Source organism: Glossina fuscipes, unplaced genomic scaffold, assembly GCF_014805625.2.
Source record: "Glossina fuscipes isolate IAEA_lab_2018 unplaced genomic scaffold, Yale_Gfus_2 1, whole genome shotgun sequence".
NCBI classification, from domain to species: Eukaryota; Metazoa; Arthropoda; class Insecta; order Diptera; family Glossinidae; genus Glossina; species Glossina fuscipes.
Window position 1 is genome coordinate 6,796,204 of NW_023998415.1, and position 72,089 is coordinate 6,868,292.

General features: G+C 34.1%; 4 protein-coding genes across 4 annotated transcripts in view; all 4 read right to left on the bottom strand.

The window, feature by feature from the left end:
- Positions 1-5,814: 5,814 nt before the first annotated feature.
- On the bottom strand, positions 5,815-21,086 carry LOC119645100 (microtubule-associated serine/threonine-protein kinase 3; the record flags this gene model as incomplete). Its single annotated transcript, XM_038045004.1, has 13 exons — positions 20,972-21,086; positions 14,430-15,104; positions 13,812-14,374; positions 13,111-13,757; positions 11,777-13,049; positions 11,312-11,708; positions 10,870-11,249; positions 10,084-10,813; positions 9,432-10,024; positions 9,050-9,374; positions 8,633-8,986; positions 7,988-8,554; positions 5,815-6,161 (listed from the first exon to the last, which is right to left on the bottom strand). Coding segments are annotated over exons 2-13 (6,783 nt in total), but the record flags the coding sequence as incomplete, so codon positions are not given.
- Positions 21,087-21,565: 479 nt separating this feature from the next.
- On the bottom strand, positions 21,566-23,454 carry LOC119645101 (DCN1-like protein). Its single transcript, XM_038045005.1, has 3 exons — positions 23,261-23,454; positions 22,321-22,905; positions 21,566-22,252 (listed from the first exon to the last, which is right to left on the bottom strand). Exons 1-3 carry the CDS (start codon positions 23,261-23,263, stop codon positions 21,941-21,943), a joined length of 900 nt encoding a protein of 299 aa, XP_037900933.1. The 5' UTR covers positions 23,264-23,454; the 3' UTR covers positions 21,566-21,940.
- Positions 23,455-33,580: 10,126 nt separating this feature from the next.
- LOC119631534 (serine/threonine-protein kinase polo) lies at positions 33,581-36,973 on the bottom strand. Its single transcript, XM_038023834.1, has 6 exons — positions 36,619-36,973; positions 36,118-36,342; positions 35,275-36,063; positions 35,036-35,217; positions 34,729-34,975; positions 33,581-34,123 (listed from the first exon to the last, which is right to left on the bottom strand). The coding sequence occupies exons 1-6, from the start codon at positions 36,715-36,717 to the stop codon at positions 33,929-33,931; spliced, it is 1,737 nt and encodes a 578-aa protein (XP_037879762.1). The 5' UTR covers positions 36,718-36,973; the 3' UTR covers positions 33,581-33,928.
- Positions 36,974-41,469: 4,496 nt separating this feature from the next.
- Positions 41,470-72,089, bottom strand: part of LOC119632560 (glypican-4) — a 115,969-nt gene continuing 85,349 nt past the window's right edge. Inside the window, exons 2-8 of the mRNA XM_038025519.1 lie at positions 60,398-60,562; positions 57,832-58,066; positions 51,157-51,313; positions 50,810-51,076; positions 45,820-46,334; positions 45,593-45,762; positions 41,470-44,870 (exon numbers count right to left, since the gene is read on the bottom strand). Coding sequence (XP_037881447.1) covers positions 44,392-44,870; positions 45,593-45,762; positions 45,820-46,334; positions 50,810-51,076; positions 51,157-51,313; positions 57,832-58,066; positions 60,398-60,562 — 1,988 coding nt within the window. The 3' untranslated portion in view covers positions 41,470-44,391. The remainder of the gene's footprint in view (positions 44,871-45,592; positions 45,763-45,819; positions 46,335-50,809; positions 51,077-51,156; positions 51,314-57,831; positions 58,067-60,397; positions 60,563-72,089) is intronic.

Genomic DNA, 72,089 nt, shown 5'->3' on the forward strand with positions numbered 1-72,089 from the left:
AACAAGCGAACATATTTAGATGTATTCCATACTTAAAACTGGCCAAGAAATTGCATACGTTATGGGGCTTTTGAAGTTTATGCTGCGCATTATAAAGATATTGAAAAAACAATTAAAGTTTGATAACCTATAACAAAGGGTAGGCGTGGTTAATACATTCCAGAGCATATGCGTTTAAAGTTTTGTACATTTATGTGCTGTAGTAATAAGCAAAAAATTAATTTTTTATTACGTTTGAAAAACAGAGGTGTTCTCAGTTTACGTGGTGCTGTCGGCGTTTTCTTCGCCCGATTTGGAGCGTTTGCATTACCAACCTGCGTGCAAGAATTTCCGGTGTTTCTGCCAAATTTGAAGTCGATGGCTTCGTTTTGGGGGCCATTACATAGACGGACAGACGGACAGACGGACATGCTTAAATCGATTTAGAATTTAATTTTAATCAAGAATATATATACTTTATGGGTTTTCTGATGCTTCCCTCTGGACGTTGCAAAGGTTTTGACAAAATTAATATACCATCGATGACGACTGTAACAAGTAACTTTATATACTTGGGAGACACAGCGGTGTACGCCTGCCTGCTTGATAACAATTGGCGTAAAGTGTTTTATTGTATCAATGTGAATAAGATTATGTTTCCAATTATCTTTAATCGTCGTCCTCTTGTGCCCTCTAACAAAATACGATGCAGCTTTGCTATGCAGAAAACACTATAATGGCCCGTCGAATCACCGTCGAACACCCTGCGCCACTTCCTTCAACACATTTGCTCATGTAACGACTTTTCAAAGTTAAGCATTATATGAGAACAGGTTGAAAAAGTGTTTCAATCCAATCCGAACCGTTTAAAATAGCGTTTGTCCATAAACGGGTCGGGCAAGCCCGTCTATTAGATACTTTACACCATTTTGTCAGTTACAGTTATTCACTCGTTTTGGCAACAATACACCCAAAATTTTCATGCAAATTCGTACTGTCCATGAAAGCCCGCAGAAGATGCGGAAGATGCTCAAACCATCACATGAAGTGATCCAAATTTAGCAAATTTGAAATTACTTGCTAAAAATTTTATGGTTTTTCAATTTCTGTCATAAAACATAAGAAATTAGACTTTCTCTCCATATAAGGACTTGCTTTCCATGATAACCCTACATATGTTATGGTCTAAAAAAATACACCTATGTTATCCAAATTTCCTACCGTTAATTTTTTCGCTAAATGGCTCCTTAAATCTTTTTTTGAATGGCTAACTGTTCATAAGAAATCTTATAATGAATGGGGTGCAAGAAATAGACCTCTCATGCGGTACAAATTTGGTCCACTTAATTTTTATGTCAAATTGCTATCATGAGAAAATTTCTCTCATCACATATTAACAATTTGGCATGTAAGAGCTTATGTATCCTCAGAATCGTTATATACGGTGATAACCAAAAATATTCGGTATGATTGGTTTCTTTGCAAATTTGCTATTTTTAATCAATTTTCTCTATGAAATATTGAAAACTATATTTTTTCACCTTAAATACTCATTCTTCGAAAGAACGATTATAGAAGAATAGGTTAGGAAATTGCCTCACATAAACCAATTTCGAATGTCGAAGTAATAGTATTCAGCGAGTTCACTCGAAAAATTTTGAAAATTGCAATTTTTTTTTGTGGGCCGATCCGGCCAGTGTACCAAAATTTCATCAACCTATTTCAAAAATTGCCAGCTATAGGTTGGACACACAACAGACGGTCAGAAGGGCAGACAAGCTTAGAATAATTCTCTGAATCGATCGTTATAATATCAGGTACGTTTATCTTGAGCCGTTATGGGTCTTACCATACGAACCTCCATACGAACCTAATAGCGACTATTTAGTTGAACGCAACAATGCAAGAGGGACAAAAAGCTTACATCGGTTCAGAAAATGATTCTGAATTGTTCGGTAAAGAAGAAGATCCAGTTCTAATTCTTCTGGCTATCTGGATACATCCGCACAGATTTAATGCACTTTTGTGCCATAAATGCTGTAGGGTATAAAAAACAGAATGCAACTTTAAAACAAATGTCGAATACTTTTAATTTGTTTGCTTTAAAATGTACCTCACAACCACAACCACCTAAGCTATATATTTGGAAGCAGGTCACATTCATATTTATTATCGTGAGCTGATAGAAATCATAGCATAGCTAATAGTATATAATATCTCGTGTATCATTCTACTAGGTCTCAATAGATGGCGCTATAGGCTACCCTCCATATTATTGCACAGATTGTAGCTAAATTTACATATCGTGTTTATTAAGGCTCTATAAATAAACCAAAGTTCGTTTGTCGAAAAATTATATAATGAATTTCTGCTTTAAATGTTTCGGTGGAAAATGATGCGAGCTTTGCGGAATTACATTCACATATGAACATTTCACATTTATTTATTCTCGATGGCCGGAAAAATTATTATAGTTTAATAAATAATAAACAATTTGACAGATTCATCATATGATTAATATGTACCTACAATCTATACTGATTTATTATACGAAAAAAAATTACCGAATATCAAAAATGATCAAATGTATTGGATCACAAAGTCGTAAAGCTTGGACAACAACGAAATATGCGAGAATATCAAAAATCTCAAGTGAATGAAAAACATTGAGGTGCACACAATTGCCACTGAGCAGCAACGTACATAACGAAATGAATGAAATGAAAGATCGATCGCGTTTGCGTGCCTATGAAAATGAAAGTGATGAGCGTGAAGTCAACATTAAAAAATGCATTGTTTTTGTTTGGCTGTCTGAAACGAAGTTCAACGAGTCTACTAGTATTTCAATTACAAACCTTTTTGTATATAATTTCAACCATATAGTTGTTGGGACTAGATCTGGAAAAAGAACTTTAGTTTAACTTCTTTGAACTGTTCAGATTTGATTAAAACGAATTACGAAACTTAGATTGTCCCATTGTTTGGAAAAACAAAAATAGTAGTAGTAGTAATAGTAGTAGTAGTAGTAGTAGTAGTAGTAGTGCCAAAATGTTAAAAACATTAGGCAGATTAGATTAGATTGATCAAAGTATGGCTGAAAATAAATAGTAATTGCCCCTTTTGCTACTACTCGATCGATGTTATCCTCGACGACTAGCTACACTGCTAGATACATTAGAGTTTGGAGTTGGAGAATGAAAGGTAAACAACAAAACAAAAATATTACTTCGTGCACTTATTGCTAATATAAATCCTGAATAAGATTCAGTTAGATCCTTTGTTATAAAAATACTATAAAAATGTGTATGTTAAAATGTATTTATTTTTTTTATTTTTTTTTATTAAAACAATGGATCAGCTATTACTTAAAATTTGCGAAAATTTTGAGTTTCGTAGTACGTTCTTGTTTTAAAAGATGTTCTGAAAATTTAATTTTTTTCTTTCTGTCCATCAGAGATATATCAAATTTGCCCAAATTGATGCATTGGCCGCCAGTGGCGATTTAATGATAATAAATTTCAAAACATTTATGTTTGTATATATTGATGTATTCGCATTGTTAACATTTTTTCACGTTTTAACTTGTTGATCTCATTTCTTTTCTAAGTATAAAATTAAATTCTTCTTAAGCGAAATTTATCATAGTTTTTTTAAGAGATGTATGTATATTATCTTTCCTAAAATTTCTTTCTTTTGTTTTTTTTTTTCATACTTGTCACTTTCAATTTGCAAGTTTCGAAAAGTCATTATATTGTACACTTGTTTTACTTCCTTAAATACCGACTGCAATAAGTGATGCATCAATTTTTAGTTAAAAATCAAAGCAAGTCGTTTAATTACGAAACCTTAACTCGGCAAGAAAGGTTTTTCTTAATCGCAGTCCTCATTAGTTCACTTTTATTCCGAAACAACAAAATTTGCAAAGCTTGGGCCAGATTAAATTAAACTGAGATTACCGCACTATTCGCGTTCAAGATGGAATTTAACAGATTTGATAGAAAATGTTACGCAACAATCCAAAAACGGTTGGAAATTTTTGATATTGCCTCTAAGACGCATACAGTTTTCCTACCTACATTTCACCATAAATATCATTTCAATAATCCACCGTAGGCATCAATAACGCGATTCTTAAATTTCGGATTTTGAAAAAATGTTCATAAGACATTTACGATTCATTGTGTGAAATTAATTTTGAACATCCATAAGTATATTTCCTCCAGACGTTTTAGCTCCATTCCTTTAAAATTATCCTTCTCGTTCAAATTATTCAAATCGCAAAGATTAAAATGGAAAGTTAATGTTAATGTTTGACGTAGGTATTGTAAGACGAATCTTTGATATTGACTTCAATTATATTATAGTTAAGAACATTTCAACGTTTCGTCAGTCAGTCTGTCAATCTATTGAAAATATTTTTAAAAAACTTTTGCCCACACATGGTCATAACGTTTATGCAATAGCCTTTGCGAGGTGCGAAGTAAAAGTAATTACGCCATAATAAAAACCTATGAAGTTTTCCAATTTATCCGAAATCTATAATTATGCATCAGTTTGAGCATAGCCCAATTGTAATTACGAATCGCTTCATATCTGACAATAACTTTTATTTGCTAGCAATAATGTGTACTGAACTACCTATGATATATCATCCATGAGATGTGTAGACAATTATAGAAAACTTTCGTCAAAGATAAAATTTATTTAAGCAAGCATACAAGACGTGAGTCATGTTTATCATTAAAATTCTCAGAATGTTAGGACAGATGACTCTGTTGTTTCCTATGAAAGCAAGGCGGCATGTAGATCGAATAAGGTTTGAATTATATTTTGGCCAATTATAGACGTTAGATGTGTAGATGTGAATCGGCGAATTGCGCTTAAAGTTTGCGAAAAGCACTGCACTGCAACCCTTGAATGAAGGTATGCAGCCCGCCAAAACGCTACTGCACGAAACGACAATCGTTATTGTTAGATAGAACAATCCGAGCAAATAAAAAAGTCGAAACATTGTAGCCGGCCGTTATAGTCAATAACTAAATACACATGTCAAATTTCAACGTCTTATCTTCTTATCTCGGTATTTGCGATTTGTAGAATTGTAATCAAAAAAAAAAAAAAAATTGTCGTACAGGTTTTGTGGGTAAAAATAGTATGTGTCTACACAGTGAGAATTTAAGACAATAATACATTCACATACTTAAATAAGTTGTTTTAATTTTAGAGAATTTATTAACAAATTTGCCGAAAAATGCAGACAACTCTATGGGTTAAAGACGAGCAACAAGAATATGATTTTATTTCTATTTTCTTACTTGATTTGTCTCCAATAGTTTAGTTAATAAGCGAGTTTTGTTTTTATATAGTTACATCTAAGATATAATTAAAGTTATGGCAAAAAATTTCATTTCCTTTTTAACATACGTTTTCTCAATATTTATGTTTTGTTTTGTGTTGTTTTGTTTTTTTTTTTTTTTTTTTTTTATAAACAAACTATTACTAACTAAAAAACACAATTATAATAGTATAAACACCAAATGATTTTTTGTTTTTGTTTTTTTTTTTTTCTTTAGAAGAAACAAACAATAAAGGAGAAATATATCTGCTTAGCACAAACACTTGATTTCTTTCGGAAATATTTTTCTCGAATTTTTCTCTTCCCTTGTGCAAATATCGGTTATATTAACACCATACATATTTTTATTTTCTTTTTTGTTTTGTTGTTGTTGTTGTTGTGGTGGTGGTGGTGGTGGTGGTGGTGGTAGTAGTAGTAGTAGTAGAAGAACAAGAAGAAGAAGACGAAACAGAAATATTTGTTGTTGCTGCGGCAATTGTTGTTGCTGTTGTTGTTGTTGTTGTTGTTGTTGTTGTTGTTGTTGCTGCTGCTGCTGTTATTATTGTTGCTGTTATTGTTGTTGTTGGTGGTGCTACAGTTAATAGTGTAGTTTTTGTCGTATTGAAGGTTATCGGGTCTTCGGTTGTAATAACAGTTTGTTTTCTAATTGGTGTTCCAGGTTTTCCAACTACTCTTAAGGTGTTGAGTGTGTTGATAGGAGAATTTTTAACCATTGTTTTATAGCTAACATCAAAGCATTTATTTGCTGTATTGTCCATTGATACTTTATCAGCACTTACACTAATATGAAACATGGCGATTTTACTGGATTTTACAGTTGCGTTTGCTTCAAATATTCAGATGCGTAATAATTTAAGATATCAGATTTGAAATTGTGAAATAACAAAAAAAATTTGTATAAAGCAGTTAAAAAGATTTATATTCTTTTAAAATAGAAACATCTATAATAAACAAATACTTATATCTTTCATGTGCATTGTCAATAATCGATCTATTTATTCAGAAAGAGTAACGTATTACAGACTTAAATATTTCTCATTATGAAAGTGTATTTTTGATGATAACTCTTCCCTTTTTTTCCCTCGCTCTCTCTCTCTCTCTCTCTCTCTCTATTTCTCGCTCTCTCTCTCTCTCTCTCTCTCTCCATCTAATGCTTTAAGGAAAGTCAGACGTTGTTCAACTTTTACATTCATTTTATATGTACGAATGGTATTGGCGAATATTGTATGGGGCGCTGATGGACTCTCCACACCCCCCCTGACTTACTTTTTCAGAGCTTTTTTAATTACGTGACCATTAGATAAAAAGCATATCAGCAGCTTTTCAATTATAACTAGGAATACTTGAGATTTTTTGAGTAATTCCAGCCGTTCTGAAATTCTCAATAGAAAAGATATGACCATATATTGGCAAATTGCTTGAGCTAATAGAAAAATTCGTACAACGCTGACGAAAAAATTACTTTTGCTAACATTTTTTATATAATTGGGAGTGTGCGAGATAACGTGAAGACATTTTAGTATATCTTTATTATTAAAATAAATCGGCTCTGCTCTTAACATATTACATTACCACTGCTACAACTAATTTTCCTATACGCGCGTGCAATTTTAATATGAAAACGCGCAGCTAGCGTGCTATGCTGCTTGTACATTTCTTAACGGATTATGCCATATGATATCGGACAAAGCACACTTTTGCCGTATGATGATCGATATTTTTTTTCACTTTTCCTCGAATTCAATGAGAAAAGTAATCTTTCTGGCAAACAGCGTCTCTTCGTCATATTTTAAAAACAAAAAAAAATTACGTTTGCTGAGATCACGTATACGATGGCACGGAATCTTAAAGGTAGTAGTTGAATCGTAAAGTTCTCCCTTGTAAATTTCTTCAAATTAATACATACACTCCCAACATGTTAAAAACTTAAAAAGATCATTTAAACATCATTTAAAATGAAAAACTTTATGTAATAAAAAATGAAAAAATTATTTTTTAAATGTTGAAGTGCGTAAAAAATCCGCAATTAATTTATGAATATGCTTATTCTGTCTTCCTATGTCTATTTAAGATCATGTGCTTTTATTTATTGCCAATAAATTTGACGTTGGATGATAATTTTGTAATATCTACTACCTATCGATGCTATTACGGAAAATATTTAGAGTATTGATAGATGTTTAATGCAAGTATTTTCAATTTTTATACATAATTTATTATAAAAAATGCACAAAAAATATATATATATATATATATTATGTTCGACATTTTCACAAATTAAACAAAAGGAGAAAAAAAAAAAAAAACTTGTGTCTGCTTGCAAGCACATTTATATAAAAATGAATTACTGTTTCTTTATGCTAAATAAAGTATTCTGCCTGCCCTAGTATTTTATTTATTAAAAACAATATAGCAAGCAACTCGAGTGGTAAAAATAAATTGTAGTTGACACATATACAAAATTCGCATAAGCACGAATATGATTGTCAGACTTAGATTTATACTTCAATATCATTCATTCTATTAGCACAACAAATATATAGAAAATATATATAATTATGAAAAATTTATGTATGTATTATGTTAGTTAATTTGTACAATTCTTGGAAATTTAGTTTGTTTTTTTTATTTGTTCTTGATTTTGTTACTTACTGGTTTCATTACGTTTGGTTTTATATAGACCATCACCACCGCCGCCTGCACCTTTTGAAAGTGCATTTATTTTCTTCTCTATTTTCTTGACTGACAAATCGGTGAATTCGCATTTAGCGCTATTCATAGATTCGACATCTTGTTCATCGATAGTTTGCATAAAACCTGACGTAGAGTCGGTGATGCTAGTTGGCGAGTCTTTTTCTTCAGCTATACGTGGCAACATTTCACCAGGCAAGGTAATACCCGAAGAAGTAACCACTACTTGATTAGATTGTCCCACTTCGCAAGAGACGATCGTATTATCATCTGCGCAAACTACATTAGCATTATCACATCCATCCAATGCACGTGTACTCGAACCTTGCGATTGTGATATTTGTTGAGGCGAATTCTGTAAAGAGCCAATCGCCGGTAGAGTGGCAGACGGTCCATTTGATGTATTGGAAGTAGTGATTGGTCGCCAAACACCGCCAATTACGCGTTGCTGCTGTTTAATCGGTGGTGAACAACAGAGCGGTGATATTAAAGTACATTTGGATTCAGCACTGCGTGGATGTAAACGATCTGGTGAAAGAGCACGACGCAATAAAGGTGAACTAGGTTCAGATGATTTTGTGCGTACAAAAGTTGTTTTTTTGCTACCTGCCGTTACAGTTTGCACCACTGGCAGCGACCCGCCAGGACTATATGATTGAGTAGTATTCGAAGCGCCCGGCTGATGTCCGATAAGAGGGAAAGCTAAAGGTGATGGGGAACGGGTAGGGGAGGAGGGTAAAGGAGATGGTGAAGGCGTGCGAGCTAGCGGCGACAACGGAATATGACCCACCGATTTGCGCCTATTAGGCAAAGGAGCAGACGCGCTACTATGTAATGACTTGACGCTGCTACCAGTAGGACAGATGGCATTGCTGCCACTACAACCGGTATGCAGTTTATGTTTCAAGCCATGAAGTGTAGAAGGCCGTTGATAAAGTTGAGGTACCGAAGTGGGGGATACTAAAAAACGGGCAAAAAAATGATCTAGGTAATCGAATCATTCTCAATTAAGGCGTATATTACCCATAACTGCAACTGGTCCTACAGTCGTAGGTGCTGCTTGTACGGAACCGGCTATGGGCAAAAGTACAGCATTGGAAGTGTTGCCGAAACCTTGGTTGCTGTTGGCTGTTATGGCATTTATGCAACCGGTTGGTGTGTTCGCAGACGATGAAGAAGGAGAAGTAGATTGCGATGAAGTAGTTGCCGATTGACAACAACTACTGCTGTGATATGATGAATCCATGGATGAAAGATTTCTTGAGGCTATAGCGGCGACAATAACACTGCCACTAGAGACAGCGGCTATAGCTGAAGGTGTAGTGGGAGAGCCAATACCAGCAGCAATCTAAATAATATTTTCGTTTAGAAAAAAACTTTTCATACTCTATTGCCCTTGACACACCTGTTGTATTTCAGCTGAAGCTCTTTTGGTACTGATACGTCGAAACAGGGACGTTTTCCGTTTCTTGTCATGTTCTTTTTTCGTTTGTTTTTTTTGCCGATTAACACCCTTTTTTGCTAATTTGCTTTGCATCAAATCACGTTTACGACCTCCACTTTGTATGCTAGTATGCTCCAAGGGCGTGGCCCTTAAAGTGACATGTTCTCCTCCGCTTAATAATAACTGCAATACTTGAGTGTGAAATAGACCCTGCACTGTTTCTCCATTTACGTGTGTTATCAAATCAGCTGGTCTTAGACCAGCCTCAAAAGCGGGGCTGCCTTCATCCACCGCCATCACCAAATGATGCATTGTGTAGAAATCTGTATCGCCATAATAAACACGTATAGTGTGCACGGTGAACCCAAAGCCTCGAGGACCTCTTCTAATGATTATAGGCGGTTTCAAATTAGTAACAAGCGGTGAAAGCTCACGACAAGGCGACGTGTCTCTAGACGAAGCAGTACTCGAGCCACCACCGCCATTACCACTACCAGGAGATTGTATATCAGCTGTAATATTACACAATTGTTGCGCCAATTGTGCATTATCGACTAAAAGTAGATGAAGCGGATAAAAAATTGGAAGATGAAAAAAAATAAATAAATCATACTCGCTGTTGATGTTAAAGACAAGCCCAAAGCTGAGGCAGATTTAACAATTGAAGACCGCGAACGATGATTTTTCAAACCAAGATGACTGTCCATTGATTTTTGCTGTTGCAAAGCCAAAGGTGACTGTTCACGCGTATTCTCATTAGACGACGAACCGCCACTAATGGTTTCATCTTCTATGGAAACTGAGAACCGTGGTAATATGTCCCGAGCACAAACGCCTTTTCGTTTGCGTGCTATTTGCGGTGAAAAATCATCGCTATCGGTCTGAGATGATTCCGGTGTGCTACGCGCCGTCAAAACACTGCTGCTAGCTACTGCCAGTGATTTATGAGTGTCAGACAACTTACGATGATCGGTGGTTGGAGTCGTTATTGTAGTCTTTATACAACTAACGACAGATACTAGAGTAGCTGCATCATCCACAGCGCCAGTTGGTTCAACCATACAGGTTTTTGTTGTAACTGCTGGCGGTGTGGCTGGTGCCTTTATAGCAGCTGTTGTGCTTACTGGCATACTGTAGTAGTGGCTTCTTTCTTCTACTTTAAGCAACTGTCCATCTGTTGTAACTTTTTCTTTAGAAATCGGTTTTGTTTGATTCGACGATTGCAAAAACTGTTGATTAAGCGTACATAGGTCGTTGTCATTGCTAAAAGCCATATTATTCAACAAATCAGGGAAGTAGTCTGTGTCTGGCGTAGAAGGTACTTTCAGACAACAAGTAGAATGCTATGGATATTAAATACGAATTATAAAAACGCTAAAGTGTTGAAAAGCAAATATACCTCAATTTTTCTTAATTGCGGTGTATTCAATAGCTTATTAACCATTTGCTGATGTGAAGTTGAAGATGGAGAAATTTTTGGACATTTCACTACAGTATTACAGGTATTTGTCGTCGACGTTATACTCTCCGATACCAACGCTCTCGTGGTCACTCCACTTGTGGTTAAAGTGGTAGGAGATACAGTCGACGTTATTAAGCCGGTAGAGCTGTTAGCTATTGAAACTGTATTTATGGAGGTTGTGCTAATTGCGCGAGACCACGAATAATGTTGCTTGCGATACTGAGGCGTATAAGAAGAAAATGAACCAAATACTGGTATGTCGTCAGTGTCATCCGTGTCGTCTCCAGCTAGATCATGATTGTAACGATCCATTCGAGCTACAAATAAGAGGCGTTTAATTAATACAAATCGAACGAGTTAAAAGTTAAAGGAAAGTTACTATCAAAATAGCTGGTATCATCTTCATTAGCTAGCTGTGGCACAAATTCTGCCTTTTGCCTCAATAAAGAATTCCAATCCAAGCCATCAAAATAAAAGTGTTCTTTCACTTCGTTAGCTCCGCCGTGAGTACCTAAGCGATCTCGCGGATTTTGTTGCAACAATTGAGTAATCAAATCTTTAGCTTCGGGTTGCACAGGCCAATCGTCATTATCAGGCCATTCAATGTCATCGTTAACAGTATGGGCAAATAACTCTTCGGCAGTGTCGCCGAAAAACGGGACACACCCGATCAAGAATTCATACAAAATTATGCCCATAGACCACCAATCTACTGGTTTGCCATAACCTTGACGTAAAATTACTTCAGGCGCTATATATTCAGGTGTTCCATAGACCTTTAAAAGAAAAAAATGAATAGATGAACGAATTCTGTGCACTTATTAGTACTTATGGTTTTTTTTACCTGTTTATCTGAAAATTGCCTAGTTTCTGAATCAATATAACCCTCATAAAGATTCGTAGCTAACGACATCAAACCCATTTTGGATAGACCAAAGTCTGTTAATTTGATGTGACCCAAGGCCGTTATAAGTAGATTATCCGGTTTTAAATCACGATGAACGATCCCATAACTATGCAAATATTCAACTGCAAGAACTGTTTCGGCGAAATAAAAACGAGCCATATCAGCTGGCAACGGACCTATATTCTTTAATAGCGTAGCACAATCGCCCCCCTCTACATATTCCATTACTAAACATAAATGCTTTTTAGTTTCAAACGAACAATACATGCTCACAACAAATGGATTATCGGCAAAAGATAAGATATCCCGTTCAGCAAATACCTGTTCAACTTGATTACGTAAAATGAGATTGTTTTTATTGATTTTCTTCATAGCGAAACGTTGACGTGTAGTTTTATGTTTTACCAAATAAACGGCACCATAAGCACCGTTCGAAATTAATTTCACTATGTCAAAATCATGTTCACTGGGTATAGGCTGTTGCGGTTGCTGGGGTGATACGGAAGGTAATGGGGTCTGCTGTATATGTAGTTGCTTCTGCCGTTCGTTTCCCGCTAATTGATGCTCTGCATTCTGAGCTTTTAAAGCAGCTGCAAAAGAAGGTATTTCGCTCGTGGCCACTGGTGTTTGTGGCGGTTGGGTAGGCATAGGCGGATGGGGCGTACTTGTACCGCTTCTAGCCAAGAAATTAATTTCAGCGTTCGGATTCAGCGTTGCTGAAACACACGTCAAAGGCGAGCTTAGCAATAATGAACACGGTGTATCAGAATCATTTAATAAACCACTATTATCGTTGAACGTTGAGGAGCCTTTTTCGTCGCACACTTCGCGCGTCTCTTTTGCTTCTTGCTGCATTTCTGCTATGGGATCGCGATTTAATCCTAGCTTATGAATTATATACTGCGGTATGTCGGCTTTAATTCCTTGTATTGCTTTGGCTTGACCTTCAGCAACTTCCAGCAGATTGTAAAACTCTTCAGGATCAAACTCTAAACACTCTAACAATCTGGCCGGACGTGAAATGATCAAAAGCAGCTTCTTAATAACGCCGGCTAACTCAACAGCAGCATCCGGTGATTTCTCTTTAGTTTCCAAAAGCAAACGTTCCAAATTTTCGCTCATTTCATAAAAATAACGTGATGTTATTAATTTAGCTTCTGACTTATTTAAGCAATCACGAGCCATCTCCAAAACCTGATGGTGGACGAATCTAAGGGAAAACAAAATTGACGAAAATACTTTCACTTGATTTTCATTTCACTCAAATTTACCTTACTATTGGCTGAGAATCTCTAAAACTGTTACAAGCTGCGCTTTTATTTTCATTGATAAAATGTTTTAAACGCTCCTCCATTTGCTGAGTGGCTTTTGGGAAACGTTCTTTATACAAAGTATTCATCATCGCAATTTCGTTATCTAAAGCAGGCGAACGCGACGGAGATGACAGCGATCGAGAACGCGGCCTATGGATGGGCGATATACGATCATTATTACTACTTGAATTGCCACTTTCTTTGTTGTTGCCACTGTTTCCCCCGCAAACCAAACTAACCTCAACGCAGCAATTGGGACATGATTTCTGTTGTATGGGTGTATGATGATGCAAATGATTATGCGTTTGAGCTGGCACATGCTTCAGTTGTTTTGGGCTAGCCTGTCCATGGACGGTTGGTTTATTCGTTGTTGTTGCAATTGTGCCTGGTTTTATTGCAATATTAGATGCGGCCAATAACAAAGCGCAATGTTTCACACAGTGAGGACGATTTGTGATAGCAGTCACCGCTTTTTGCTGTTGTTGCATATGTTCGACACAGCAATTTATTACCTTATTCGTAACTTCGCCATGTAGTATTGTCAGCTCTTCATTGGTGGGTAAATTAGGAAGTTGATGCAAAGCCTCTTGACTGGAGCATTGACTCTGCGAGAGAAACTCAAGTTAAATGTAATTTTAATGAGAATTTCAAAAACGAACCGATAAATTTGAGCTTCCAGGTGTGGTGCCGTAACCTGAAGAAGGTAGTGATGCTACCGACCAACGTCGACCATCTCCCTTACAACTGGCTATGCGTTTAATGGGGGCAAAGGCGAACTGCATGGGGGAATTTATGCATGGACTGTCAAGTGGACTGGCTGAATAAGGCGAATGCGAACGCGAATTGCCCGCAGCAGCCGCAGCAACAGCAGCAACTCCTGTAACCAAGCTAAGGCGATGGTGCGCCACACCGCTGGACGAACTGCTGCCGCGCATAACTACACCATACAAATGATGCTTTCCAATACCAAGCCCAGCGCAACTTCCCGAGCGTGATATATTATGAGATCCTGCATTAGCAGCCATATGACCGCTGCTATTAGTTGAAGGAGTTAAACCGGACGTTTGAGCGTTGCAAGATGACGAGGATGGTGACTGTGTGAGATTGTGCAACGCCGGGGCCAAACATAAACTTGATTCTCGCTCACGAAATGAACTGCCCGTTAAGCAAGGAGCCGACTTACCCAAGGAAGTGTTACGCAGACGTACCAAATTAGACGAATCTAGAACGGAGATAAATTTGAAGCAAATGAATTTATCATCCTCCTACCGACCTACCATTACTCGCGGCGCGCAAAGAATACGAATGCTGATGGTAGGAAATTTTCCGTAACAGAGCACCGTAACCCCGTGCTGGCAAAGATATTGAGCTGGCCGTTAAACCACCCGAGGAGGATTTCGTTATGTTTAAATTACGCAAAATCGACTGAGATGATGACACTGATGAATCATGTTTTGGTGAGCACGCTAAAATATCCAAGCCTGAGGAAGATTTCGTAGTGTTATCATTAGTAATTGTGTTAACACCACCACTACAAACGCTACCGCCGCTTTTAGTACTATCCAAATCCTGATCTGAATCATCAAATATTAGAACGCGTGCCGAGTAACTAGATTGGGGACGTAAACGTGTTAATGAACCTGTATTTATGTGCCGTGCCGCTACGGGACTATTTGAGGCTGAATTCGATCTGTGAATTTTTCTATCCGCTTGCTTAAAATTGCCATTACTATTAGCGAGATTTACTGATCCGGTAGTATCGTCAAAAACGTTGCTTGTGTCGCTATCAAAAAGGCCACTCAGTTCTCCTAAAGTTACAGATTCTGTTGTAGCAACATCCTTATGATGCTGCTTTTGAGGCGTGGAAGTGGATATTTTATTCATTTTCTATGTATTAGTCATCTATGGTAAGTACAAAACAGATTTTTGTCACATTATAACGTTTGCAGCTCCTGAAAATACGTCGAAAAGAAATACTTAAATATTTATTTTTAAGTCAATGCATGACAACAACTTATATTTTCATATTATCTACGTATGTTAGATTCTATTTAGTGGCCATTGCACAATATGCTATGCGTAGCTGTCTTCAGCGGAATTAAAGTATCGGTTAGGAGTTCTGCAGTCCTATTTCAAAGAAATAATCTCCCTTCAAAACAAAATTATGAGCATTAGTCCAAACGATTATGCACATACAGACATCGAGGATTTATGCGACATTTTCTAAATCACACTTTGGAGTCCTAGTTTCCACAAATAGGCTGCCTCGTCTTGAATTGGCCAGTTGTAGTCTACAGTAGAGTGACTGCAAAAATTTTATATTGTCGTTTACTCAAACTACCGTCCGTGAGCATTGACTTCCGTATAGCGAGAAGTTCAAATATCTGGTAAACTGTCTCCACGGCGTTGGAAACAGTAAAGGCGTTTCAAATAAGTAATGGAAACTAACATAAGGCTTTTGAAAGACTCAAAGCTCGTTGCATCAACAATAGCACCTCATGAAAAATATTACAATCTGCCTAATGTTCCCAAATCTAATTCCTAAATCCAATTAAAAAGTCTTGTCGATAACGCCTTTTCACTTTATAACTCGCTAAAATCCCGAACGTCATCCACCGACATAATCAATGCCATGCTGGTTTAGATTGTTATGAAAAAGTTGATATTAAAGCTAGGAAAAAAATCGAAAGATTTTTTGGATTTCAATGAGTTGCGTAGCTGGGGTCAGTATTCAAAAGTTCTCGCATGTAGATGCCGGTATTTGGAATCCGAAAAGATAATCCATTTGCTCATTAGTGCTGAACAATAAAAATTATCAACAAAAATTACGGTGCTCTACATATATACTCTCCAGGGAGTATGAAGCCAATATGAACTTGGAACGGGGTTTCGAAAATTGAAGAATTTGATACTGGTTTAACACAAATGACACCAGAAAAACAAGCGTGTGAAACAGTTTTTCGAAACACTTCTCCTCAAGAATCTTCGGGTAGGACTATTGTAAAATTAACTTTTAAACAATATTTTGATTTCCTAAGTCTATCGCAAAATATGGCTTTACGATGATTTGCCGCCCAAGAACGACGACTGGAGGGAAATGTCGACTTGAAAATAAAGTACGCGGCTTTTATGACGGAATATGAAGATTCTAAGCGCATGAGTTTGGTGCAAAAGCCTAAGTTAGCCTAAGAGTGTCATTACACATCCGTCACCATTTTGTGTTTATGAGCCCAATAGTAGTTCTAGAAAACTTTAAGTTGTTTTTGACGCCTCCTGTCGAACGTCATCACCGATGTAATTAAATGCTGTCTTAACGGCTCGCCCTACAATCCGTTTTCGATTATACCATTCCGCATAGTGTCGCCCATTAAAATGAAAATCATTGTTAAGCCAGCCAAGGCTCGTCTCAACTGGCCTCTCGCTAATATTCGTCTGGTCTATGAAAAAGTTGTCACAACTCTAATCGAAATCGAGACGATCTTACATTCAAGGCCAATCTCACCGCTCTCATCTAACTCTATTGAGCTTGAGGCAATTATCCTTGCCAATTTCGTAATCGACAATGCATTGCGATCTCGCCCTGAACGTAATTTTCGTCCAAGAAATATAACCAATCTGGCATATTGGACTCAAGTAAGTGCCGGAAAACAATACTTTTGGAAAAAATGGTCGCACGAATACCCTAACGAATTTCAAGCAGAAAATAAGTGAACTAACTTGAGTCCCAATATTGCTGTTGGTGCTTTAATCTTGATACATCAAGACATCACTCCATAGAATCAGCAGACTCGGAGTTGCTAATTTTAAAACTATGAACCATGGTGTCATACGTCGACTTATTGAGAAACTCGCTTTATTAGTAATTTGAAAGCATTCATTCAATCGAGCCAGTATGTCAAGTCACCGTGTAACAATAACTGATATTTTTATATTATCTTTGTATGTTTGTATGATTCTATATTTCACAACCTAGTGGTTATTGCACAAATTGCTGTGCGTAGCCTACTGTGCATGTATGTTCCGTTTTGTCTGCTTGTATCGATCAAAGCAGAGACGTAACGAAGCGTACACGCACAGCCAATTTTGTTTTGCTTGCCTTCTTTTGTTTATAGTTTTAGGGAGAATAACTGATTGTTTTTTGAAACGTTAATGAGCATACATCGCAAACTCATCTCTCAGTTCTCGATTTACTCTTTCTTTCTCTGTGCAATTTATCGCTTTCTACACGGCCCAAACATTTGAACAAATCACATCAAACTAGATGGTTTAACATTTATTTATTATTTGCACACATACCAGCATAGGTATGTCGACATCGATAAAACTCGTACGAGATCTTTCAATATTGAAGCATAATATGCAAAACATTGCGTTTAAGAGTAAAAACCATGTTTCCAAACATCATTCCATCAAATCAAAATTTTAAGCGTACCTGCCCATCTATACAACATATGTTTGCATTTTCATTAGCCTCAAGCACTTAAGAAATACCTTCTTACTCATCAACCAACTATTATTAGTATGCGTTTGAAAATTGATGTCAGTTACAAGAATTTTTTCCCACTTATCAGGGAAAGATAGCGAACAATATGTTTACAAACGCAGCGGTAAAATACGGACGCATTAGATTTGGAGTTTTGTTTACAACCGCCAAAAATACGCATTGGAATCCCCGCAAAGTATGCACAAGTATGCTTGGTACGTGGTGATAGCTGCAAACCAAGTTTGAAAACGATCGCGACACGGTCCCAATAGAAAAAACTTGCAATTCAGTGCAAGGACGGACGCGCTACGGCGCCGAACACACGGATATTAAAATAGAAGTTGACGTATATATTCCTCAGGCCATCTGAACTGTCTTGTGAAAGATGTTCCCTCTGAGCAACTGGCATAACAAAGTGCTTTAGAATTACTTTATATTGGCTTAGGGTGACGAGCGTTAAAGATTTTCTCCAAGATGAACATAACTTTTTATTTTGCTTTATATATAAAGCTACATATTACATATGCATATCAATAGTTACGCTGTATAATGTGTATACATATGTTCTCAATGTAGTTTGGCTACTTATTTGGTAAGACCCAAAAGCACATCTTGTAGTTTCCGTTAATATTTGTTCGAAAATTACACAAAAAAAGACGAGAAATGATGTGTATTTGAAAGATAGATGAATTTATCCTACCATTCACACTCATACCAATTGCACATTTAATTGCCAAGTAATGGGCTGTAGTCGAACTCCGGAAAATATCGTTTTAATACAAAAATATTTTAGTTCCATTAGGAAAAGAACCAGAACGCTTAACACGACACAAACTACCTTCATTGTCAATGCAAAAATAAACTCGTATCGTGTATCGTGCATACATTCGTTAATCAGGCGATTGTTTGTTTACACAAATATTTATTATCAATGTTGATTGATTCATATTTGTCAAAGTAAAATGGTAAAAGAATTTGTAGAAATGAATGGTTTCTGGATGGAAAATAAATTAAAAAAACCGATCAACAATGAAAAGGCGTTTCTCAAATTAGGATCCAAAGACTGAAAGTATAGCTTAGCAACAATTCGTAACCACTAAGTGCTGTTACGATGCGGGATGAAGTATTAAAATATATTTAAGGGAAAATGTTTGCTCCTTGCACTAACGAATATTTTAAAAATAGCTAATCTCATCGCTCGATCAAATTTAATAGTAGTTAATTTAAACTATTAAAACATAAATTATAGTTTTGTGTGTATAAATAATCAATTAACAACCATTTCCACACAAATTGGAAAACAAATTTTTATTTATTTAATATCGAGGCAAATAAGGATTGGCAATAATTGACTTGTTTACGCTATTCATTGATGACTTAACTTCATGCGTGAGCGCACTCTAGAGATCCTTTAAAGATTATTCACCAAATAATCGCAAAAATTTTCTTCACATCTTACGTTCATGTAATGAATGAATTATTGGACTACTACGTGAATTTTACAAGTTTTAATCGCAAAAAGCTATGCAACCAAATGAACTTGTCTATGGGCGATTCCAATTCAAATATGACATGTAGCTAAAAACTTTATTTATTTATTTTGGTAACATTGCACAAAAGTAGATATTCGTGCAATACAAGAAAAAGTGCACCAACATCAAAGGCCATCGTCTCAACTTGATTATCGATATCTATTTCTTAATCAGTTCATTTTAATGACTCAGTTTCGTCTGGACGATATGCGCATACTGTTACTGTAATCTATGTATACATATTTGTTGAAAGTGTAAAAATTAGATATTCAAGAAGCTGCACATGCATATGCACATATGCAAATACTTTAACGTTTAATGCTTTAAAGAAAATGTTTTTAGAACTTTAGAATTTGCATGAAGCCGTTTACTTCTTCTATGGTTAAAATTAAAGTATCGTCTAACTAAATTTATGCTATATTTGCTATTCCAAAAGCCTTAATATAAAATTTTGGACCCATTTTCTTGAAATTAAGCAAAATTTTTTCTATCCAAATCAATTATATACAATATCAAGCAAGAAAGTAGAAGTCGATAACGCGATCGTCATGGCGATCCTACCTAACACGTAAATAACTCTTTATAGGCTAAGTCTATTTGGCAATTGTGAACAAAATATTATAATTAACCATAAGTCTGTTTGTGCTTTGTGATTTCGCAGCCACCATCGGACGCAGTTGAAAGGCCTTTTTCTTCTAAAATTCTCTTTTAAACGAACCCAAAACTCTTTACAAAACTATAAGAAATAGATTTTCATTTTGAAAGCTTCATCAAAACTATTCTTATCAAGCGTGGCACTTGCTTGTTTTGTCTTCGTGGGAGAGAACAAGAACGCGTCAATACACATAAAAACTATTCATCGTAAGGTCGCATAGACTACATGTCTAAAAAGAATACTTTTCTCAGACTTGATGAAAAATTATCTTTAAAGTTAGCCAAACAAAATGATTTAAAAAAGTAAATAAGTGGGTTTTGCGTCCCATCATGTGTTAAAGTTACGTTATTTAGATGCATGTCGTTTGTATACTTTTGCATATATTAAATAAAATTTATTACTGTGACCGAATCGCTCTACGACGACTGTGGCTTCTTTATGTTTTTTTCTTCTCAAGGGATTTTGTTAGTAGAGTGAGCATTTCATTACCTAGATATTTTTAAAATCTAATAATCATATAGTCACTACGTAAGAAAGCCCACCTCAGACTGCGACGTATATATTCATATGAGCATACTTTCATCTTAGTGCTCGTGCTACCAATAACAATATAAATACAGCACCTTGGTCAACAACAATTACATTTAATCTCCATACATAACAGAAACGAACACAAATAACAAATATACATATATTATATATTAAACATACGCAGTTCGTTTTATGCCCATATGTGCATAACTTGTGCATAAGCATCTACTTAGCTAGCCGTATGTATATAAAACGAAACAACAATCTATCTATTCAATTTAACACCCATTCAATAGGAGGTCCTTTGCTATTATTCTTGATGCATCTGGCGCATCTTCCGTACTCAAATACCTGTGGGAATTACATCCTTTAATTCTCTATTGATTACCCGAATACGCACGAAAATTATCGTACATTAAGACTCACGTTTACCAAAAAGCAATATAAGAAGCCATTACGAACTGTCGAATTTCTGGTATAAATATAATATATTATGTGGCTTTTAAACTTTTCCTTTTTCAATATATGCTTTAGAAATTTTTTCCATACACTCTTTTTTCTCTCTTCACACCGTTTTCTGTTTTTCACCTAAAATTTTTTGATTTTCATTTATCTTACATTTTCTTCGGTTTATAATAAATCCATTCAGTTTTTGCACAATTTCCGGAAAGATTTTCCCTAAAAAATAATAATGACTATTTATTTTTAATTTTCTTTAGTTCGTCGCGAAAGGTATCATGATTTTTTTTGCACTCATACACACATATATTTGACTCACATACATAAAATTTACGTTTCGATAGCAAAACAGACTGCACAGTGTTGCCAATTTAAAAGATTATATTTTATTTGCCCTTATGATTACCACAATGATAGAAGGATATGGATATCACATGTAGAAAATAACCCAGTTGAATTAATTCTTTAATGAAATTACTTTTCCATTTGGAATATTTCCAATATTAAATAAATCTAAATTTCTTCACATTTTTGTTATTTATGTAAAATGCATTCTATATTATTACAAAACGTACTACGAATAACAATTTTTCTTTCAGAAGTTTGCAATTAAATTACCTAAGCCAATTTTATAATTCAAATTAATTTTCTGTACAAATTTTAAACAAAACATAATTACAAAAATAGTTTAAAATTCGAAAATGCTTTATTTATATTTGAAACAAAGGAAAACGGAAAAGCGCTTAAAAGTAAAACGTTGCATGAAAAGTAAGTAGTTGTAAAAATATTAAACTGAAATAATTTTTTGTCATTTTTGTTACACATATCCAAAGATAATAATGATGCGCATATAACGTTGTTTTATACATTCAAAAGGGATTTTATGAATGCACTAAATCTGATGCATGCTTTTGGTTCTTAGCAAGTTGCTTCTCACAAATTATTACATTTATTACTAATAATATTTTTATATATTTATTTATGTGTATATGGTTTCACTCTCCTCGTTTTTATATTATTTGTAATTGTTTCCGCTTTCATTATTAATGTTACTTAGTTGCGCAGAGAATAAAAGTATTATTTATATATGTGTAGAAAAAGAACTTAATACAGTTTAAATAAACGTCGTTAGCCATAATTCATATTTGTACTGTGAGCTGATGATTGAAAGCTATTCGATATGTTCTTCTGTTGCTGTTGTTGTTGGGCTGATTGCTGTTGTTGTAGTGTCTGCGAAGGTGAAAGTGTCAAATTATTAGTCTGCAGGCAATTTTCAGATTGCAGCATTTGACGATTTTCTTGGCACCATTCAACAAAATCATCGATCAGCACTGGCCAAGCGCCTTCCGAGTCATAATTGGTCATATTATCATCAATATGGGTAGCAAAATCCAATAATAAATTCCAAGTATCTTTGGGTATGGAGCGTTTATGTTTTTCCTAAAAATAAAAAATAAGCGAATATGGAGATCACAGTATTTCCCATCCATTCTATTATAAATTCTTACCTTTAAAAATTTACACCACAGATCTAAAAATTTAAAACGATCACTTAATACAATCTGCCAATAAGCTATGGCCATGTCAAGATCAATGCCCTTTTGACCGGGATCCTTAGCATAATTGAAAGCGAATTGATAGAAATCTTTGAATTTTCCCAAATCAGTTAATTCCATTTCTAGTAGCGGTAATTTTGTTTTCAATTTTTCAATGCTGTCTACACCAAGCTCAAATAGACCATTCACAAATTCTTCGCGGGTAAATTCACATTGCACTTCGGCATGGAACTTCCAGGCTATTATTAGTACTAATTTTGAATCCGGAGTTAGTTCAAGATCATCAAGAAACCGTATAACACCCTCTGAGTTGATTTTTTGTATATCGCTTGGATCCCGATAACGCATAAACAGTTGTTCAATGCGCTTACGATCTAACTCCCGATAGTAATATTCAGGATTTTGAAAATAATTATCTCCTGCCAAATCCAATTTCCAGTCGTTCTGCTGCAAACAGTATATGGCTGTTTGCTCACCAGTTTGTGTTAGGGAGATGAATTTTTTTACCTTGTCTTTTTGTGTGGACTTCAGTTTATTCTATATTAGGGGTCGGATGAAAAATAAATGAACACATGTGTACACTAAACAGAACAAATATACACACATTCACAGGATATATATACATATATATTTATATGTCTATATGTATATATATACATATATATCTGCGTATATATATATATATATACATAAATATATATATATATCAGGTAGCCTATTGTTTTTTTTCATATATGTTTATGCACATATCAAAATGTGTGAGTTTATATATGTTACTTATTATTTTTACATATCCCGTGAATATTTTTTTATTTATCAACTTTCTATTTGGCTATGTCGATTTTTTGTGGTTGTTTTCTTTTTCCTTCTCATTTTTATGTAATTAACTTACCATTTTCAGTTTTGGCTGCACTCTCAAATTATCAACTCAAATAAAAAGTCCTGATTTTGTTATTTTTATAATAATTTTTGTTATTTTCCGTTTTCCTTTTTTATTTTAAATAAAAAAATCAAAATTGTTTTTTCCCCTAAAAATAATTTTCTCACTGGCCACACTCTCCCTCTCACTTAACTACGTTAGTAAATTTTTCTATTTTTTCCCGTAAATATTTCGTTGCTCTCGGTACTGTCAACTTCAGGTATGCAAGCAAAATATATAGTGACGTTTCCTTTAAAATCTCCTAACATAGTTGTATTTTTTTTCTTTTTTGTTGACATTGTATTTATAAAGGAAGCGAGCCTTTGACATACCAATGCGGCAGTTAATTCGAGAGAAATTTTTTATCTTAACGTGTGTTTAGTTTGACCAATATGCACAAACAAAAAAAGCAAATACAGAAAATACCTTTACTACGAATTTTTATTTGCCTTTAAATTTTATAATGTTTTGGACATTCATCAATTTTATAGACGATATATTTCATTTTCCAATGGAATAACCGGCCCACTTTTTTAACTTATTCAAACAAGTAAAGTGCTAAACACAATGCTCATTAACGCACGACGCATAGTGCAAAATCAATTGCGCATACAGCCTGCGTGCAATGCTAAAGCAAAATCACATTGTTAGCATCTGTTTATAAAATCGTTTATCGAGTAGTCCAAAATTAATAGAGAAAAATTTCTTTAAAATATAATTTTAGTTATTGCTGCTAAGTTCGGATTATAGCTAATAATATAATATTTGTAGTTAATTAGTAAAAATTTTAGCGACAAAAGTACACGAATAGCGACATTTTAATTATTTGAACTATGACGATAAAAATGATGTGGAAGCATTATCACTATCGTCGTAAATACGAAAAGTGACGCTGAGTAAAACTACTTATATAAAATCCGAAATGTTCATGGATGGCTTTTGAACATATGTATTTTATTGACATCAGGCAATTTAAAGTGAATGTTCGCAAGAATCTTGAAATATTTCATATTCTTCTAAATTTGACGAGGAAGATTTTAACGATATCTTCGTGCAATCTATATGTGTTAAGTGCAGATAGTTCATAACTCCTGCAAGTTTCTCATTTGTTATAATTGCAAATCAAAAGAACATTCACGTTGGGTTGTTTGCTTATGGGGAAAGTTTCAGATGCTTGCTCCTTTTTATTCGTCTTTGCTAAACAAGTCAGAGTGGGATGATTTTGAAAATATTTGGAGTCTTCCACACTGCTTAGATAGAAAATACATTATTATTATGCGTTCTTCTCATTCTGGTTCACAATATCATTGCCACAAAGCTAACTTTTTGCTACGCTGAAACATGACAAACATTTTATAATATATTTGTTCTTTCAGCCATGCATCCAATAGTTCTTCTAGCGATGCGAACTGGATTTTTACTGCAATTGACATTGAAGCATGCAGGTCGCAAAGTAATGGTGCCAAAATTGACTAGACCTGCCTGAAACTAAAATCATCAAGGGCGTTAATTAACCTAATAAGGACTTACTCTGGAATTCCGTTGGAACACGATATCCCGGTGAAGAAGGATAATTAAAAATGCGGTCGGCATTGGCGTCTCGTCTGAGAGTGCTATTAAGCCCCATCCACATGAATCCCAAAACCGCTGCAGCAATGGTAAAGGTCACAGTTGCCTTGTGGAAATGCATAATGGATCGTTACGTAAGGTGACAAGATAATCGGTAAATAACGTCAGCAGAAGTGTCTTTCAGCTTTGTGAAATTTTGAAGAATTATTTAAGCCAAATTGCGATTTAATGATAATGATGTTTATATAAATAAAAAATCACTGAAATATAAATGTAATGAAAGCATGAATTTTTTCTACGCTAAAGCAAAAATAAAGTACAGAATTAATTTATGATACAACAAAATATATCATTCATTTATAATGCAATAACAAAATATACTATATAATTATGATGGGAGAAAAAATAAGTATTTTTTGTTTTTAGCAATGTATTTTGTCTAGCATTATTTAATTTTTTTGTTCCTCACAACATATAAAACCATAAGATTTCGTATTGTTTTTATAAACACGTTAATGTGTATGTTATTTTTTTCGGCTGTCAAAAACAAGGCAAGGACAAATATTAAAAGTTTGCAAAAAGCTCGCGTTAATACTCACTACGCCGCAAGCTACATGTTCAACTGAATTCAAATACACATGATCAACTTTATTTTAACAGTTCGTGCGCCATACAAAACCGATAACGCAACTATTGTATTCAGGATTTGACCTCAATTGTTACATTCGTTACGAAGCGGTAGCTCGATTCATTGCAAAAAGGGTGGTATGAAAGATAACTTTCGTTCACAGCAAAACCAATTGTTGATAAACGTTTTTGCCTCAATCGCGTAACACTTTCCTCTCATTTTCGTTGCTATCATTCATACGTGAATGAAAAAGCAGTAAAAGGAGGAAATTTTTGTTTATGTTTAATTGTGGCGGCCCAAATTTGAAAAATAACAGCTAATTCTCCGCTTTGATAAATAAATAAACAAACCAACTAGTAATGGACGTATATTTTTTTTTATTTTTAGATGTATATTATTTACACACTTGATATATGCATATATTTATTTAGATTATGAAATTAATTAATTAACGAAATAAAAACAATAAAAAATTTACATTGAATATATTATTTCTTTTATGTTCTCCTAACCATAAAATCGAAATAAAAAAAATATTATCAGAAATGGTTATTAATATTACATTCAACGATATGGAACGGCCAGCTTGTACTCCACACGCTCATATAACACTATTGATTTAGTCGCGAACGAAAGTTAACTTCCAAATACATGATTACTCCTCAATTTTAGCAATGTGGCGGTATATTCCTTTATGTACTGTTACACATGTACAGCTATAAGAAACAGTATGTGATTTATGGAAGTTGCTAGAATTTATATAGAAGTTATTATTATTATTATTATTATTATTAATTTCGCCAGAGAAATAAATTCTAAGACTAAACTCTTAAAAGCACTAGCATCTAAAGCTATCGGCTGTTTATTAAAAACTCTACCGCACTTGAGATTCGAACCCACGACCACTGACTTGCTAGTCGAGTTTCCTTGCTTTCAGCTACTCAGGCGGATATATATATATATAGAAGTTAAATATATGCACGTATATAGGAAATCGGTTTTAGAAAAGTAGACATATTCTTGTATGTTTGATTGTGCATTCACAAGTATAAGAAGTAACAGGTGATTTATGGCAATTTCTAGATTTATAAGTATAAACATAAGTATAGGTATAACTACAAGAATTATTGAACGTATATTTGTATCCTTAAACAAGTGGGCATGAGTAAGTATATGTATGTTAATAATTCGGTGTGTATAAAGTAACAAGCTTAAGCATATTTGTAAATATAGGAATATAGAGATATTAATAAATGTACGTAAGTTAACGATTCAGGGTATGTCATAAATGAATCTATATGGGTATACATTACTTGAAGGGCTAACGCGCATGTTTTCAGGCATCAGAATGTAACAAAGCAGTAACTATATACGTATAGGAGTAGTAGAAAGTATGTAGAGAAGCAAAGCATTGATATCGCAATGCGTGTATATATAACTCAATGAATTAGAAAAGGCTGAACGGCGTAGCATGTGGGCTGAGCCCATTAATTCATCATCTTCAACCCAACAGTTGATATTGAGTTACGCAAATCATTAACGCATGAATCGTTCAAATGTAAATCACCATCGTCCAAACTGTTGCACCTATGTGGACGAGATATTTGGCGATACGGTCTTATAATTTAAACACCCATTTATATAAACAGTGATGCCATCGCTTCTTTCAACCACTAATTTCACAAGACTTTTTGTCGACGTGCAGCTTGAACTACATCTCAGGTATACAAACAACATTAAATATTAAAGAACGCAACAAATAATTAAAATAATCAACCTTGAGCTTAATGAAGCTGCGTACATAAATGAAACCCCTTATGCGATTCACAAACTCATGTCAAGACTATCTATCCAAACGTATATAAATTTTGATCAATCCTCATATCCAACCTCCTGTTTAACTAATTTTAACTTAGGTGATTATTTAGGGTGAATTAGGGTGATTAACCACGCTATATGCAGATTAAACTGATCATTTGCCCTAATGCAATTAATGCACTTACTAACAGGCTCTTTATTACATCCTTGCAAATTGTGGTTACCATGAGACTTGCAAGAGATTGCTTGATTTTTGTAGCTCTTAGCGGAATGGTTACATCAGTTGCACTTGCAGCGCACAATAGCTTCCGCACTGTCATATATTCGATACTTCTTTCAAACAGTAAGTAATTTACGTTTTGCCATGATCTTAGGGAAGTATACAAAATCCGTCTCTTTTCGTAAGCGTGTAGGATCTTAAGATTGCACGTGTGCTTCCATCCAAATTCTGACTCTGGTTGCGTGACTTGTCCAGAAAGTCCTCACTGCCATAATTAATGCTCATGTCATTCGTAATGACATTTTGCTTTATTTTCCGTTTGAATATGGTATTCAATACCAATTTTAGAGCCAAACGAATTTTAATTCGATGCTGAGAAAAATCGTATACATTATCGACGGTTATAAGCTCGCTATAGGACAATCGACAGTCGACAATCCACTCGACGTCTAGCACCATGAAACCTATAGCAAAAATTTGCGTCGGACTTATATGACGTCGACAGCCATAAAAAACCCCCAAAAGAGATTAGAAAGAGTGATACTCCAATCGCTGATATATAACCAGATGTTGAAAAGTTAGGTCTCAAACTGCCCAATATATTCAACATATAACGTGGGTTCAGTAAATATCCGTTACCAATGTCTTATATAATTTTATATAATATAATAATATAATAATAAACAGATTTATGATGTAAAATGCTTTAATTATGCGATCGTTAAAGTTTAAGTTCCTTTAAGAACCAGAGACTTTCCTCAAGGCAATCGGTATCAAAAATTTGAACATAGAAGAGATTGTTGTTCTAAAAGCGGCAAATGTATGGTTAAAAAACGAATGATATATGCGCATGCAAATTGAAAACAAATGTTAAAAGGCACCGGTTATGTATCTTTTACTAATTAAAGCTAATATTTTTGCATTATATATCTCTATCATCCTAACTTCCTTTCCTATTATTTATTTTAAAAAAATAAACGGAAAATAAGCCAAGCTAGACGTTTGTTTATTTATCAACCAACCAGCATTATGTAAACCTTTCTTATATATATCAGCGAATTTTTGAGTTGTTAATTTGCTGAATAGCAGTAGAAGAAGAAGCATTATGTAAACAATAACAATATCATGGAGAAATAAACACAAAATAATATAAAATAAAACCAAATAAAATTAAATAATAAGCACCTTCAACAAATAATGGTGTTACATACAGAAAAAATAACTTCGCATAAGAGTGAAATAAAAACAGTGACAAATAATATGCAATAGAAATAATTTTGTGCAAAGAAGATGAGAGAAAATGTAGCAAATATTTACAAAAATAAGCCATGCGAGAAAAACACTTCTGTGACAAAAAAAGCTATAATAAAAAAACAAAAACTACAAGAATCATCGGTTTGGAACAATTCCAACATGAAAACAGAAAAAGTTGGATTCATAATCTATAAAGATTGGGATATAAAAATTGAAATAAAGATTGCAAACGCAAACAATCTAATCCGATCTCCAATCATCTCAATAGATATGCCCCCAAATGTAAACTCGGCTTCACAAAACGCATAGTTGACTATAGAAGACTCGACGCTCAATACAATATAAGACCTAACCAACAATAATAAATATACAGGGGTATAATACAATTTAAAATATTTTTCGAATACTTATCCACATAACGCCCCATTTTGAAAAATCGTTATATGGAAAAAATTACAATTTTCAAAATTTCCGGACAAAACTGGCTAAGCAAATTTTATTTCGGCATTCTAAATTCGTATGAAAACTTGGCGCTGAGACAATTTTTGAACCTCCTTTCATATAACGACGATTGAAGTTCATACGACAAAAAGGCATAATTTTCAATACTTCACGATGTAAACTATATCGCAATAGCAATTTAACTTTAACAAACTTTACTGTGCCAATCTTGGACCGTCTTAACCTATTTCTTGCATCCTATCCTAATAACGGGTGGAAATGTCTAAGTTTTAATGTGTGATAATCGAAATTGACCTATTCATACAAAAATGAACTCTACTAAATTTAGGCCATCTGAGCCTATTTTTAGATCCTGCCCTATGTAAAGATTAAACTTGTTTTACATTAGGTAGCGTTTCCCCGGAAATACGCACATGAAAAATATGCCTTTATATAGAAACAAGCTATAATATTTGTGTTCTATAATAAAAACAAGAATTGTGTTAGCCTTGCCCGACTATAATGTTCTTATATGTTTTTCTTCATATTTGTCATTTTGTGCAAGTACCTAGGCAAGTCTGGTATAATTGTCTACAAAATATTTTTGCATTTTTGCAAATTGTTGATGTAGATTAGAGTGCAGGTACCCTACACTAGGCAGACATACAATGTAAATGATTGAAATCAAACATTACTGAAAATCTTATTTAAAATACGTTGTTTAGTGCTTATGAATTTTTATGTCGATATTGTTTATGTTTTCGATGTGCTGAACGTAATTGCGGAAAATTTACTTTTTTTTGAATATAACAGCTAAGCACTTAACAGAAAAAGGAATTCCATAATCTCTAACTGTTCAACTGTGTGAAAGGAGAAAGCAAGTGACGACTTGCGTCTTATCCGCATCTAACTTAATTTCTCATTCATTTAAGTAATTAAATTAAGTAATTATAAAGCAATGTGACAATCATTAAGTTTTGGGATGTTAGGACAGCAAATCGAATACAAAGTGGCACATAGAACGAATCCTTGCGGGGCACCTATAGTAATACATAATAACATGGGAAATTCATCTAAAAGATGAATACGTTTCAGGCAAAAAGCTTTAAATTAATTTAACTAAGAGTACCCTAAACTCAAAAGACTTTTTACCGTCACAGAAAAATAAGCCTTTTTTTTTGTAAACTGGCAGCATATGCACTATAGTTAACGGGAAGTATTACGCTGGCTTTCTTAACCGGTAGCTTATCAAACTCAAATTGTGTCACTTGGAATAATATTTTCCCCACCACTTATGTAGTCCTTCTCTGTGACATGAACCATAATTGAATTCATTCTCGCTACGCCAAAATTAATCATACGTTCTCTTACACCAGAACTTAAGTTACAAGGAACTTAATGACGTTCTACAAATCTTTCTGCAAAGGCTTAAATTTTATTACTACATAAGAGTGTGCTATCTCGATATATAAGAGGTCGAATGACGTTGCGTTTTTTACGCAGCAATTTACTAATATTCCAAAATCGCTAGTTACGTTTATTTAAATACTTACTTTACGATTCTATAAGGCGTTTCGAAACTTGAAAAATTCATTCCTGACCAGAGACGCGTAATTAAGAGTGTTTTTATAGTTGACTGCAAAAAATGTCTGCTTCTAATTAACGATTTATAACGGTTTAGAAATTCCGAGAAAATTTGACTGGCAACTGATCGGAACGGAGGTCATTTAAAACTTGCAAATTCGAAAAAAGCATCGATATATCAGTCAACATTAAAGCAAAAAAGAAGGCATAGACATTTGAACAGATGGAATATGTGTAGAATCGATTGTGTTCAATATAGTTACCGGAAAGATAGTCGTTATTTCATTCAAAAGAATTTGGTCTTGTGCTGCAATGAATATGATTGTGTTTCTGTTTGATCAATGACACAGATGCGCAGTGCTTTAATTTAACTCACTGCTTCTCCTTTGCAATGGTCTCCTAAATAGGCTGTTTCACTGGAATGCCTTCACATATACTTAACACCATTCCGCATATACTATACTAGCCTTTCCTGTTAACATAAACTCCACCGTTCTGCGCGAGTTTTTGAAAATAAATCCAAATTCTACACATCTACACGTCCCGTCCAATCTCTTTACTATGTATTAGGAACATTTCAATCATCGTTTATTTTACAATGGAGCACTACAACAATAAAAATTAATTCCTTGTAATTATATTGTTTGCCTATCTAAAATTCTTAATTCGCCAAAGCTTGTCATCAATCTTTCCGGGCATCATTGTATATTGTCGATATCATTGACGAGGCGCAACGGGGCAACAAGTCATAAAACTCATCAGTCTACTGGATTCATTAGTGCTATCGCCAACTGGTTTATACGATCTTACCAAACAAAATAAGGAAAAAGGTAAGTAAAATGCTATTAGATAGTCAAGTAATGTTGAAGAATATGTACATCTTAGGCTGCTGCTATTATATTATTCGGTAGTAGAGGAACATTGAATGGATTCGGTGGGATATTAATGCTAACGCAAAAGAGTGGTTCTATAGGAAATTTAGTATTCGTGGTGGTAAGTAACTTCTTGTTGCACTTGTCTTGGCCTTGTGATTCGTTGCTGCGCAATAAACGATGATTGTAATACTTATAATATATATTGACGCTCGCGTAAAATGCACAATGTTTCATAAACCGAAAAGGCAAGCATAGCCAGAATGGAACGGTGAGTTAATCTACTTACACATATGTTTGTGTGTATGTGTGAAAATTGTGTGAAATAAACTTCTCATTTCCTGGATCAAGAGATCTTATTTTGACGACGGTGTCGACGTTTCGCTAGAGGCCTGTCAATTGAGGCGAATAAGTGAGGAAATATAAAACGGGTATATTTTCTACATTTTCAAAATGAATTGCATTGAAATAAAAGATATAAAGAATAAATGTGCTTTAAGAGGTTTTGTGAAAACGGGAAAGTTGACTTTTATTTATATAACACAAAGCTAAAATTGATTTGCTATTCATTTTAAAATATTCGATATTCTGTATAGGTAAATACATATTTTGTACAAAATGGAAATTAAATGTATGAGTTATATGAAATTATATGAAATTATTTCTCTTCATTGCATTTTATCAATAATAATTGCAATAAAAATGACATAATTTTGTGTTATTTGCCTTTCTAGGGTTTTGTTATCGATTGTATCATTGTAAACAAACAAACGTTAAATTTGCCCCTTATTTTCCCATTATTTTTTCGAATTAAATTTCGGATGACGAAAGCCATACACCACTCTCAACCAAATAGCTGTCAAAATAAGCTTTCCAAGCGAGGGCTGATTAACTAAAAGATGCATATATCGAGAAAAGAAATGGAAGAACGATGGCAAACATAATGCAAAATCAATCTAAAAGCGAAAGTATAGGGTTCATACGTAATTATTTTCCCAGTCAAGAAACTTAACATCAAACTATGCACGCACTCGCAAACGTTGATTGATAGTTCGCATGGGCGACAATGCTGCGAACAAGAAAAATTTGAAAGAATATAGGTCAGAGGACTGCTACCAGTTCTAGATCGAAAATTAATTGTTATCGATAATCAATTTGGCTCCAAACATGATGTACCGTTCGGCAATGTTATCCTGTCGTCGCGTACATTAGAGAAGCCAATGAAAATAAAAATGATTACGGCGGTGTTCTCCCGGATGCAGGAAAGCTCTTCGATAAAAAGTCTAGCACCATCGGTTACTTTTCAAACTTACTAGCCCTATGTATTTGCTGCTCAAGACATATTTCGAGAAAATGATAGATCCCATGTATGTAAAGTTGGAGGACTAATCTTTTAAATCCTGTACTCTATACAATTTTCAGTTCACATTTTCCGGTCGCTGGCAATATTTAAACTGCGACAAACGCATATGACACCGCAATCCTATTTCCATCTATTAATCCCATGATTGTTTCATACGAATTACATATTTATCTTAACAAGATTTCGCTGTGGAGATGAAATGTTAAAATAAAGACCGAAAAATCGACGTATATTATGTCCACCTTAAATAAGAATTCTCGTCCTTCACTATTCTTAACTATCAATAACGGCCCTATAAACAACTGTGTAAAATACCTCGTGTTCCATATTGATCAAAGATTAACATGGAAAAATCTCATAAAAATTAAACCCCAGCAGCTTGACTTAAAAAAAGCTGTGTACTAAAAAACACTATATATGGTAAAGAAAATTTCCATGTGTTTTATTAAAAATGTTATATTTATTTTTAACTGACAGTTGAGAGTTTGGCAAAATATCTTAAAAAGCAAGAAATAGAATATTTTTCAAACTTATAAAACAGCTGAAGTATGCTTGCAAACAAAACCAGGCCATAAGAAATAAATAGAAATGGCGGATATGCGAGGATATTGTTGTTATTGATTGTAGCTATGTGAATTATTTGTTTGCACGTATAAATAAAGAAATATTAAAATGTTAGAAAACGTGAATAATAATAATATTAATAATATAATGTAATTGTTAATAAAATATAAAAAATTATAAAAAGCGTATAAATAGAAGCCTTCACTTAAATCGCATTTCGTATGTGGAGAATAACATAGAATGAAAGTAAGCGATAGGATTTCAATGTGCCGAAAATAAAAAAAGATAAAAGAGAGCCTGCTGTTTGTTGAAAGAACTCCCAATATGTTTAGAAAAACATCTTTTCCAACATTTTATTTAGTTTCTCCTGAGCGTAGCGGATTTTCTGATACAAATCCTTAGAGCAGCCATGTTGTGTAATGGTTGAGAACCGATATGTACGAAAATTTTTTTCTTGATCCATGTAAGTGACAGCACTCATACGTGGACATAAAATAATTTTCATATGATCTGAAAAGTTTAACTGAAAAGAAAGAGAAGAAAAACTATAATAGAAGAGGAAGAGCGAAGTTCTGTTTGACTTAAGTCGAATTGTTCTGGGAAAACGGAAAATCAGAAATCAATTATGAATACTTATTCCACATGTTTTTGCTATAGATAAATAGCTATATGTAAATTTGCATTATTTTCGATTGCAACACTGACAAAAGATTCATTTATTGTTACGCATAGCTATATTTAAAATCACACGAATCACATTTTTATGCCATAGTACACCGCTCCGTACGTAATTGTACAACCTAATCCAAATTAAAAAATAAGAAAATGCAATTTGTTCGTTACATAGAACCCTTGTAAGGTGTAAGAGTGCTTTGCAGTAAAATGGTAATTAAGCAGAAGTTAACAAGGAGAGTTTAGGTATATGAACTTTGCTGAAGCCGAAAACTGGAATTTGCAATCCTGACAGTAGTAGAAGCAGACAGATATACTTACACGGACTTCGCCATTCACGCTATTAAAAATATGTATACCTATATACACACATATTCTCCCTGGCATGTATAAAAAAGGGTCATTTAGAGTGAAAGTATGCAAAAACTATACAAAATCACCATCAGTTCCACTTACCTGTACTGTGCCATTAGTTAAATGCATGACTACCGCACAAGTGGTACGAAACCATGAGTGTAAATGTGGCATGCGCGAAATTTGATCAGTTTCAAGATTAACATTATTTGCTCCAGCCTTCACTAAATGTTCTGTCATGTAACGTTTAAAGTAAGACAATAATTTCATTTTCTTTTCCAAAGATTTGCAATAGTCTGTGTTGGTCATATAAGTTTCTTTGCCATCCTTATCGATAAAGTGGACATTACTATAAATATTCGTTGAAATAATAAATTAACTTTTTCTAATTTAAAATTGAGTCGCTTACATATCATTCGGCAATAGAATTAGCTTGGTTGTATCATTGAACATAACACCTATGCCCTCGTCGCATAATTGATAGCCAAAACCGTATTTGTCGCTGTAATCCACCCACTTTGATATCCAAAACAATGGCTGAGCAGCAGGGTCCGTATTCTCATCACCTAAATTTCCGGCTAACATGCGAGGCTAATAAATCAAATTTTTGTAGTTTTTTTTTTCTTTCTCTTAATTTGTGTTTCTTACTTTGGCTTCAATAAGCTTGGTTAATTGTTGATACAAGCTTTCTATGTCACTGCGATAATCCTGATTATGCTGATAAACATGCGCCGATGCAGTGATGGCATCGTGCAAGTTGTTTTTAAGAAAAGTAGACTCCAAACGTGTATCATCGTATCGTACACCGTTCACTTCAATTAGAGGCTTTCTTTGATTAGCCACCTCATGTTCTAAAGTGTCCTTAATTTCGAGACGTGGGGCCATAGTCAGACATGAAGTAGGCAAAAACATTGGAACCGGCGAAATAGTTAAAAATTCTGAATGTAGCAACTGGTCAATTGTAGGCCGATGGCTGGGATTTGATTGCAGCATTGACACTACCATGTCGGCAGCTGATTTACGTAGATAACTGGGTACTCGGTAATCACATTTTTTAATTTTCGAGTAGGTATCTCTAAGCGTTTTAGTTTCAAACGGAGGTTGACCCACTAATAGGGTGTACATAACGCAACCGATAGACCAGATATCCACTTCATACGAGTGCCCTTTTTTAGTCAGAATTTCCGGTGCTATATAATTTGGGGTACCGCATAAAGTTTTCTTCCGTTCGCCCTCATACTCAATACGTGTGGCCAAACCAAAATCACCAATCTTCACGTGGAGCATGTCGTTTAGGAACAGATTACCTAATTTCAAATCGCGATGTATTATGCGGTTATCGTGCAAGTATTTAACACCCTGAATGATTTGATATATATAATAACGACATTCATATTCAGTTATGGTTTTCCGACGTTTGTGTAATTCCATCATAGACTATAGAAAGGAAAAATAATTTTAATTTCAAAGATTTAAAAGAAAGTCACTTACTCTTTTTTTGCACAGTTCCAAAACGATGTAAATGTTGTAATTGTCTTCGAAGAAACCATGAAATTTAACAATGTTAGGATGACTTATAGAACTGTGTATGGTAATTTCCTGGGTCATTTTCTCTTTTTGGTTATGTTTCATTAAGAGCTTCTTTGAAACAATTTTACCAGCATACACTTCATTTGTCGCCACATCTACAATTTCATAACATTTTGCAAATCCACCCTATAACAATGAATTTTGCTTTAAATAAGAAATAGTATAACAGATGCAAACGAAAAATATGTTAAGAAAATTTCAATTTTTAAAACAATCGCTTTAAAAATTAACATCCCTGACTTTTAACAATTGAAGCATTCTAACGACCCTGCACAGCCGCAACTAGAGATATTGCCAAACGCAAACACAAAAAATGTACTACTACAATCATAGATAAATAAAATGGGGACTCTATTGGAGAATTCGAAGCTTAAATCGCTTTTTTAGCAGACGCACACTTACCTTGCCGAAAAATCTCATGCGTTTATATGTTTTGCCGGCCGAAGAATCATATAATCTTTCTGGTATTTCTGCCCCTTTATCATCAGTTTTCGAAGACATGTTTACGTGCTTTAAATTTTCTCTTCTAACAAGAAATTAGGAAAAATGAAAAATTTCACTTAATGTGTATTCAATCGACAATTTCTTTTGTTGTATAAAACGTAAAAAAACTGCTTGCTTAGTTCCTTTTAGATTTTTCAATGGGAACTTCGGTCATATAAATAGAACATTTAACTCAAATAATTCAGAATTAATTTAATTCCACAAAATTATGTATGCGACTTTTTTCTTTCTATTTTAAACAAGCTGCGCGCTTAAACTAACTCAATCTGCCTAACCCGAGCAAAGCCGCAACTTCTCGTCTACGATCGTTTATCACAGCTATCGATAATATTGTTGCCTATCGATATATAGAAACCTTCTTTGTAAAAATGGCAAACTCGAAGATAACGACACATTGAATGCAAGTTATCATTAAAACAAATAACTAGTTGTATACATTTGCTATACGCACTGCTGTACGATTTTCTATTGAAAAGTTAATTCTAATTTGTATATTATTGCAACCTAAATGCTTGACTATCAAAATATTTTTTTTCGAAAGTAGAAGATTTGACACAGAACATAAATTTCTTAATAGCTCGCGCAGTCTTTTCAGTTTAAAACAAATTTTTCGTTTATTTATTCGTCAATTTTATTTTATTATTATTTTATTATTAAATTTTACGTGATTATATTTAATCCAAATCAAATGCTCATCGACCGCAGTATAATGTACAGTTTAATTCTATTCTACTTGTGTATAACTTGTCTAACACATTCGCTGAATTGGCTAATGGGGTCATTTTCCTATCACAAAAAATCGATTGATAGCGCGAATGTTTGATCATTTCTTTACTTGTTAGTCAAATTCTTCGTCAATTTTACATTATATCAGAGGGGAAATCACATAGCTGAAAGTTAGATTTCGTTCTTATAATCAGCTGTTTGCAAGAACGGCTAAAATTGTCATACGTGATTACCCCTCAGGAAACGATACAAATGCAAATTGGGACATTTTAAAATGTATTCTTTATGGCGAGCATTCCAATTCTATAGTGGCGATAAGTAAAACGAAGGAAGCGAGAACAAGATCGAAAAATCGCAAAAATGATAACATTAAAAAAAATTTATCATTAAGAAGTTATCTAATTAATGCTCATAACTTAATTTCCATTGTTTTTGTTTACGATCGAGACTTTTTGTTGTTGTTTCGCGCTACAAAATCAAACTACAGAGAATAACTAGCGGAGTTCAATCGTCCATTTTGTTGTCTTGTAAACCTTTAAGCAACCGGAAAACTTTTTTAGAAATTCTCCTGACGGACAAAAACAATCGTGGCAACTCTACTTTGATGCACGTCAATGGGAGATTCGCAACGCTTATGAAAAATTCAGAGGTCCTCAACTGAACTCTGAACGAACTTGTTAGGTAGACAGTAAGGTTTTAACATTTCCAGCAAAGAAATCAAGCATATTGTGTGAAAGATGAGATTTAAGCAGTAAAATATTAGTTTTGTCAAATATTTGTAATATTTATTGCAGGAAGTTGGATTTAGTACGTTGGAGTAGCTCAACGGAGGAAATACAAATTGATGGATGATACGGATCTTCAGGTAAATTAAAAGGAGGACAGCGATTAATAACTATACTCAGGAAGTTCGCAAAGCAAAGATCTATCAGTCTACCAGTACAATTAGAAATTCGTTTGTATTGAAGTAAATTACGATCAAATAATTCATTGAAATAATCAATAGCTCTATCAGGTGTCACAGTGGGGACAATTTGCCAACTGACGTGTGGCAAATTGAAATCCCCCAATGCTATGACTATATCAGTAGGTTTGGACTTTTCGACAACGTCAATGAGGGCAATGTGATTCTTATAAACGGAGGTATTAGCATTAAGGGGAATGTAGGAAAAGGTTACAAATAACTGTTTATCGGCAATTTTTACCCGAATGACAATAAACTCAACCTCGGGGGGATTAGCAAATTCCATTGAATAGGCCGGGACTGCGGCAGATATTGTGATTAAAACACCACCATGATTGCGACCCAAACGATCCTTTCTGAAAACCTGGAAAGAATTATGAAAAAGTTTCGAAGAATATAAATTCGGTTTTAGCGACGTCTCAGTAAAGGCAAAACAGTAAAACTCCGTGCTCACTAAATTAAGGAAAATAGCGCCAAGTTTAGCATTTTGGTAAATGAAAGTTACTGGGCCCATTTAGGTTTTTGAGGATGGAAGAACTATCGCAATAGTACTAAGGAGTCGACACCAACGAATGAATGCCTTAATAAAGGATCCAACTGGCCACAGTGGTTTGTTTAGCAAAATTTTCATATATTCAGTCGGAACTAGTACTTTAAAAGTTGAGATAGCTCCAGAAGGAGCCAATTTGAAAGTGCTTAGACGTTTCAAATTGACAGCTGGCCTTTTTGCAGCTAGATAACTTTTTATGTTGTCGACAGAGGTATCAGGCGCCAGTCTTGACACGAATATTGCCTTTGTAGGGTGTACTCCCAAAAAGCAGACTTCACCGCTGCCAGAAACAATAACATTTACATATAGAGAGCTTTGAGTTGGCGAGAATATAGAGGGGGTTACGGCAAGGAGAGGGCCGACAGAGAGGTAGCTAGCTATATTTTCACGTGGGACTTAAAGGACGAATCGGAGAGGCAGAGTAACTTCTTTTAGAATTTTCTTGGTTATGGTTTGGACTATGGACGGAAAATTGTGTGGACAAAATTGTTGTTAGTATGGGAGCAAAATGCTTCCTTACAATATATATTATTATATACTATACTTTACTGTACTATACTGTTATATATTATATACTACACTACACTATACTTTATTATACAGCGTACTGTATTATACTATGCTATATATGCTATATATATAATATTTAGTATTATATATTTTATACTATACTATACTTTTATACTATATTATACTATACTATATTGTGCTATACTGTAATGCACTGCTATTATTATGATTATGTTTGTGTATTATTATTACGGTTATGATGGTTATCACTGGGTTTCTACATTCCTCCGGGTATATTACACTAAGGGTTTTGGGCTCTGCTGTTTTGCAGTTTTCTTTTGATGCTTTCGTGGCTTATTTGTAATATTACTGTATTATCATCTATCATCTGACATCTATTTTCATTGATGCTGCGGAAATCCGCGTGCCAAGCTCGTTACAGAGCGCTGCACCGCATTTTGTGCCTTCTCCAGTACGTTATAAATTCTCAAATACTTTTTGGTTGAAGAAATCCCGATATTTGTAGCTCCCTTCATTGCTCAAACTTTCCATTATATCATCAGCGTTACAGGAAAGTGGGCTCTCAACTTCACAAAGCTTTCTAGACGTGATGTTTACTCTCTTGCACTTTTCCCACTCAAATTTCATTCTAATTTCTTTGCTGAATCGGTGGATCATTCTTACTACTCTGTGTAGCTTTTCTCTGTTGGGGGAATATAGCTCTATGTCATCCATGTAGATTAAGTGGTTAATGAAAATTTCTGGGTCCCTACTTTTCATTCGGTATTTGGCCTCATTTTTGATTTTATTTAGCTGCCTGCTAAGGATATTCAATCCCAAAGAAAGCCAAAGTAGACTTAATGCATCGTCCTGAAATGTCTGCCTTTGGATAGGGATTCGATCACTTGTTTCATTACCGGCACACAGGCTGACATTCGACTAATCCATAGCGTATTCTAGAAACTCAATTATCAAGTGACTGACTTTGTATACTCGTAAGACTTTTAACAAGTGGTCATTCGCCATTGAGTCAAATGCTTTCATGCAGTCAATATATGCAATACTAAATTCCTTTGCTCGTGTATAACTTAGCCGACTATAATCGTGTTAGTTGTAATTTGCTGGACTATAGGGAGTTGGCCTACATGGGGTCTACAAGGCTTTTTCATTTCTGCTAAACTCATTATTTTGTTGCCTTCTCTTCGCACTTTTTTTATATCTTCTATAATTCACTTTACCTTGTAGCCGCGTCTCCCGGGGCGTTTTCCAGTTCTTTCTGTTGCTTCTCCCTCGCTGGTAGATTGTATACTATAGTGCTTGTTTCGTTTAGAGTAATTGTGTGGTCTATATGACCGGGTATTACAATATTATGTTTGTATATTTCTGGCGTTGGTTTAGGGTCAAAATTCTCAAATTCCAAATTCAAATTTTTGCGCTTTGTCCGACACGCTCTCTTATTCTATAGGGTCACTGATTCAAGCGGTGTGGAGTATGTGGTTACTCTTCGCCTCATCGTTTACCAATTGGCTGCTAGATAGGTGTCTACCTTTAGTCTACCCTTAGAGTTTCTGTCAACTCATTCTTAGTTTTTTAGTGACAATAGCTCTTTTTCTGTCCGCGATTCTTATTATTATTATTATTATATTATCAGAAATTCAATAAAATAAATGCTAAAAAAGAAAAATCGACACAATAGAAACGTATATAAAGACATTTATTCTTCAAGATTTGTTTATTTTGTGTTTAATTTTGTGGATGGTAAAGAAATTTCTTTAGGTATATTAAGAGGTGGGTTAATATATCAGTAACACATGTAGATAAATAAAAATAAACAAAAACTTATCATCATAAGTCAGTCGATGGTTAAGAGATTTACAAATGAAAACAAGGTTTTTGCAGATTTCTAAAATTTAATGTTACTTAAAAATTTGACAATCGATTGCAAATAGGTTTCTTGATAAAGAGGTTTTATTTCAATTTCAATTCTGTATTTTTTTTGTTTTTTATATAACTCCAGCCTAAATTTGTTGTACCCACCAGCCTGAGCAAAAATCATGGGGAGACTTATAGCTATTTATCGATATTTTCATAAAAATTTGCAAACACTGATTTTAGTTTTATTAAAAAAAAAAAATCATATCTATTTTCGAAGCATTCTTAATTCTTTCGATAACGATCGATACAAGATAGAAGACGCAAGAAAATATGCAAATTTTCTGACAACGATTGTAGGGGATAAGCTGAGAGACCTGACTCCATTATTGATAGAGAGCGAACATTTTTAGGTAAAGCGTACATTATGTTTTCTATATCTGGGATGCACTTCGATATTGATTGTTGGATTTCCATTTCTTTTTCATATCTTCGAACATTCGTGTGTGTACAGATAGATATATTTATAAAAATTACTCTATGGGCAGTGGGTAGGTGTTATAGAATTAACTCAAACCGAAAAATATACATACATATTATATTGTTCATCTTTCTCTTATAGTAATTGCACATTTGTTTTTTCTTTTTTTTCTTTTTTTTTTTCTTTTTTTGTAATAATAATAAAAAAACTACACACAAAATTATAATTGTTTTTATATTTTGAAATGTCTAAAATGTTAAGTTAAAGCTTTCGTACAATGTTTTTAGATATCTTTTTTTCAACCTACAGGTGCTTTTTCAATATTCAGTTGTTTTTGTTTTTCGTTTTTCATTTTTCATTTTTTTTCTCAATTAGAGTGAGGTAATGTTTTGTGTGTATGAATATAAAATAAATTATTAATAACTTTTCAATTTTTTATATCTCCTCCATTAATAATTAAAAGTTTATTTACTCTTTAGTATACTTAGTAAATCCTATTTTTTATTTTTTTTTTTCTTATTTTGAAAAATTATCCTAAATTTTTTTTATATATAAAATTTTACGTCTTTTTGGAAAGAATTCGTTTCAAATTTATTTTCTCGCAAATATGTGGGGAGGCCAACTTATATCGTTTATCATCTAGTTTCAGAAAAATTGATTCTAGAACAACTTGTTACATTCATCTCTTGGACGGAAAAAAGTGTACTAATAATGTGATGATCGGTTTTGAAAAATTTTACATATTGACGGACGGCTAGGCTGACATGAGTAAATGAGTTGTCAATCTAAAATCTGATTAGAAATTTAAAATTAATGCGTATTGCTGTACATTATACCTAGAATTGAAAAGATTACAGAATGTCATTCTTTGGTTACAGGTTGGACATTGTACAACAATACAATTCGCACAATAATTGGCAAGTAACTGCGCCCTTAAGTTCAATGCAATTATATGGCAGACATAAGTTCCATATAGCGATTTTCATTTATTTCGATGCCAATTGATACGAAATGTTGCTCATCTGCCTGCTGGAGATTACAAATTTAAATCAAACCCAAATATTAGTCAGATTTGCCTTTAGATGAATAGCTTTTTTTTTTTAAGTTTTACATATGAAAGTTAAGAAAAATAGAAATGAAGAGATAAGAAAGATATATTTTTAGTTGTTTATTGTCTTAGTTTTTTTTTTTGTTTTCGGTTTAGTTAATTAACGGATATTTGATATGAGATAAAAATTTCGTTTGAAAGCTGTTTGATTTTCAATCAAGCTGACAATAATTACATTATAAAATATTGCATCTTTAATTATAAATACAACGACAATGGATGGATGGATGGAGAGATTGTAGTGTGATTAAAAAAAAAATAAACTTCTTCTTCAAACGTCTTCTCGTGGATGAATCAATGTAATTGTAGACAAGTAGAATGGCTGGTAAGAATAACGGATTAACGCTTACGCGTTTATAAAACAATCTTTTACTTCGATAAGTCGATAACAATGAAAAAATACACATTTTTTTTTTTTTTTTTTTTGGAAGTTAGCAGACTTTGAGATTAGCACACACACACACAAAGTTGTTGCTAGTATTTGGAACTGTCTTTATAGCAGTTCTAAAAACGAAGTATACGTAATATAAAATTGAGTGTAATCTCTCTTAACTTTATTTATTTTCTTTAATATGACCAATAGTTTAGGAGATGTCTCCCACTCGTGTAACGCAGTGGCGGTCACAAAGAAGCTAGGAAAAAGAGAAAGACATGAGATGATGGCGGCCGCAACGCACTAAATGTTTGTCCAATCGGTAAGTGAGCAGCCTTTTGTGGCTTTTATCACCTTAAGTAGTTCGGTGTCTATTTAATGAAATAAATAATGAAAGATTTTTATTAACTGAAGAGATTAACTTAGTCAATCTGCCACAATTTCATGATGATTGCATTATAATGAAGTTAGCGGCCTGTACTCATATACGCCCTTATTGCTTGCACTTCTAACTCGAAATTCATTTCTTTTGAAACAGTGCCGGGAAAAAAGAACATAAAATGGATTACAAACTTAAAAAAAAAAACAAATAAAAAAAAATTGATAGGATAATCAATTTGAAATTTTTTTAATTAGAAGTTAATTTTCTTGCAATGTCAGTCAGAAGGCGTTTTTCATCTAAAGTCTACGGAAATGCAGTAATCGATTGATACCTATGGATTAGAAAATGGATTAAAAAAAAAAAAAAAAAACATTTGTAATCGGACTATCCTGTAGAGCCAAGTATAATTGTAATTTGATATGTTTTTACTTCAAATTAAAAAAGAAAAACAAAATTTTTTTTTTTTTTCAAAATTATCTTTTTTTTAGTGAGACGAAATTGATTTCAAAATTTTTGAGTCAATCGTTTTTAAAATATGGTTTAGAGTAAACCTAGTTCAGGCCACAACTAAATTTGTTTATTTTATTTATATGTTTTTTTTTTTTTATTAATTCTCATTGAAGGAAATTTCTCAAAAAGAAGTCCAAGTCGAAAAAAATGTAGAAAAAATAGGTACAAATATTAAAAAAAAGCTTAAATAAGAAATCACAGCATATCGGCAATAATGCCACCAAACCACGCTATATAAAGTGGCATTAAATACATAAACAAAGCACGACGCAAAGATATTTTAATGGCGACGCCCGCACTCCCGCTTGCTTTAAGATGATAATCAAGGTCTTCGCCAGTTTCGGGGTCATTGCGATCATCTTCTTCCTCCAGAGTATTTGTGTTATGAGGGTGAGCAGGACGAGAAGTGTATGTTTGCACACTGCCACCATTGCCTCCTCCACCGCCGCCTCCACCACCACCACCACCACCAACGTTAGTGCCAACATTATGCGTTCGTTCGTCAACGGCATCCTCGTCTTCATCATCGACGTTATTAACACGTAATGGGGGCCGATCTGTTTGATCGGGATTATGAGTGGGCGTAAATTGGCTGCCCAAACCAGAACCTTCATCGTCATCTTCGTCGTCGGTGCCACCACCAGATCCAGAACCACTCCCAAAATATGGTTCATCTACGAAATATAATATAAATAACGCGGGCTTAGATATGGTTTTGCTAGAAAATTTTTGAATATTAGATTATCGCAAAAGTGGTGGAATGCAGTTGTAAGGGTACAGAATATCTTATATTTATGTGATCGACATCGTGCTAATAGTTTTAGTTTTATTCTAAAGCAAGGGAGAGAACTAATATCTTTTCCTCATTTCTTAGTTTATGTTGGAGCGAAGAAACTCCTGATACATTATTACCCATCATAATCGTATTTCATTGTCGAGAAATAATTTAGGTACGATACTTCTTAGCGTATATGAAGTTGCTCCTTTATATAAATTGGCAGCACTTGATAATAATTGGACAGACGAACCCCTTTTACATACAAGTCGCATGCGCATCGCCTCGCATACGAATTTTTATTATAAGGAGAGATTGAGTTTAACGTAGAGAGTTGAATGAGAATAGATTTTAGTTTAAGTAACGCCAAGTCAAGGATATGTAATATGCATTTCAACTCATGACGCACACTTTGCAAAAATATATCGACAATGACAGCGATGGTGCGATTGAAGATTGTACGATTGGTTAGGTCCATTAATTATAAATATTTCTTTCGAGTAGCCGGTTAATCGAATTTAATCTTTTGATAGGAGCGGTTTCCTGCTTGAGAGATATGAACTGAGAATTTTGCAAATATTGTCAAAGACCGAAACTACCGTATATTGATTTTGTAATTACCTTGATCACTCCAATCCACATCTTGACCATTGTACGCATTCCGCAAATGCGTGACCACGTTTTTTAGGTAAAAGACTTGCGTGGCGACTTGAGAGATTTGTCTTTCTTTCGAGGGAGTTCCTGGAAATTCAGGATTCGAACCATGCTCCGTTGTAATTGAATGCATGTAACTGACAGATAAAAGCATAATTTAATAACTTTATTGACGAATAGATTTTCTCGCTCACCGATCTATCGTATGACCATTCCAGCACATACCGTCTGCATCTGCTGATGAGGAAATTTCATCGTTATTGCAAAATTGATGAGGCAAATTCGACCAAAACTTTTTTAAATCCTTAACACGTTGTCGTATGTCGCGTATAATTTTATCAAGGGCCGGATCCCGGCCATTATATTCGGTGTTATCGTTTTTCCGATTCTGTTTTTTATTGTTACGTTTGCCGCCGCCTCCACCAACGCCACTGTTACCAACTCCACTTTCACTTTGATCTCGTGATGCAGGATCGGCAACTCGTTTCTCTCGTAACACAATCGCATCATCAGGGGAAGCATCGATATCTAGAGTATCATTTTCAAGTGAGTCCAAAGGCAAAGACGATGGACGCAATAGTGCACCTTTTTGACTCAAATTGAAAGGGAACGCGGTACCAAATTTCGGATTTATACTGCGTTTAGAACGATCAAGGGGAGGACGTGCACAACCTTCAAAAACACGGACGGTGATATCATGACCGGAATCCTGTAGAATAAGAAATATATAACGTGAAAATGACAATCATTACAAGATAGATGAGTCACGATAGCTAAGACAACCTCATCATATATAATTAATTTTCGTCAGGTTTTTCCGACCACATTTTCACCTAATTTTCTTTAAAGTTTATTATATATAAATGAATGAATGTGTGCTTATAAGCAAACCAAGCTACACTTGATATCTATTCAATCAAATGATCAGCAAGCAACCGCAAAAAGTAAACACACAAATGCATTCGTATGTAGGAAGAGAAAAGTTAGTATCCAACATTATCGTACACCACAAATAATTTTTTATTTTACACGTCTACATATGAGAAAATGCTCATGTGAATACATACAGTTGTTACTTTTATAACGCGGTTAATTGGCAATATATTCCATTGAAACTAGGCTATACGATAACTTGAAATAATGTAAATCAAGATCATGCGTATCGTGTTGTATCGGGACCTAGTCTTAAAATTGAAAATTTTATGATGAAAATTTTATTATGAAATTTCATTCCAAATGTACATACAAATGCAATAGTAAGTTAAGAGCATGTGTTATAAAAAAAAGCAAGTAGGAAAGTCGTGACGAGAATCTTTTATACCCATCACCGTTCTCCTAAAAAAGACAAATAAGTAAAAGAACTAAATTTTCTTGCTCTATAACATGCAGAGGCCCCGCCTGAATTTTTCTATTTTTAATTTAAAAGTATTTGTCGCATAGGCGTGAGGGCGTTGTAGTCGTCTCCTCGGAAAGGTTTAGGTCACTTTCAAATTTTTTTTTTGCAAATTTGCAGGCAATACTTTTATTTACTACGCAGTTGGGCAGACGGACAGATGGATAAAAGAAAGGACGGACATGTTTGGATGCATTTCCAATTTAAAACTGGCCAAGAATTTATATACTTAAGACGGCTTTTCAAGATTGTTACTGCATTTTATATGGGTACTGAAAAAAAAATTAAACTTTGATACATTATAGTATTGAGTAGGCTTGGTCAATTTTCTCATTTTTGTACAGATACTGCAACATCGACCGTAGAATATGCGTTCACATTTTTGCACAATTATCTGCTATAGTAATGAGCATAAAATCAATTTGCTTTTTGAAAGACAGAGATGTTCTCAGTTTACGTGGTGCTGCGGACGTGTCCTTCGACAGATTTTCAATGCCAACTTGCGCCCAAGGACTTCTTATGTTTTTTGCCAAATTTGAAGTCGACAGTTTCATTAAATGCTAACAACAGAGTTTTAGCAGGTGGACAGACAAACAGGCGGACATGTTTAAATCGATATAGAAATTGATATTGGCCACGAGTATATACATTTTGTTGAGTCTCTGATGCTTCCATGTGGGAGTTGCAACCGTTTTGACAAAATGAATATACTCCGCGTCCTTTGGTGATGGGTATAAAAAAATGTGAAATTCAACATTATGATGATATACAAAAATCAGTTAAGAATGAATTTTTTTTTTTTTTTTGCGTCTCATTAGTTATTCTCTTATTATTACAAAAGTTGTCTGGATTAGTGTCCGATGTTTTGAAATCGTAATATATCAAAATCGGGTTACAATTGTCGCAAATTTTGTAAGGTGTTGTACCAATAACATGTACCACGTTATACAAGGGACGCCTGTATATGGAAAATCTACTGCTGAATAGTTTCCATGTTAATCTTTTTCTTTTTTTCTACAATAGATTCATCATTGTTTTTTTGCAAACAAGTACAAGTAGTCAGCATTTTCTTTTTTTTTCTATTCGTATGACTTGAGTTTTGATATCCATTACAGGAAATTAGATAAATTACAATTTTTTGTATAGACGTTAACAAGAAAAAACGCGAAGACACATAAACATGGGCCATGACAAATAAACCACTGAGTCTACAATGGGAAGAAAAAGTAAATTGAACGGTTTTTCATTATTAAGCCCTAAAGGTGCATACGATAGTTTTAGTAAAGAAAAAAAAAAAAAAAAAAACAAACGTAAAATGCATATAATGTATGTGGCACCAAGCGAATGTTTGTGTTCGCGTACATACTGTTTATTTGCGATGACGAAGCTGCTCTTAGATTAAACGACATCAGTTAAAGATTTCTGTTCTTCACATATTCTTCACCGAAGAAGGTCCATCCAGAGTGAGTATAGCTTTTTGACTTGTTTTCCTTTTCTTGTTTTCTTTTTCTTTTTTCAGTTTTGTCTTCTTTGTTATTATAAAGCTATCAACAAGTCTTATATAGAACCTATAGTACCCTTTGCAATACTTCCAACAGAATACGGAAGGCAACGATACTCTTTGTTGTCCTAAATTTCGTGATCTTTTATTAAACTTGGTTTATCGAAGCAACAATCACGATAAAGCTTTCCAATATCGATATCGTTATGACACAAAGTTGTTAAGTTACGAAAACCATATATTGATTGCTTTGTCATCTATAACGTCTGTGCGGTATTGCTCAAAATACCAGTTGATAATAAAAATTGCCAAAGATAGCTACATAGAAGGTATTTCGATAAGGGTTGACAATGCGGCTATGCAATGGTTGAGACGTTGTTAATAGTCTTCTGCTCCCATACCGAGCAACTTCGATCATTTCTATGCGGGCCTAACTGCGCGAGATGCATCTTTAACATCAAAAATACCTGAACGGAATCGACGACACCAAAATTGCACATAATTAACTGTTACAGTATCGGTTATGGTCCATAAATACCGTTCGCAATATCAACGGCCTGGCTTGCATTCCCGTCCATATCGAAGAAAAACTGCAAAATGTGCCGAACTTTCTCTTTGTTGACTTGCATTTTTAAAACCCTGTAACGCATAATTGAAAGGACCAAATAAAAATCAGCACGGGAATCTTTTTTTTGGTGCGAAATGTCACCTTTCCAACGAGCATAAATTTGAAATTGTTTGATCGATACTTTTTATGAGGTAAGGATCATTGCGGCCATATACCGAAAAGATAGTGGATTTCTTTTTCTCCAACCTAATGTAACCTTTCAAGATTCATTTCTGTCTTTCACCTTCAGTATGTTGCGGGCATGGAACTGCTTTCTAACAACATGAATCAGTTCAAACATAATGTCATTAGTAGCTATCTTATTTCCGATTTCCGATCATATTAATGAATTAGCGTCATCTAGCCAGGGCTTAAGTGTTCGGGTAGTAGTTTCACTTAAAAATCAAATAGGTTTTTGCCTATTTCTTTTTCCCATAAATGTATAGTGTGTATGTATAGAAGCATTTTAAACAGAAATTCATCATGTAAGGTAAAAATGAAAAATCTTAAACCCTTAACTGGATTAGGAAGGAATGTCTTCAATACTTTACCGACCGATACCGTATTAATAGGCTTTTTGTCGCCGGCGCTTTACGATCGATTGCTGATTAATCGGTCTTTGCCCCTGCGCTCGCATGCTCACAGTCTATTACGGTTATAAATCGTCATGTGTTGTCTAGTATTCAGGTACAATTAGTTGCTTTGCTCTTATCCTATAATAACGGGAAGCGGCCGAGCTGCCGGTCGATAAAATGCTAACAAATAACGGAGTAAGCGATAAGTAATGCATGTTTATGCAATATAATATATATGCCTTATGTGAGAAATTTCATACAAGATTATTCGCATTAAAGCCGCAACGAGTTTGCGTTTACTACGAATATGAGAACTTTTCCCTCATTTTTACAAAGGTATTACAAGTGTTTTATAAACAACCTATGTATTTGGTTTTAATAGTAATTGACGAGTAGAGTAAGAGAAAAACAATTTCAGTTCTTCACCTTAATTCTTTTAGCAACAAAAACAATGCGGCAAAAGAAGAAAGGGGGTCAAATAAGTTTTAATTGAATAATTATCGAAAAAATATATGTGCTTTGTACATATAATGTGTGTGAAACATTTCTTCGCTAACATATCTGAAATTTAAATAAAATTTAAATAAAGCTATATTTGGCTGTAGTTGAATCTTTTACACTTATCACCTTTTTCTTAAAAAAAAAAAAAAAAAAAAAAATACATGTATTTAGAATACAATATAATATTGGGCTGATGTGTCCGATTTTTTTTTTTTTGTACACGAGAAACCAATTATTTTTTACTTGTCAAAACGAAGATGTTCTGTAAACGTGACCTTCAACCGATTAGGACCCCGTTTCAATGCTAATGTGCCTGTCTGCCGGCACCGGACAGATGGAAATGTTTAAATCGATCGCAAATTTAATCAAGGGGTCGTCTGACGCTTGCTTCTAGGGATGATAACGTTTTGACAAAATGCATAAAAACAAAACAGAAGGAAGTAATGCGTTCGTGTTGTTAATTTAACGAAATAACTTGGATAAGCAGTCTACGATCGATACGATACATTTGCATTGCATGCATTAACTATTGGCTCCAATTTGGGATTTTCTTAAGCTATTTATTTAATTTACTTTATTTTTTGCTTAAATGAATGAATTTATTTACCTGGAAGTTCATAATGGCTTCGGAAATTTTTATATTAATCGGTTCTACTACCATAACAATATTAAAAGAGCCCAATAAACGTTCGGCGACTTTGTCCATCGCTAAGGCGTAATTTTCCCATTCAATATCGAATTCATTAAAATAATGTAAACATCCTTTAATAACATTTATACAATAATTTGTACACGGCTTCTCCATGTAGCCTTTACACGATCCACAATGTTCCATTTTCGTTAATGCGGATGTGCAATCAGCGTTTAAACGAACCTATATTATAGAGTTTTGCATTATACATATATGTATATATATATATATATATATAAATGCGCTTATGTACGGGTACTTACGTTTATTAATCTTTTCGATACTTCAGCAGCAACAGCTAAGGCTTCACCGTAAGTTCGAGTGGCAACGAAAGATCTTTTCACTTGGACGGATAGTTTATCGGGTACATCACCGAACGGTTTCAACTCTTTCATATGCTCACTAACACAACGTAAATATCTGTTAAATTAAATTTTTGCAATTTTAATATCGATCAATAAACAGATTCGTTTTGGTTGAGTGTTTTACAATTTGAGTTGAAAATTATATTTGTGCAAAGCGAACTTAAAAAGCGAAAATATTATGCGTAACGTTTTGAAAGGAGATATGTTTTTACCGACTACCTTAAATGCGGAAAAACTATTTTTATTAGTCGCTTCGGTAATAAGAAAAGTGAGAGAATTCAAATACGAAATGAAATAATAGGTTGGAGGGAAAGTTCTGCCGTACTTAAAAAAAAAAAAAAAAAATATTTGAACTCATTTATAAAAATAGATGTTTAATATTAATCAATTATATGTGTTCCGTTATTTGTTACAACGTGTTGCCATCTTTCAGGTAACCTGTGAATTCCTGTAAAATTTGTAAAAGTTCTCGTCCTTGGAGTTAAAATAGTCAGCAACTGCCTTAGAAACACTTTCAACAGACTTGAATTTCTCAGAGATCTGCAGAGATCTGAACAGGTAATAATTGTACGATGCAATGTCAGGTGAATAGGGTGGGTGACTAAGGACTTCTCATTACTTCTCATCTCCAGTAAGCAGCTTGTCCAAAAACGGCTCCACATTGTGTCTAATCAGATGTGATGAACACATTCTTATACGATCAGACAAGCTCTTTTCCGTTAATTCATATGGAATCCAAACAGTTTGCTTTAACACAAACGCAAGAGATTCAATGTGATTTCCAACAGTTGTACGATGAATGCTTAACTCTTTTGCAATTTCTCGACTTTTTAAATGTGGATTATTTTCCAACATGAATCGCAAAACATTATTATCGATCTTGGACGGTCGTCCAGATCGATCACTTTCTTAGAGGACGAAGTTTGCTAAACCATCTTTGACAACTACGAACATTTACAATATCTTTTCCAAATAAATGTTTACATGCGACCGGTGCGTTGCTTCCTTATTGGAATTCATACAAAATGCAGTGTTGTAAATGCACTTTATCACAAGTAAATGATGAACGGTGAAAAAGGGCTCCTTTTATACTATATAGCAGCTAAAAAAACAAAACAAAAAAAAAAATCCGAATGAGTCACTAGCCAGATGTTTTACGACAGAACTTTCCCTCTAACCTATTAATATATGATAATACGGTAAAGTTGATTTTAGATAGTTTGAATATTTAAATTCACGTCACACACACACAAAACTTTCCTTGAACGAAAGCAATTTGTATTGGAAAGAAGAAAATTTAATAACTTTTCGAAAAGACATCCGTTTCTATTTAAGGTAGAAGTGTGAAGAGTGTGAAGAAAATCTTATCTCTCTTTCTGTTAGGAAATGTTTTGTTTTCGAGTAGTACAGCATCACCTTTTATTAACTCTTAACACTAGGAGGACGTTTGGTTTATTTTTGGGTATTATAGTGGATCCACAACCCCTACATGAACCAATAAATATCAATAAAAAAATAAATAAATAAATAAACAGTGCTAGTGTGCAGCAATACGTGCTGACATAGCAATAATGATCTCATGCATTATTTTGAATTTGTAAATATTTATTTATTTAGCTAGGATAAGCATACTCCCAAGTATGGTTTTTGTCCATAGTGATAGTATATAAGTGCCAAAATTGACCAATAAAGACATCGTTTGGGTTGCTAGCTCGAATCAAACAATAAATCTTTCTTTTCCTATGCTTCAATTGGCTTAAGAATGAAGATTTAGTGCATACCCGCCCTATTCTCTGATTCTTCGACTACAGTTATATCCGATAATATCCCAAGTTTCATTTTAGTCCGAGTAGTAGCATTGCAATATGTTTTAATCTCAAAGCTGTCGAATTAATCAAAGGAAACTTAACGGAAACGAATATCTTAGAACGAAAAGTCGTATAATTTTTAGGATTAATGGGTTCCTTGAATTCAAGTTTGCATATTTATATGCATATTATACGCCATATGTACGCCAGCGATATCTTAAGGGGAACACCGCTGTAGGTTCGTTTTGAATCTTCTAGTATACGGGGCGAGAAGCTTGTTACGTGAAAGAAACTTTATCTTTGATTTTTCGAGTCCTCCACCAACCGCTCTGAGAGACTATTTGTTGATTTCTAATTTCTCTGATACGCTAATAGATGTCTTTAGAAAGTGCGATTTAAACCCTATTGCAAACCAAAACACGCCAGTATAGTTTCATTAAGACGATGTTTGAGCAGATGTGAGACTGAGAGCGACGCGAAAGCTGCTAATGTCTCTGTCAAGTTGATAATGAGCTTTGCTATGAATTTGTAGACTTTTTCTCTTGTTTTTTTGTAAAACGTCAGTGACATATGATGCAAAAGCGGCATATTTTCAGGCTGCTATAGTGGTTTGACTCGTAAAATCGTACGTAATACGGGCAAATACTTACAGTTATTCTACTTGCTTTATAAATGAATCAAGTCGTCTAAATTCATTCATAGAATAGATTAAATATAAAACCCGTCATTTAATCAGTTGGTAAGACGTCATATATTTGTCGTCACGAGCTGTTGTTTTCACAGATTTATAAACTTGTTTTGAACGGTTTCCACTATCTAAAAATCATGTAGATTGATCACAGAATCATTCTACAGCTATATGCAACTCTACGCACTTGTGGACCGACGTGTTACAGTTTAAAGTAGTTTAGAGAAAAAGTATCGAGAGATTTATTTCATTTCTTCATTACATTTTCGTTTGGTTTAAAATAATAAAAATTACTCAATCTATAATGGTCATTTTTATTTGTGACCGTTTGTCACGTTTCGGAAGATTTCGCCATTTCATCAGTTATTGGCGAAAAACTAAGCTTAAGTGATTTTCGAATTCCTTTTTGAAATCCACTTTGATCGATCATCTTTCCGAAAAGAGCAAAGCAAGGTCTGGGCTATATGGTGAATGGGCACGCATTTCAGTCAAGTTTCTTGTAATGATGGGAGATAGAAACTTCTGTATTCATTAATTGGGTGGTGAGTTTTTTCGAATCACTTGCAACAATCTGATTAGACGCTGCCGGTAGGGATTATAAACAATTGTTTGACCAAAGTTACAGAAGCTCGTAATTTACTATCAAAATGTTATGGGGCTTCAAAAAGGGCTGGATTTTTTTGAGTTTCAGTAGCAGTTTGGTGACAGAAATTCGGTCAACCCAATTTTTCATCACCACTCAAATTTCGTGCTTCTGTGTGCATTCAAATGATTTGAAAATATCATGTTTGCTTGTGTATCAGTTTTCTTCGATTTGTCGTAAGATTTTCTCGACTTTTTTAGTGATAAATCGCTCAGAGCGAGGTGCATCCCCGACATCGAAATTTCAAGAACGAAAACGACCAAACCACTAATATAGTTTCGCATTCGACGACGCGGACAGACATACTTTTTGTTTTTATTTACTAAATATCATCAGCTAATCTTATACAGCCAACATAGATAAATGAATATATAATTCAATGCAGATAAGTTCAAAAGATAAAACTAAAACAAAAAAAAAAAAAGTTAAGAAAAGTAAAAATGTGTTAGGTTAACATTGCATAGCAGATCTATTTACAATCTGTGTCTTACTCAAACGAAGGACGCATGTTGCCTGCGTAAATATGATTTTATTTTTACTCAAGTTTTTTTTTGCATCCAGCTAAAGCATGGCTTAATTACTGAAATCTTATTACAATTGTGCGTAAAAACACTATTCGTTGGTTCATTAACACGTATGTATGTTTATTTAACGTGATAGGTATCCACAAACAGATATTTGAGATATTTGGTAGCAAGTGATACTGGCATCTCAAAAATACGTCGTATTAGCATTTCTATATTTAACTGAATGTGTTTACTTCTATTGCATTGAATTTATAAATAGTCGAACGTTTTTTGGGATCTTTTTTTTATGATGGTTGCGAGTAACCTTCAAGAAGGGACTTTAACCGTTCGACTACCAAGCAGCGCAATCGCGCTGTTCAGATTTCATGTCGAGAAATACCAGCACATTTTGAGCATTGTCGACAAACTGATTGCGCGCTACGTATTGTCGAAGTCGAGCGCAATATAATTACAATAGTACTAGAGTAGTGCAATAATACATTACAAAATAAAAATTTCTATTTTGGTGTTGTTTTTTTTATAATTTTTGTGGAACAAACTTGAAATATTTATTAACAAACAATTTAAATACATTGTGGTTTGTAACATTGGTGTTTATCACAACATACTGGATGAATTCCTTTTCCACATTGCGCACAAATTAAATGCGATCTTTTTATTACATTTTTGGTGCTACACACGATGCATTGTCGCAAATTACGGCCTGGCCAGCTTTGTTTTCCTTATATATAAAATTAAGTGATTGTTTTTCATTCAACCACTGATGCTCAATTTCAAGAATAATGCTTGACATAAATTCTAACCGAGATTTGGCTTTTCTTGTTTCTTTGTAAATGATGTATGCATTTAAAACCATGCGGTTGATTATATTAACAGCTACCTTTTTCCAATATTTAACCGGTCTTCGTTCATCGAGGTAGGTATATAACATTTTGTCTGATTCGTCGACACCACCCATGAAGGCATTATAAGATTGAACTATAGCGGGTTTTGTGAAACGTTTTTCTCTGCCATGTCGTTTCTTGGTTATCGTTAAATCTTCCTCTTCTGCTTTTGTTGAAATTAATAATACAGTCTTCTTCTTACAGACTTTTTTTTCGCGAAACGCGCAGAACAAGACTTCATTGCTTCGAAAGTATTTTACCTCGTTTACGTTTGTTTGTTGCAAGTGACCAGGAATACATGTTTTACTTCTTATAATTGTTCCAGTCAAAAAGGTGTCCATAGAATATAAATACCGAGCTAATGCTACGCTAGTAAAAAAGTTGTCCACAAAAATGTGATGCCCCTTATTCAAACAATTACTATCTTTTAGTAAATTCACCACGACATCGTACCCAAGTCCAAACTTTTTTCTATCGGTAGAAATTGTTTCTTTTGCACCTTTATAGCAAGAGAACGCCAAACAATACTTCGAAACGGAGTCACACAGCATCCAAAATTTGATTCCCCAACGATGATGCTTTTTATTTGGCAAATATTGTGTTATGCTAGAATGGCACTGCGTTCCAACTAACGACTCACCAATTGATAATTGTATGTGCGGTTTATAATGTAATTTGAATACCTTATTAGCGTGGTCAACCAGTGGTTTAAATTTTGCACTGGGATCGTATTTTGCGTGACCAGGTGGAAAATATAACGAATTATCGTCTAAATGAAAATATTTTAAAATATGTTGGAATCTATTGCGAGAAAACATTTTTCGAAACCGCGGTATGTTACGGGAATTTTCAGACCAATATGAAGAAATATTAGGTTTTCTCGTAATTCCCATTTCTAATAGTACTGCTATAAATGCTTTCATTGCTAACACGGTAACGGGTGTCCAAATCTCTGTTTCAAAGGATTCTAATTCTCTAGGTGAATGTCTTGAATACTCGGCATATTTATTAGTTTCTTGAACTATTAATTCCCACAGTGTCGAATCAAAGAATAGTTCGAAAAATTCAATCGGTTTACTCAGACTGGGGAAGTTAGATCGCGAATCAGAGTCTTCGCAAGGCTCCAGAGAATCATGTTGATTCGAAACGTCTTCAGCAACTAGTAAATTGTTGAACGAACTTTGATGTGATAAATCAGTATCGCTATCCTCTGAACTACTTACAATTCGTTGTCTGATGCGCTTTACCGGAACAATGCAGTCGTCATCGTCGACGATAACATGATCACATGTATTTGCGTTTGTCCTTAGAGATTTTCTTTTTCGATTCGTTATACCTATTTAGGGATGTAACAAATTTAGAAAAGTTAAATAAAACATCGAGATTAATTTTTCACTTACTTTGTGCGTTGCTTTGTGTAATCATTTTAAAATACACAATTATTAATAATGTAAAGAAATATTAACTGAAGAATACGTCTGATCAGTTCTCAAACTGCGATAGAAGTGACGGAGCGATGAAAAAAACACGCGAATCTCGCCGCTCGGTAATTCTCGACATAAAATTAAACAAGCGCTATGGCGCCGCTTGGTATTTCTCGACATAAAATCTAAGCAGTGCGATTGCGCTGCTTGGGATTTTTCGACAGTGTTTTTTTTGAAAACCGTCTGGTATTCAAACGGTTAAGAAAGTTCAAAGATTAAGGGCCACTTGATCTCTGAGACGGCTCTTATAGATAAAGTGCACGATTCACTCCGTAATAAATAAATCAATTGCGTGAAAATGTGCCTCAGGGATGGTCGTGCTCGATTATAGAATCCCTTTCTTGTACTTAAATCAACTCATTATTTTACAGTTGTTAACTAAAATGTGCGCAAATGTATTCTCATTCGAACACCTCAATCAATATTGCAATATATATCGCGTAATTGACTCGGTTCTTATTTAAAAAGAAATTTTGATAAGCATGCTTGCATGGTGCGGTACATAAATTTCAATTTTCAATTTTATTGTTTATACTTACTTTTCATCAAAGGAATATTGAGAGTTTAGCACTTTAAACATTTTCTGATACAAAGTGTTGAAAAATTTATCCATAACATCTAATAAGTCGACACGACCACGCGAGTAATAGTTTTCCAGCTCATTGAATAGGTCAGAGAACACATAGGAATTTTGTTGATAAATAACACCGTAAGTGCGTGTGAACATGTTATGAAATTCTGTTTTCGATTCCCGTAGCAGTTCACGAAAGATTTCTGAAAATATACACATTTAAAAATAAGAAAAATAAAAACGAAGAAAGGCGGAAAACAAAAAATTTAGAATAATTTGTTTTTCCTTCTGTTTTTATATGAAGTAATTAATTAGTTAGTTAGTGTACGTCTTTGGCAGAGGCCAGTTTAGGTGTATAAGCAGCCATAGAAAATCTATATATAAGTATTGATGAAAACACTTAGTTTTGAGTATTGCAGTCAACCAACCACACCTTTCTCCAGAACGTATTACGTTCGCCATCATCATTATTATTATTGTTAGCATCATCATGATATTGCTCAGTCGGTAGCCAGCATGACATACATACAAAGTGAAAAATTTATATTAAACAGAAAACCACATGGGCTGTTCACACTCCATTATTCATAGGCTTCATGCTTTACGCATGTTAGTCTATATATTCCCTAAGCACCTATGTACCTAATTCTTGTACATATATTTATTTATGCATATAAACGTATACCGTATTAAAAGTAGATACGTTTTATAGGGAATCCGTGACCGGTGACCTTTCGCGTTTGCAGTGGATCTCGTCCATGGCACGCCGACTGATAGCACTTGTTGTATGTTTTGCATTATTAATATCACCTACTTTTAGAGTGTCACAGAAATAATGTATGTTCTTTTATCAAATAACGGTACAAGACGAAATATCACTTTGACTACTTTTTCAGTTTATATAGACTGTTATGAAACTGAGTGCTATTGACTTTTAAAACCTTACAATGTTGAATCATCTATAAATAACGATATTTACTTCTCGTTTATTTATATTAGAAGAATCGATGATCGCATTGTTTGATTACTTGCGTTCTCCTTTAGCGAACCTAGCAATTCTTTGCTTATAAACCAATAAATTGTCATATATAGGTCGTTCGCGATATAAATGGAAATTTCATTTGCTTGTCAATTAAAAAAGTAGAAAAAGCTCTGTTAAAACTTTATTTTAAACTAATTTGTCGGCTTCTTCATAGCAACGGAAATAGACGAAGAGCTTCAAAAATTCAGTCCTCATGCAGTTTTGTCAAAATCATATACCAACAATATGACATACTCTCACAATTGTCTTAAGAATGTTTAATGTGATTTGTATGACGTCACATATATAGACTTGACACAATCAACGAATGCGTTCAAATCGATGAGGTCATGGCACCAATGGTCACGAAACTAAAGTATCCACATATTGTTTAAGAAGCAAAGTACCTCTGCGTCTTAGATCTGTTTTGCAGAGAGAGAGAGAGAGAGAGAGAAAGGTATAAGATAATGGCATAAAATTTTGTCTTTGTGCCGTGTGTTTAGAAATATGGTTAGTAAGGTCCTTTCCAAATGTACTGTTTTCAGTACACGGTAAAACTCATGTGTCGGTATTAAAATCTAAAAATTAAATGTTGCTAACACTTTTTTGTGCGATATAATAAAAATTACAATCTTGTTTAATATCCATATCGATAACGGTATAGGCAGTATAGTGACGAGTTGTCAGTGAATATTTTAGTCGTTAGCTAGGTGTTTATAAATAAATAATAAATCATTTTTTATTATTACACAACCTATCTTATGGTTCGAATATTTGCAATCACAAACAAGTTAAAGGGAATGCAATGGATCGCAGGCAATGATTAAATACTTTACATAACGCTACATATTAAGCTCACTGATATAATGACCCTTGAAATAAGGCCTTATATGGGAAGTGGTCGAAGAATTGATTCGATCTCGATCATTTTCAATAGCATTCGTGCTTGGGCCAAGACACGCTAGTGTACCATATTTAATCAAACTATATATAATATTGTTGCCTATATGTTCAACACAAGAGCTCGAGACGAACACACATCTTTAAATCGTTTCAGAAATAGATTCTGAATTGATCGATATAATAAAAGGTGGGCCTATCTCAAGTCCTTCTACGTGTTGCATACATTTGTAAAAATTTATTATACCCTTATACAGTATATGATCTAGATTGCAACTAGACATACATACTTTCTCTCATAAAGACAAGAAACTGTTTATTCAACATTATTAAAAATGTATTGCATGGAATGAAAACGACGCATATAGCGTGGAAATGGCATTTACTCGTTTACAGCTTGGCAGGAAACTTGTTTACGAAACCATTTCTTCGATACGAAGGCGGACTGTGGAACTCTTACGATTTTTCTCTCCTATACATAGATGGTGTCTTTTTAAGTTTAAATTTTTTTTTGAAAAATTATTCTAACTATTTATTCAGACGAAGTAGTTTGGTTTTTTGGACGCACTAACTGTTGCAGTTTATCAGAGTCAGATATATTGTATGTACTTACCGTTAAATTTCGCAGCTTTCGCACTTAACATATTTGAAATTTTTAGAATTTGCTCTCTAGAATGTTTCTCCAGCTGAAGACGTGACTGCATGGCCATTTTGGTTTCCATACTATGAGTACAACATGTGCCTACCAAGGGTGATTCACAATAGCGTAAACCCATATCTGTAAAAAAAGTCAAAAATAACGAGAGGGATATTTTTTCAGTAAAATTTCTACACAAAAATACACACACATATATATGATATGAGATAATTTTTATTTATTTCTTTATTTAATTTCTTGAACGTAAACGGTGCAACGCGTAAGCAAATAAAAAGGCACTCACAGTTAAATGCGATGGCAATAATAGTCGGTAGTGCCACTGATAAATGAGAAACACTTAATAAGAATTTCTCTGATTTCAAATGAAAAATAAATAATAAATAGTCACTGCTGTTTGACATGGGGAAGGTAACGAGATCAAAATAACGAAAATTTAAACTATAGTTTATATCGAAAATTTCTTTCTAGGGAAGTAAACAAGACCATCAATATATAAGCGCACACTTGCATACATACGCACGTCCAGAGAGAGAGAGAGAGAGAGAGAGAAAGAGAGAAAGAGAAAGAGAGAGAGAGAGAGGGGTATATTAAATTTTCGAGGATGTCCCAGAAGGACTTGAGATATACGTCAACAAATTGAAGGATCGAGTTATATTCTTTTTTTCATTGAAAACATTCGCAGCATCCGGAGGAAAGCTTAACAGACGCTTCTAAATTGTAAATAATCCTAATCAGTATCACAATTTTACAGGAATTAAGCATGTCTCTCTGTCCTCCCATTGCAAGCATTCCCTCATTCATTGGCAAGATTAAGACATCGATTTCAAAGTTGGCCTAAACGTTGCAAGATCTTTCCATCACGGAGCTCACCAACTGCATACAACATAAATTGCGTACACCTTTGCTTTGAAAGCTAAAAAAAATTAAATTTATTGCTTGTTATTCCATAAACTACATCCAACTATAAAAACCTTTACCCACATATTGCGGGCGGTCCTATAGTGTCTACACAAAAGTTTAACAAATGGACAACGTCTATCTAATGTTATAGGTCATCGAAATTTAATTTTTTCGATTTTTGTTGCGATAAAGGCGGTGGGTTTAAACGATTCGGTCATAACCGAATATAATTTTCTTCTTGTTTTTATTTTATATTTATTTTTTCGCTTCACGTTTAAAAATACACGTAGGTATGCGACTTATTTTTATTGCCAATAAGTTTAAGTGGCTTCAGACAAAATTTACTAACTTTCGTATGTATTTATTTCTCCGTTCAGACGCTGTAAGTGCAGTGTTTATTTAAGCGTTTAACACATTCGCACTATTAAAGCATTGAATCGTCATGGTTATTACCATCAGCAGTCCATGCCAGACAATAAATGTTGGTGAAGTATTGTCAGAACGCATATGGAAAGCATATTGAAAGGTAAAGAGTACATGTCTTTACACACTACTAAATGAAGGCCGCAGGTAATGAGCATATACGTTAGTTATATTTAATGATGCGGTTGGCGATAACATTACATGTTAGATATTGTTGACAACCTTTTAGGAAAGCATTACACAAAAAGTGATGTAAAGAATCTTATTCGCAGCAGTGTGTAACACGATCATCACCAGTAAAATATTTTTGAATGTTTACACAATGTCGAATTTTAACCGATTGCATGTGAGAAGCCGAATATATTTAGGTATATGTTTACGCATTACTGATGCTTGTCTGTTGCAGCCGCAGTAAGGCAGAGACTTTGCAAATACGAAATCAATAAAATTCCCAAACATGCACATGTACAACTATCTATATGTACGTATATTGTCATAAACGTCTGAATAGCTGTAGAAGCATTTCTATATGAAATCTAATCATTACATCATCATTACGGTTTAAAAGTTGAATTTGGATAGAGAGAGAAACTGACAGCGTTAGAATTTTCCTGCAGCCATTTCGTTCCTTAATTTTCATTATGCCTGAAGTACAAGACGTACAGGTTTTTATTTTCATCAAATGAAAATAGGAACAAATTTGGGGCGTGATTGGTGTTGCGAAAGGCTTTAAAGTGTTTAAATCTAACAATTTAAATATAAACATATTATTTGAACATCAGCATTGTAGATTTAGCGGTGTATTAAATTCGTTAAAACGTTTGCGATCCCCCTCTGTCGGAAACTTCGCACATTCCAAAGCCTTGATCAGCATTATATTCGGAATCGGTTTAAAAAGTGAATATTCGTTTGTCTGCCCGTCTTTATGCATGTGTGCAGTCAACATTCTCCTACCCCTACTATTCAAATATTAGTCCCAAACTTTGCAAAAACATGGAAAGTACGTGAACATAGATTGATATTGAAAATGGAACAAAACAATAAAGGATTACTCCTACAGTGAAAGATAAATTGTTGTCAAAGATATTAAAAATTTCATTTTCTTCTAGGCAAACAATAGAGGTGGTGGGTATAGAAGATCCGGCAACAGCCGAATCGACTTTTCTTACATATTTTCGTATATTTTTGTTATTCTTTTTTGTGCTTTTTTTATTATTATATTTACGCTGAGATAAAATTTGTTTTGATTTAATTGCTTTGCTTAAAAATTTTGCAAATTTAATTTTTATTACGACTTACTTTAAAGTATAAATTGGCTTACGAAATAAATTATTTATTATTCAAAGGGTTAGAAAAATTTGCCAGTTACTGCGGTTAATCCTTGTTACTAGAGAAATTTGTTTTGAATATATACAGTTAGCGCTTTGACATTCAAATTTAGAAAAATCCAGAAAATGGCATTAACCGATCTGGCACGATGAATGCTTGATCTCAAATAAAAATTTTCGTTTATAAAAATTTTATTTATGCTTTGTATATTGCGATCTGTTACGTATAACTCAATCGTGGAATTGATAAAATTTCGCTTCAAGTGAAGATTTTATGGCAAATGCTCTCTATTCGTTTACTTTTCGAGCAATTTTCATATTTCAACAATTGTATCTCCATTTTATATTATTTCAGAGTTATCACTCTACGATATGCATAAGTATACATCAACTTTAAATCAACTTTATTCAAATCGAAGAGTGATGGGTTTGCTAATATCATAACGATCTGAGCTCTCATTTATCATCTATTAGTCATACAAATTGTAATTTAAAAGATGTTCAAATTTGCGACTGAGTGTTGTGGTAGAAAAATGCGTTGCAGTATTATTTGGAAGGATTCTCTATGAATCCTTCCATGGTAAGTGTACTTGGAAAAAGGATGAGGTGTAAGTTGTATCCCTATTCTGCTCGGCTTCAGAACGCCATGTAATATCGATGAAGTTTAAATGCAACAGAGAGTTGTGGTAGAATGGGTGTATCCCTATTCTGTTCGGCTTCCGTCTCTCATAATGCCAATTAGCCTCGGCATGAGACGGTCCCTAAATCTTTAACGTAGGCGGGTTGAACGCCTTGTATTTTTTTTTAGCGAATTAAACGCTTTGATTGAATTGTTTGATAACAATTGACTTCTATATTAAAATGTGCACTACTTATACTTAATTCTAACAGGTGACTTAATGCTAACGTAAACACAAATTAATTGGGGCGCCTGGCATCGTATTGCATTTCGTAATGCAATACCCAGCCAGTTGAAGTGCGACAAAATTTTTGTTTTTCTTCTTTGCTTCAAAGTGGATGCATATGACGGTATGCGATCACACTACAAAATAAACAAATTTTATTTTTATATAAACGCTTACCAGCCATGTAAATGTGAAACTGAATTTACTCACAGATGGCTCTACCAATCAATATATAGTTATTGTCAAACAGAATCATTGCCGTCATGTTCTCGTATTGACAACTTTCGTAGCAACTGCAATAGTTTGTGATATATGGCAACTTATATATTCTTCTGCCAAATGTATATCAGACAAATAGTCGGATAGCATTCATTTTTCATCGAGCGATATAAAAGGCAATCATTTTTGCTGGTGGACATATTTTGAGAATCAGATCTGCAAACATTCATGGGCAGACCGAGGCACATCACCTATATGGACCGGGAAACCGAAGCGCTAAATTAAGAAGACCATACTTCATGTTTGGTAAGATTGGTTCCGTAAAAATCTGTCGCAACAGTTGATATAAAGCACCGATTATCAATGAATGACTCGTTGTTCAAAAAATATTTCCAACTATTTCTTAATTCTAAATTCTTTTTTAGGGTATTTACAAAGCTCTGTTAAGCCAAATGACAGATGTCTTTGCTAGTCAAATTCGAACTTATCTTCACACTCTTCACAAATGATTCAATACTTGGTACAAATGCCTTCTAGAGTTGTTTTGTGTAAACGTGATCTGGATTAGCCAATTGGTTCATTTCATAAATTATTTTACGAAATTTTATAAAATTTGTAGGCAGAAGAATTTTTTTTGTGAACAATAGGCGGATAGGTAGACTGACAAACGAATGAACGAATTTAGAGCTTTTTTTTTGGAATATGCCCGGACTTTTCAAGATCCCTTTGATGAAGATCTGTAAGAAATAAAAAGTTGGATAATATTTGAAACATGGAAGAGAAACCGTATATTTTCGATGCTTTGATTTCAATTATTTCCTAACAGTTGGCTAGGTGCAAAGAAGAATGCGCTCTCTACAAAAAGAGTGAAATTCGATACTGGAATGGATTTGTTGAATGTGTAAATTAAAAAATATTGATCAATTGCGTCGAGACTCATTTATTCAATTTGACTTTTCCTGCTTATTCAGGAAATTCAACTAGATAATAAATTGTGACAAATAGTTAGGAAACCCATTGAGCAAAACACATCGAACGTTTGATCAAAAAATGAAGAAAGTAAAATGTGATATTTTCAAAGGGCAAACAAGCAAAGGATAAGATTATTAAATTTAAGCGGATTCGTGAGTTGTTCCCTCGCTTTTGGCCGCCAAATAGTGATTGCTAACTACTACGATTTACGATCGAAGCTTTTTTTTCTCATTCATATCTTATTTGCTCTCGCTTGCGCTTGTCAGAATTGGCTATATATACTTTTGACCGGTTATAATTTGTTTTTAAAGAAATGAAGTTATACTCATCTTGGATCAATATCCAAAAATATGTATATATATATATATATATTTTATATATTTGAAATTATATATTTATAAGATTTAATGAGATAGCTAGGTAATCGGACAACTCAAACATCGTATCTACATGTCCCCTTTATTATACTGAAGACATCATTTAAAATATATTATCCGCTATCCGCCTGAGTGGCCGAGTAGGCAAGAGTCTCGACTAGCAACTAAGTGGTCGTAGTTTTAAATCTCAAGTGCGTTAGAGCTTTTAATAAAGCCGAAAGATGCTAGTGCTTTAAGACTTAGAATTTATTCTCTGGCTGAATTAATAATAATAATAATAATAATGAAATATATTATAGCATATGTATATAAATGCACTGCTTTTTGCCCTCACGAATTTGTACTGAGATCCGCTCATCTCTTTGCCTCGTTAATATAAAAATAACTTTGCCGTCACTTAAAACGATGTCGAACTATCCTCGATGTTTCCTCCTTAATTAATTTAATAAATGGCACTATCCATTCGCCGACATTACTTGGCGAGATAAACTTCAATGTGCCGAAAGGTTTCTCTAGGAACTTTGTCTTCATAAGGCTTAGGCAGAATGCGGAATAATCACAAGTTTTTCAATCCTTTTAGAGTCGTTTACAAACATCTATCTGCAGTCTGATCTGAATATCAGATTCATTTGCAACTATCAAACCAACTCTCCTAAATACGCGCGCTTTTCGTAAGTCGTATCTAGATTAGCTTCTAATCAAGGGTGTGAAGTTATATTTAAATATAACTCGCAAAGACACAACCCAAATTTTTTTTGCGGAGCTCTATAAAGCCGTTAATAGAATTGTTTTAAACGAAGTTTCGTATACAAGTAAAATAGAGCTTTTCGAGAATTTTTTTGCAAAACTCTATAAACAAAACATGACTTTATGTAAATTGATTAATATTCGAAAGGACAACATTTTAGCACTATGTCATAAATGAAGTTGATAAGGCGAAACTTTGCGTAGCTACTGTGGTCAAATCATGTCCTCTGAGAAAATGAAACTAGCACATAGTGAATCATCTGTTAGTAGCCTTCCCAACAGGTGCAAGTTATATTAAGTATTGCCCTGAGAAATTTTTGATGGGACAATTTTGTACTAAAACGTTTTACTATGTCTCTAATTCAAGTTTTGGTAAGGAAGAAGTTCTAAGTCTTAAAAATTAGACCAAGAGAAAAAAGGCTCTAAATCAGACGTTAGATCTATGTGTATTTTGGATAAAAAAATTGAAATTGAAAACAATAACGGGTCGCAATGCACCACAAAAAATTCTAAATAAACCTACAATTATGCTACAGCTAGGTGCAGTACGCTCGCTAAGTGCAGCGCTGCAGATAAATGCATCATAGTCGCTAGGTGCAGCGCTGCAGTTAAGTGCAGCACAGTCTCTATGCGCTTGTACCACATGTATTGCAAGGTATAACGAAGAAATATTAAACAACCAATAGCGTAGTTTATTATGAAGGAGCACTTGTAACTTTTAATTTCCAAAATTGTATTGGTTCCACTACTGCTGTTGAATATGACAACGTATCGCACTACTTCTTTGACCGCTTCCCATATAACGAATTATATCGTATTATCACATCATAAGTCATATGTATAACTGTAGGGTTGTGTAGAGTATTTTATGCTCTGCGACCCGTCATTGTTCTCTATTTTAATTTTTTTATCAATAATCCAGATAGATCTAAGATCTGATTTAGATTCTTTCTTCTCTTGATCTACATTTCAAGACTTACAACTTCTTGCTTACCAAAAATTGAATTATGAATATAGTAGGACGACTTCCGCCATTTCCAAACGGAACTCTATGATGGCCCTGACAATTGCTTTCACCAACTCATTTATTAAGCGAAAGTTTTTCATAGCGAATGTCTATTCTGACGAATATCTCAATGTATTGTTTTTAATTATTGTGGATGAGTTATGACTATCAGCGTTATTCTGAGCGGTCTTCTACTTGCTCCATTTTGTACCCACGCGCCTTTTTTTACGCGTCCATTTATGATTTTGATAAACTTAAAAGCCTTTTTTAGTGCAAAATTGATTTTGAAGAATTTTATTATTGTCACTTTTGTTTCCGAACACATTATTTGATAAAAATGCCAAAATAACTTATTAATTTAGTGTTAGCTAATGTAACTAATACAACTTTGGAAATTAAAAGTTACAAGTGCTCCTTCATAATAAATTTCGTTATTTGTTGTTTAATATCTCTTTGCTATACCATGCGACACATGTGGTACAAGAGTTTATTAGGGCCGGCGCAGTCGCTAGGCGCAGTACGTTCGCTAAGTGCAACGCTACATTCAGCTAGGTGCGCTGCAGCCAGGTGCAGCACGGTCGCTAATTGTAGCGCTCTATTCGGTTAGGTATAGCACGGTCGCTAAATGCAGCGCTGCATTCAGCTGCGTGCAGCGCTGCAGTTAGGTGCATCATAGTCGTTAGGTGCAGCGCTGCAGATAAATGCAGCATAGTTAGGTGTAGCAAAGTCGCTAATGCAGCGCTGCATGATGTTAGTACGAAGTTTCTGTGCAAAAATTTTTATAATAGCACCACAAACGACTATAGTATAAGTCTGAGAAAAAACCAATAAGATAAAAATTTGCACAACTCATCTGACATAGAATTTCCTTAAATATAAATAATATTCTTGGATACATTAATTTATATGTCAAAAGTTCGAGTTACTTAATGGCTTAAAATCACAATTTCAAAATATTGAATGGGAGAAAACATGTACACACTCATAACTCTGTACCTGTCTGAGGCAGCTGGCGACTGGCGAGAAAATCAACAACAATTGGTAGAAAATTTAGCGGAAAAAGTGATTAACCCACAAATGTCATGATGAAATTAAGTGCTGATAGCTTGCTTGTAAAAGCGTATGTAAGCCGGATATTTGCATAATCGAGTCCGAAAGAGCTGAATAATAGTATTCGAGCGGGCAGGAAAAATTTTTGCAAACAAGTCTGCTAAAACTTGTATATAAAACCTGCCCTATCCTAAAGATCACAATTCAACGGTACGCACTTAATCTGAAAAGAATTCAAATAGAGACGTAAAAATGACAAAACATAGTTTACGTTATTACAATATCATTGTTAGCACATTCTCAATCTAAAAGGGTCATTGCACTGAATATGAAGCAAAAAATGCTAAGCGAATATTATTATAAAACTGTTTTCTGCGAAAATACATATATTGTACATACTTACTTTAATATATATAGAAAAGTAAACCAAGAGTTCAATCACATATTCATAAAGTTTCTATTTTACTTTCACTGCATAAAGTTTGACGTTAAATGCCGTCACCATCACCATCATCGCCATCGTCACTGTCGTATGACACAGCCATACAAATAAGTGTTTGCAAAAGGAAACAGGATACAAATATGAAAAGTTATTTAATGTGATTCACGGTAATGATACAAACGCATAACAAATCAAGTATGCACATAGACAAGAAAACCTAATTCAAAATTCAAGTAGTGCTCAGTTCTTTGACTACTAATCAAAACTCCCTAAAGCAGACATACGGACTTCGCACTCAATCAGTCTGTAGCCCATCAACCCCTAATCCCTTATAGTTAAAGTTCGAAGTGTGAAAGTGTTTCTCTTTACATTAACTCGCATAATGTTGTACAGTTGAACAGAAGGAAAACAACATGTGAGCAGGGGTTACGAAAGACTTGACGTGAATAAATTTTTCCTTCTTGAATGTTCATTTTCCTCTGAAAGTGTTTACGAAAAACAAAAATAAAATAAAAGTTTTCATACGTTCTAAGAGATGCTGGTGTTACTTTCCTTTAATTCTCCGTAATTGACTGCAGCTACCCCTATTTTCTTTAAAGTTATTCTTATTATTATTGTCGTTGCTTACATTTCAGCTTTTATTGCTGTCGTTTGTTATACTCTATTTGTTACATTTACCCGAGAGCCATTTTTAAATTCTACCTTTTCGAGGACAACATGTGCAAATAAAGAAAATAAGAAAGAAAAAAAAAAAAATGACCCAACATATAACAAATGCTCTGTTGTTGTACTAATAAAACATAGCAATTTAATGCTAGATGTGTTTGCCTGGCTTCATAACTTTCACTAGTAACGCACACAAAACTCTATCAAGTTTATCGATTAGATGATTACTCTAGAATTTAGACAATAACAAAAAGTACTAAGAAACAAATTGCTTCGGCTAACATCGAATTTTTTGGTATCCTTTGCTATTCTTTTTATTATAAAGGATACTTTTAGAAGATGAAAGAAACTATCTCTGCTCAACACGGCAGAGGTAATGCAATAGCGCTTTTCTAGCAGGTCCCTTAACAATGCGCAACGATCAATATGAACTATTACTATGACATGTACATAAATTGAATTAACAAAATGTTGAGGTCGAGATCATAATCTCGCCCAGAAAGGAGTGCAGTTCAGAGTTCATTCAAATCCAAGAATTAAACCTTTGTAAATATTTGGTAGACGAACTAGAATGAAGGTATTATAATACGATGTCTGTATGACTGACTACACACTAGACTAAATAAATATTAGCTTTGCCAGTGTTTTGCTTGTATGCACTCCACGCTATTGATAATGAACGCAACTGCCGAATACGAGTTTCTCTTCAATCTGCGGGCAATTATAAGATATTTAAAACTAATTTTATTTTCATTCTTCCATATATTATTGGAATAATAGAAATATTTTGAGCTGTAATAACCGAAGGATACACGTTTAAGGCGCTGAAATGTCTTGCAATAAAGTTAAAGCAAACAATGAAGCCATATATATGCTCGTTAGTTGAAAATAGGAGAGCGAAAGGAGTCGTTATACGCGTTTGGCATAATTTTTATGTTTTTTGATATTTTGGATATGTCTCTGATGAATATTTTCCTTCTCTTTGTTCTCCTTTTTTGCAAAATTTTCGCTTTAGACTAAAGGAAAATGCATTGCATATTTGAGGAGTTCTTTGATTTTGTTTACCATGTATCAGGAAGCAAAGAGAGCAAAGCAAACGCAATCTAAAATGTTCGTCTACATCATATGTCAAACACTTTGGTTGTCATTTAAAAGCCAATAAAATTGCTTTTTTGTCGTATTGCAGCAAATTGTGTTAAGAAAAAAGAAATTTTTATTTTAAATTTGTTATCCTATTATCCTTTATTATAAGTAAGAAAATACATTTGCTGTTGGGGGAAAGCATTTAATTCACATATTTTACTACTTCGAACATTAATAGTCTGCTATCTGATATTTGTGTCTGCAATAAAAACTATATTATCAAAGATGTCAAAAGATCAGAGCCTGCAAGCCGATAGACTGACGTGTCGGGACCCAAATAGCTGCTGCGATAGTAATTGAGACGATTCATTTTTTAGCCCACAGACATTCAACCGACAATTTTACTAATGTAGTACGCATGGTAAAATCCTTATGAAGACAAACGGACGGTCGAAACTTATTTATCGTAAAGACTGATTTTATGCCCCCGACCACTCTTTATCCGGTTATAACTATGGATTCTATCGGCCCATGATTTTATATGGGAAACCCGGGAGTTGGGTCCTCAGGCACCTTCCGTCCACCTACCTCACTTCTTTCAATAAAAAGAATGAACGCATTTTTCATATTCCTAAACCCATAAGAAAACAAAGAAAAAGTGAATTGTTTTATTTATAGAAATAACGCAGTAAAAGTTCGTACTTAAATGTCCTTCACTTGAAGCTCTAATTAGGATGTAGTTTCTTTTTGAAATGCAAACAATAAATAAATCAATACATATACATATATGTATATATATATTGCTTATAAATTATTACCTTCTTAGAACTACAAATTATGCAAAAAGAAAAGGTAGAAAAAAAAAAATGATGTGAGGTTGGCACCGGAACGCTGCCTGTGCGTTGCTGCTGGTAAGTATTCTGATGATGATCACGATCACAAAGTTGTTGCAGATATCACCACTATTTCTATGCGGACGACACGCTTGCCTGTTTTTATTGCATACTACATTAAATTATCTCGACTGAAGATATTCATGGATAGCATTATTCACAGCAGAGTTTCGACTTAAATGTTTATGGACTGCTTAAAAATTATCTTTAAGGCTAAAGCTTTAATTCTAAATTCTTCAAGTATATAGGTAAAGGACTTTGATATCACTTTATTAACGTTAAAGATACTAAACGAATGTTTATAAAAAAGTAATTCACGAGTAATTACATATAAGGAGATAATAACAATAAAAGTAAGTAAGTAAATAAGATGACGACTAACTGTACTAACTTACAACTTGACTACACTTAACGCCTGTGCGACTTTAGACTTTATCTGCCGACTTCCGACTCGCACTTGTTTTTTTCTATTTCTCTACGACGTCGCTTCCCTCGTTTTATTCTTCGTTTATTCTATCAGCTCTCCCTGCTTACTACTATTCTAGGCATCTACATTTTACATATATCTGTCAAATTTTTAAATTTTCGCTATCTGTCGTTCGCATTACAAATATGTATTAGCATATGTAGCCAATC

What these genes read in the sequence shown, in the direction of transcription:
- LOC119645101 (XM_038045005.1), bottom strand. An exon ending in TGTGGTGTAAATTTTTAAAG is followed by an intron (nt 22,253 to 22,320) that starts GTAAGAATTTAT and finishes TTTTATTTTTAG; the next exon opens with GAAAAACATAAACGCTCCAT.
- LOC119631534 (XM_038023834.1), bottom strand. Translation starts at nt 36,717, where the DNA reads ATGTCTTCGAAAACTGATGATAAAGGGGCAGAAATACCAGAAAGATTA. An exon ending in GCATGAGATTTTTCGGCAAG is followed by an intron (nt 36,343 to 36,618) that starts GTAAGTGTGCGT and finishes TCATTGTTATAG; the next exon opens with GGTGGATTTGCAAAATGTTA. An exon ending in ATTCTATTGCCGAATGATAT is followed by an intron (nt 34,976 to 35,035) that starts GTAAGCGACTCA and finishes GAATATTTATAG; the next exon opens with TAATGTCCACTTTATCGATA.